The 72089-nt window shown below is 41.9% G+C and overlaps 1 protein-coding gene and 1 long non-coding RNA gene across 2 annotated transcripts; one reads left to right on the top strand and one right to left on the bottom strand.

Moving 5' to 3' along the window:
* The first annotated feature begins 25033 nt into the window (after positions 1–25033).
* On the top strand, positions 25034–29962 carry LOC142108502 (uncharacterized). The gene is made up of 4 exons (XR_012680166.1): positions 25034–25055; positions 25141–25229; positions 25435–25500; positions 29033–29962. It is a non-coding gene; the product is annotated as an uncharacterized LOC142108502 (long non-coding RNA).
* LOC142108501 (uncharacterized) lies at positions 27728–32657 on the bottom strand. Its single transcript, XM_075192195.1, has 10 exons — positions 32138–32657; positions 31988–32053; positions 31823–31873; positions 30766–30828; positions 30623–30685; positions 30171–30233; positions 29020–29822; positions 28722–28811; positions 28353–28412; positions 27728–27856 (listed from the first exon to the last, which is right to left on the bottom strand). Exons 4-7 carry the CDS (start codon positions 30812–30814, stop codon positions 29029–29031), a joined length of 969 nt encoding a protein of 322 aa, XP_075048296.1. The 5' UTR covers positions 30815–30828; positions 31823–31873; positions 31988–32053; positions 32138–32657; the 3' UTR covers positions 27728–27856; positions 28353–28412; positions 28722–28811; positions 29020–29028.
* Between the last annotated feature and the right edge of the window lie 39432 nt (positions 32658–72089).

The following is a 72089-nucleotide window of genomic DNA, read 5'->3' as shown; positions in this document are numbered from 1 at the left end:
AAATAGATGGTCAGGCTGGTCAGCAACTTCCAAACAGCCAATTGTGTAGGATGCCAGGACTCATAAAATTCACATGAACCATGTATGAGAAGCAAAAAAAAGACACACCAAACCAGAGGGAATTGATGAATTCACTTAATAAAGCAAAGGAGTAGAAGAGTAATACTCACTTTTTATTCCAAGGGAATTCAGACATATGCCTAAACCCAACAAATGCCAGCCAGAAGGCATACATTCAGCTGGGTGGAGCATTGGCTGAAACAGTTAATGCACTCAGGAATGATAATGCACAAGTTTATTTCACAATGGAACATAAATGAACGAGCAATGTATTTCATAGTGTAAATATTACATCAAAATGATATTTATCGCATGAAACATGTTGTCCATTCTTTCTTGTTCCGAACAGAAATTAACTTGTGTATAGACATTCCTGACTGCATGAACTGCCAACACTGCATCAGGCGAGCAAGAGACACCAATGACATTTAACAGTGCTTCATGTGGAGGTTTTAGACAGAGGTTACATTTCTGAGAGTGTAAACCTTTCCTCCTTAAGTTTATTATGCAACTTCATTACAACACCTTGGGACAACTTCTGTTGTATGCTCTTATTTGCAAATTACCTTTATATAAATGATAGTGGGTTGAATGGGTGATGAATGTGGTTATTGCTCTACTGATCTATAACCACACCCAGCATTAAGACATGACACCCACATTTGTGTTTTCTAGATGAAAGGTAATGTATGTATAGTACATACATCAATAAACATGTATAACTGATATCTACTGTATAAAAAAACTATTTTAATGAAATGCTTGAAAATTAAAGCTACACAAATGAATAATGGGTTAATGGAGCTAAACAAATTCTTTACAAGCAAAACTGCATTAGCATATATGAATACATTGTTAAAATGATAAGGTATATGGCCATGACCCAATAAACTTCTACAACAAGGTCAAAAAAAGTTATATACAGAAAAAGTCACAATTTGTTTCCCTACTACCTCTATTCTTGCGCTAAGCAAGGTGGAATGTTACTGTGACAGGATGTACCGCCTATGCCACCCTGTCTGTTGCTGCTGGTAACCGGCTGGGCTTACTTTACCACCGTTGCCTTTCGTTATCCCAAATGCTTCCTCTTGCCGCAGTAGGAGGGGTTTACAAATGCTGCCACCACTGGACTCCTTACTGGCATCCAGTATCGGGTTTCTTCTGGGTAACAGACGCTGGAAGTGTACCCAGTTAGTGGCGTACCTAGGCTTGTACTCCTGACCTCTTACTATGGATCAGAGGTGCTGTGGATCCCCCTTGGCCTATCACACTGACCAGGGCTGCAGGGTAGCAGGCAGAGCGGTGGTACCGGAAAAGCTGGGTCCAAAACTCAGAAACAGCTGGAGGATGGATTAGATTTAGGGTCTAATCTGCAGGTCACATGAATACAGCAATGTTGAAAATGTTTTCAAGCAGGTCTTTGAAGCAAGTCATGTTTATTTGCTCTCACACTGGTTGAAGGTACCAGTGCTAAGGTCAGATGAAATCAGAAGAACATTTCAGTGTACAAGACAGTGCTTGTTAAACTGATTTGGACACAGGCTATTTTTAGAATCAGGATGCAATGTTTTTACACAAACATGGATTTACATGCATTGGAAAGCCAACAATATTTACACTTATCTATGAAATTCTAGAGATGTTGTGATGTCCTGCATCACATGCTGTTTACAATGTTTATAAAGGTTTGAACACTCTGGACAAAAGGCCACACAGTAACGACCCCCTGCTGGGCCTTTGTCCAGAGCAGGCAGTTGACACTTCATCACAAAACTTAATTAGCATTTCCTGCTATCACTCCCTCCCCATATATGCCTAATTGGAGATTTCCACTTGCAACCTTACAAACCCCAAACAATGACACTCCCTTACAAAACACATCCAATGTAACAGGATAAGTGCATTTCAAACTATACATTGGTGCCTGCACCTCTGATTGAAATACATTTCTACAATAAATTATTTCCACATGATCCAGCCACAAATAAATGATTTATCAGTGATCCAGTCACAGTTACTTTAAATGGACGGTACAGCGTTCAGCTGGTAACTTTCAGTGCTAGAGATCTAATTGGTTATGAGCTTTTGGGGTTGCTTCCCTAACTGGTCAAATAAATGGTTTATATCATTTAGGGTGTTGTGGCAACAACACAGCCAAAACTCCAAACCACAGTATAAGGGTGACTGGAGAGAACAAAAAAAAAGGCTTGTAAATGTGTATCCATTATAGAGTAGCTTTTTAATAAACTATTACATTCAAGTCATATGAACTTTGATAAAAAAAAAAAAAGTGGGAAACGTGTTTTTATGTAAGTGTTTTATCACATGGGAAAAAAAAAACATTACTACAGGACAGACTCTTAACTGCATTGCCAGCCAAATCATATTCCAGATTGCTATTTGAAAGAACAATCATGTAAATAATGTAATGTGACAAAGGGAATGGTTTGCCACAGGCCTCCAAGAGAGGAATCGCTATACAGATAACAGTGTGCAGGTAAAGACTGCAGACTGGGGAACACACTGGTATAGCAGTACACCTAGGTTAAGGTATACAGGTGTAAGACATCTGTAACAAAGCAAAAGTATAAAGTGTGATTTAACATGCATGCTTTGAAAGTGTCTTTTCCCACAGCTAAAAGAGACAGATGGAGTGTGTCTGCAATGAAGAGTTACAGAGCACCTGAGGAGACTTCATCCTCAAGGCAAGGTGGGAGTGTCGCCTGTCCGTTAAGCTAAGGCTGTGGGAGAAGTCTAAAAACCTGTTTTGTGCTGCAACTGACGTCAGCTAGTTGCCGGTGACCAGAGAGGGAAACTGGGACTAGCCAGAGTTAGGTCGTCTTGTGTCATCCAGATGAAAGTATGCTGTGTTATTGTGATGGAACAATAAAAGCACTGTTTTCAAAAACAAGTTGGTCGTGTATGAATCACCTGAGGATGCTCATCCTACAGTAAGTATAGACAACATTTTCTGAGTGCCAACCTGGCAAAAATCAGCGTTAAAATTACCGTAGTAACTGCAATAATGCGCAGCTAATATCGTAGGAACGGCAATAGTGCGCGGTTCACGTTGTTCTTTAGAAGAACGTGGGGAATTAAATACGCATGTACAACAAACATTTGCCAATTTGGGCCATAATCAGTATCACACTATAACCCTCCCAAAACTGCAGATTAAATAGATTCCAACTCAGACGCTCTCCTCAAGCATATATTTTAGAAATAATTTACTCAAGTTTTAAATGACAACTACATAATTTTGAAAAAGAATTTGCAATTTAAACCCTGGTTCTAAATTTTAACTGGAAATTATATTGAAAAACAATAAATAGAAACATTGTTGCTAGGTGAGCATACTTTACTTACGCCTGTAATATAAGCAGTGAAACTGGAATGAAAGCATTCAGCTTTCCTGTAATCCAGTCTGTTTGTAAACATAACTTGCTGCTAAATAAGTGTATAATCTTCATTTCAGTCTAGCACAATACTGCAAATAAACACTACGAAATATGGCAAAAAGGCAAGCCACAGTCAACACTGCTTAAGTAACAAAATTTGAGAGAGTAAGTCATTCACCATAAAGTATATTCAATTTCATAAAATTAAGATTTAACCTGTAAAAATGTAAATATATATTATATGTAAATATATATATATAAATCCGGGTTAAAATTAGTGTAGTGACTATAATAGTGCACAGGCCGCATTACTTTTAAAAGGAAAGCAGCCAATTGAATTCCCCGTAAGAGACAAGTATTCAAGTTTTTCTATACTGCAAACATTTCCTACAGATCATGAGGGTCATCATTTTTATTTACATTGCCCCACTACTAAAAGGTTTCCATAAACACACAGATGATTAAATAATAAATGGCAGGGAAATAATGAAAAAATAAGTCCCAATAAAAAACAAAGGCAGCTCTCAATTACTTATTTTAAATTAAAATATAATTTGCATCTCATACCCACTTCATTTATTTAACTTATTTCAAGATGTTCCCTTTTTAGCTCTAAATTCATAGACCAGTATTGTGCCACAGATGTCAGGACATACTAGCTGGCAATCATAGGAGCAGATAATCCAATCAAGGATCTATATGAATGTTTATTTTACACATTTGGTTACGAAGGAAGAATCATCAAAGCAGCACAGCATTTGCAAATAGGAGATCCCAGTCAAAAAAGCATTTAATCATAGGACACGTGAAACAAATGTGTCTTACTATTCACCAGGAGATTAAAAAGACGCATTTTGGAAAATTGTTAAATGAATAAGAATATAAAGGGGCATATTCAATTAGCTTTTGGATTCGCGGTAACGCGCGTTACCGCGAAACGTGCTTGTTCTTGCGGGTATTACGGTACCGCATTAACGCGAATTTTCGTACGCAACCCTATGGGCTGCGAACGAAAATCCACGTTATTGCAGTACCGTGTATTACGTTTCGCGGCCGTTCCGGCGCGTTACCGCGAATCCAAAAGCTAATTGAATATGCCCCATAATATTTACGGTACAGTGGTGCAATAAATCAACCTGTGACTGATTAAAAAAAAGCCTAAATACTGTGCAGTAAGACACTTATTTGGCATGGACACTTGAAAAGGGACCCATAATTAATGGCCCCACTCAAATAATGCATGTGACAACAACATATGGGACCCTGACAATTCATTAGAAGTACTGTATACAAACAATACATCAACTTTAAAGACAGAATGTCTTATATAATAAAATTCAACCATTAGTAAATAATCAGAAAAAAAATCTAGATAAAAAGGCCATGTAAAATGTAAATATAACTCTAGTATTCATCAGCAACATAACTCAGAGATGCAAAAATAAAACAAAAAATCTAAAAAGATTGCACAGAACCTGCACATTTATATATTACCTCCATTACTAATTAAGTTAAAAATAAAAAAAGATTGGCTTGTCCTGTATTGGCTTTATTACCTGTCACACGAGAACACTATTTCGTTTGCAATAATACATGGCTAGGCTTGGTGGGATATAGGTTTTTGATTTTTTTTTTTCCCCTTCACTTTCAGCACTGCTATATAAGAACAGCTCTATGTCAGAAATAAAGGAGGGGGGAGGAAGTACAAGAATATATAGACATTTTATTTTCTTTAGATATTTTTTCAGAAAACACACAATGGCAAGATAAAAAAATAAAAAAAAAAAGAGAGAAATAGATATTCCTTTATTTAAACTGTTGCCTTCTATTCTGCAACAAGTATATTCATTTATTGGATAGAAACAATGAATAAATGCTATATACACAGAGGGAGAGACCACCATAAGGGAAGCAGCACGATCAGCTGCAATATCTGCATTGTGCTCCATAAAATATGCATTTTACAGCTTGAGAAAATATCGCAAGCTGTACAGATATTTATGGTCATTGGGTACTCATAGATCCCTCCTCCCCTTTCCCATAATAGATAACAATAGCATTTGCTATTTTGTATGGAATCCCCTTACATTGCAGATTTTCTGCCATCAGCTTTTCAATAATATATCCAGATCGTTCATTTCAGGCTCTCTGCCTTTGTACGTCACTGAGCTCGAAACTCCAACACCTCCCATTTAAAAATAAATAAATAAATCACGAACAGAAGAAGAAGAAAAAAATGAGATCTAGAGGCAGAGACGGTGGAAGGGAAGCATTTGCTTCTGATTTATGTTAAAGAGACACTCATTCCAAAACACACATCTGATATAAAAACACATACAGTAGAGCTGTTCCAACACAGTGCTAATTACAAGCTACTGAAACAGCAACATTCTCAATAAACTAATATAAATATAAAATGATCAACTGCTTATTATGCACAGGTAAATCCAAAGGCAGAATAATAAAACATGGAAAATACTCTAAAGAAAATATATGCATTCAGCATTAATCGAATGAGTTTAGGCCTTGATATCTATAAATGCAAGACCTGCTTTTTAGTCAGAAATAGCATTTGACATTATTATTTTTTTTTTTTTTGCATACACAATAAAAATGTGCTGCTCTACGTCCCCACTGCAATGTTCACGTTGTGCTTGCAGCATTGAGAGCACAGGATCATGCTTTGCAAATGACTGCAATCCTTATCTAGTCTCCATGGGTGGATTTCCCAATGTTCTGCCCTCCCCCTAGTCACTGAGTGTGTACAGATGAGTGTGTGTGTGTGTGTGTGTGTGTGTGTGTGTGTGTGTGTGTGTGTGTGTGTGTACTACATTCACACACATTACATATTGAAATGTAAACTCATCAGAAAAAAAAATCATTATGAGCAATAGTGTAAAACACCCGAATCCAAACAATATTTCAATAAAAACAAAGCTAAATATAGGAAAGAAATTACAATGCAGTGATATACATTCTGTAAAGTAGATTAGAAGTGTTAACCTACACCTAAACCACACAACATCAAAAAGTAATCTGCTAAAGACAGCAGGAGAAAATACAAAAATAAGAATGTGATTGCACAATCAGATGGGATATAGGGATTATATTTCATTACCAAACCACACCATGGAATTACATTGCATAAGGTTCTATAGACGTACCTAGTAAAACATGCAGTCCTGTGTTTTAAGGCTGCTCAAAATACAGATCAAGATACAGCCACATCGTTGACAGCATTTGAATTAAGGGGCTATAGAACTCAGAGCCACACACACCACTAAAAACAATAGAGTTTATGTTACTGTGGATTTATGGGTGCAGAAGAGGGTATAAAAGGAACAACTGTTAAAAGTTATTAGCACAAGGACATCTATAACCAATGTGAATTTTCCAGTATTTCCAGATGAATAAAGGGCAATTGTTATTCAAATATACAGTGGTATCATGCATATGGAGAGGAATGAAACCAGTGTAGATAGATAGATATGCAGCATAGTGTGTTTGCACGAAAAAATGAGATGGTGGTGTGACTATGTAATGGCATTTATTCAATGAAAATAACCCACAGGCAAGCAGCACATTTATACAATCCAGTTCTTGCAGACGCACACATATATCTGCATAATAATAGCTCGCAAGATATACACATTACGAGGAGAAGTGGCATTTGCGGGGCAGCGCTTTTGGGGTATCTCCTGTTACAAATGATAGGAGTCGTATCAGGCAATGGAGTCGTGGGGGTATCTGTGGTCGTGGAGGGTGGTCTCTCGACAGCCAGGTGCCATTTTGTAGTGCCAGGTTGCCGGCTGGAGCCCCCATCACAGCCGCTGTCATTTCAATGGGAAGGGGGAGGGCAGAACATATATACACACACACACCAGGCACCAGTGCGTTACCTGTCAGGACCCCAACGCGTATTTGGTGGTCGTGATTAGTGAGGATCATGCCCTCGGCCGCCATCTTCCTTCTGCCTGAGCCGCTGTCACCGGCCGTTCACCGAGCAGGAGAAGCCTGGGCTGGGAGAGCGGGGAGCCAGGAGAGCAAGCCGAGCGACGAACACATCCACCCCGGCCGAGGGAAAGACGGAGACACTGGGAGGGGAGGGGGGAGGAGGCAGCCAGGCGTGAGCAGCACACAGCCGATACTATGGAATGAGAACACCTACACTGAGAATCCCTACAGCAAGGAATCCCTGTGTCAGTGGATCTCACGGCTTAGGAAATGCATGGGTCATCATCAACTGTAGTAGTGGCTCACCAGCAAGAAATAGCTAATCTGAAGAAACTGCACTGGCAAGGCAGCAATATACTATATTTAGTATGTGAAATAGAAAGCGTAAAAGATAGCATTTTTTTACAAATGTTCAGGGGCTACTGGAAAAATAATACATGTTCTTCATTTGTAGGTTTCTTTGTAGGTTTCATACATACATTTTCATTTAAATGGTGGTTTAAATTTATACCACCAATCTTTAACTCCAAATGTAAAAAAAAAGTTCCTAGTATAAACCCTTGTTTCTGTGGGTACACATAGGGGTTCAGATAGAGTTGGGCATATACTTATTTTCTTCCCAAAAAATACACATACCATGCATGTGCATGAAAAGTACGTATGCAGATTCCATCTCAAATTACACTTCCGACTTCAAATGCTTATAGGCACATTTATCAACCATCGTAGAAAATAGTTTTCAATCCTTATTGCATTGATAAGGATTGAACTATTTCACATATTTATGAAAAAATCTCCACAAGAACAGCCGTTTCGAAAAACGTCTGTTCCTGTGAAGTGTAACACTTACCTTTACACTGGCTCTTCACTTGCGGTCTTGATTGCGATCTGGTTTCCTGCTTTGCATCCCTGTGCGCATGCATTGATCGAAAAATTGGGCATGCGCACAGAGAACCCTACTGTGCAATGTGAAGAGCGAACAGTTGTCATGTGACAGGGAGGGATCACATGATCCCTCTGCACATGCACTGTCCAGCACTACTCTTCGGAGCAGAGCTGGACAGAAATGAAAAATAAAAGACCATTTCCGATGAGCTGGCGTACATTAACATAACAAGTTTCCGAAAAAATCTCTTTTTCAGAACTTGTTAGATTGCAGTAGGGAGCAGTCACCATACTATTTGATGGTGACTGCTTAAATAAACTATACAAAATGCAAAGTAGCAGATATCCACGATATCTGCTGCGATGCAACAATCATAAATTTCAAGGATACTCCAAAGTGCGCCCGAATCAGGGTTAGTGTCCTTTAATTAGTGTACACTGTTTGATAAATAGGCCACTTAGTGTTGGTTGAACGGTGAAGGAAAGACGTGCAAGGGTAGGCCTAAGTACAGTAAAGATGTGTTCCAGTCAGACATATATATGTGCCTGACCGGAGGCATCTGTCTCCTGGGTTCTGAAAAGCTGGTGATGACAATCTGCAACATTAGTTGGCTGGAAAAAAAGAAAAAGTACCCAAAATTTTCACACAAAACAAATATGGCCACTTGGTGCTCCCACCTTCTTAAACCAATACTACCTATGTATATAGACCTTTAAACTTAAATTCACAAGGTATATCTGTGTATATGCAATATTATACCAAATAAATCTTAAAGTTTATTTGGTTCAAATCATACACACCGCTGACGTAGCAATACCCTACTCGTTCTCAGCATCCTGTATGGAAACATTAAATACATAAGAAACAGTAATGTATTCACTCTGTGTGTCACGGGCACTAGGAGTCTTTACCCAGGGATCACCAGATGGTAGGCTTACCAGAGCAATGTAGATGGTAATAGGGTACTCTGGTAGCTGGGTGATCACGGAACATGAAATGATGGCCGATGAGATGCTCAGGAAAGTCTATGACTAGCAACACTGGTAATAATGATGTAATGATACACAAGGAACTGTATGGACAAGGACACGTGAAGGTAGTCAGTGGTCTGCGATAGCAAGTTGTACCACTGCTATAGTGAGGAGGAATGTCCAACAGAAACAAGGAGGTGATGAGAGTCAGCGGTCTGCGGGTAGCAAGTTGTACCGCTGTCTGAGTGAGGGAATGGAATCCAAGTGGAGGTATCCAGGTAGTCAGTGGTCTGCGGTAGCGAGTTGTACCACTGCTATGTGAGAGGATAATGGAACAGGTGATACCGGAAACAGGGATCAGTGGTCTGACATCAGCAAGTTGTACCACTGAATCTATATGTGAGGAGGTGCACGGGGGAAGACTGCAACACAGGATATACACAGGCACCTTATACCCGATCCACAGTAATATGCACAATATAGATATATATATATGTAAATGACTGATCAGGTCTGCAATCTAGAAAGTCTCTTGAAGTAGTCCAGCACAATGATAACACAGTCAATGATGGCAATAGACTCAGCGGATAGCAGACTCCAGAGAGAACCAAACACAGTCCAGCAAGATATGCAATACACAGCACAGTCAATGAGAAGTATGCATACCGTGGTTCAGCAGTAGCAGTCAGATGGGATTGCAGCGGTACCTGAGCGGCTGGAGGCCGACTGGATAGGAAGTCCCTGGATAGGTGAAGCAGCGGTCTAGCAGGTGCAGCGCACAGGTGAGTAGACCAACAGGGACACGAATCCACAGGAGTCAGCAACACGTGGAACTGGACTCATAGGGGACCCAGGAGAATGGAGATGATCCAGCAGAGGGTAGTAGATGAGATACAAATCCAATGCTGACAGAAGGGTAGAGACCAGTGGAACACGTGAAGGCGTGGAGAGTGGATCAGCAGGAGATGGACGATAGCGTTGACCACCGCAGCAGGACTCAGCGGCACACGGAGGTAACCAGTAGCAACCACAGGAACCAACAGCGATGGGAAACAGGAGTGCAGCGCAGGGCCGGAGCTGTTGATCACGAAGTGTAACAGATGGTAATGAAAGCGGCAGTCTCGAGGAAGTCGCAGCAAAGATGAGATGAGACTATAGTGCACGGAGGCAGCGGATAGTAGTCAGCTGGCAGTCACGATGTTGAACACAGACGAGTTGCAAGCAGGAGACTGTAGTGCACAGAGGCAGCGGATAGTAGTCAGCTGGCAGTCACGATGTTGAACACAGGCGAGTTGCAAGCAGGAGACTGTAGTGCGCGGAGGCAGCGGATAGGAATCAGCAAACAGACTTGATGAGAAGCAGGTGAGTGAGGTAAAAGCTGGAGTGCACGGAGGCAGCGGATAGCAATGAGCAAACAGTCACATTGATATAAAATAACGTTGAAGTGGTTTAGAAGACTGTAGTGCACGGAGGCAGCGGATAGGAATCAGCAACAGTCCCAAAGATATACAATAGCGATGAAGTGGTATAGTCGATGGTAGAAGTGGTATGGAACCACCGTAGTAGAAGTGGTTTGGAAACCACAGTAATCAGCAGCGCTGAATACACGAGTAATACAGGAACACCTTCAGAGACTCATGAGGAATGAGACTCCAAGATCAGGCAACGTGGTGGTGACCACAGGTGCTTAATATAGGGAGGTTGCCTGATCTGCCAATTAAGTTAAAGGAGTATACACTGAAGTATAAAAAAGGGCTGCGCATGCGCAGACCCTCAGGATGGTGGACGGCCACGGTTCCTAAATGTCCGGGAAGAGGCACTCACGGTCCGGTGAGTGACAGTACCCCCCCTTTTAAAGGTGGGCACAGAACGCCTGGAACCGGGCTTGTCCGGATTTTTGGAGTAGAACTTCTTCAAAAGGGCAGGAGCATTAAGATCTTCAGCTTTGATCCAAGAGCGCTCCTCAGGACCAAAGCCCTTCCAATGAACGAGGAAGTGGAGGACTCCTCGCGAAATTTTTGCATCTAGTACCTCGGTAATCTCAAAATCCTCCTCCTGATGAACTTGAACTGGCTGCGGAGCTGAGGGAGGAGTTGAAAAACGGTTGATAATAAGAGGTTTGAGCAAAGATACATGGAAGGCATTAGAAATCCGAAGACTCTTAGGAAGAAGGAGTTTCACACATACTGGATTGATAACTTGAATGATCCTATATGGACCAATAAAACGAGGGGCGAATTTCATGGATGGAACCTTCAAACGAATATTTTTTGTGGATAACCAGACACGATCTCCAATTTTTAGTGGTGGAATAGCCCGCCTCTTCTTATCAGCGAAAGATTTATATTTGACAGATGTCTTCTTTAAACAGGTTCTGACCTGAGACCAGATATTTTTAAAGGTCTGACAAACCGTTTCCACCGCAGGAACTTGGGTGGGCGGGAGGGCAGGAAATTCCGGAAAAGACGGATGGTGACCGTAGACCACAAAGAATGGAGTTTTGGATGATGACTCATGGTACATGTTGTTATGGGCGAACTCAGCCCAAGGGAGTAACTCTACCCAGTTGTCTTGATTGGCTGATGAAAATATCCTTATAAAAGTCTCAAGATCTTGATTGACACGTTCGGTTTGTCCATTGGATTGTGGATGGTAAGAAGATGAGAGTGCTAATCGTATGCCCAAGGTTTTACAAAGGGCTCGCCAGAATCTGGACACGAATTGTACTCCTCTATCAGACACAATCTCAGATGGACATCCATGGATACGGAAGATCTCTTTAATGAAATGTTCAGCCAGGATAGACGAGGAAGGCAAACCAGACAGAGGGATGAAATGAGCCGTCTTCGAAAATCTGTCCACTACCACCCAAATAGTGTTATGGTTCTTACTAGGTGGTAAGTCAGTAACGAAATCCATACTAATATGGGTCCATGGTTTGGACGGAATGGGTAGTGGTCGCAGCAACCCTGCTGGGATTCTGCGGGAGGATTTGAATTGCGAACATAATTCACAGGAAGCAATGAACTCTTTGACGTCTCTCCTCATTGAAGGCCACCAGTAACTTCGAGAGAGGATCTCAAAAGTCTTGTGTTCACCGGCGTGTCCAGAAAAACGAAAGGCATGGAACCACGAAAGGATTTTCCTCCTTAGAGTAGGAGGCACGAGGGTCTTCCCAAATGGTAGCGTTTTGGTGGATGAAGCAGCCAGTGAGATACATTTGGGGTCTAGAATGGTATGGTTGGAAACCTCTTCTATATCAGAGGACGTAACAAAGGCTCTAGATAAGGCATCAGCTTTTTTGTTCTTGGCAGCTGGTTTGAAGGTAATTATTAATTCAAAACGGGAAAAGAAAAGAGACCATCTTGCTTGACGAGGGTTCAAGCATTGGGCAGACTGGAGATATGACAAGTTCTTATGATCCGTGAAGATCGTCACCGGATGGCGAGCTCCCTCCAACAAGTATCTCCATTCCTCTAATGCGGCTTTGATAGCCAGTAATTCCTTGTCTCCGATGGTATAATTCTTCTCTGCGGGTAGGAGACCCCGAGAATAGAAGGCACAAGGGTGGAATTTTTGCTGTTCCGAGCGTTGGGAGAGAATAGCTCCTAAGCCCACATTAGAGGCATCTACTTCTAGGAAAAAGGGGAGTGTCACATCAGGCTGACGAAGGATTGGAGCCGAAGAGAAGGACTCTTTTAATGTTTGAAAGGCTTGAATAGCCTCGGTAGACCATTGCTTAGGATTAGCCCCTTTTCGAGTTAGGGCCACAATAGGAGATGCAATGGAAGAAAAGTCTTGAATGAAGCGTCTATAGTAATTGGCAAAACCTAAAAAACGCTGGATGGCACGAAGAGTAGTTGGCTGGGGCCAATGTAGTACAGCATTTACTTTGTCAGGATCCATCTTCAGACCAACTCCGGAAACAATATACCCCAAGAATGGAATCTGGGGTAATTCGAATGAACATTTTTCTAATTTACAGAACAATGAATTTTTCCGTAGCCTGGAGAGGACTTCTGCCACATGTTGGTGGTGAGAAGGCAGGTCCTGTGAAAAAATCAATATGTCGTCCAGGTAGACGACGACACATACATATAATAAGTCCCGAAAAATCTCATTGATGAAGCCCTGAAAAACAGCGGGGGCATTACATAGCCCGAAAGGCATTACCAGATATTCGTAATGCCCGTCTCTGGTGTTAAACGCCGTCTTCCATTCGTCACCGGAACGGATTCTGATTAAATTGTAGGCACCACGAAGATCCAACTTAGTAAAAATACGGGCTCCCTTGATGCGGTCAAATAGCTCAGTGATCAACGGAATGGGATACCGATTCTTGATAGTAATGGCATTGAGTCCACGAAAATCTATACAAGGGCGTAATGATCCATCCTTCTTTTTGACAAAGAAGAACCCAGCTCCAGCGGGCGAGGTGGAAGGTCGAATGAACCCACGCTGGAGGTTCTCCCGTATATATTCAGATGTAGCTTGAGTTTCAGGTAACGAGAGTGGATAGACCCGGCCCCTGGGAGGAGTCTTGCCAGGAAGAAGATCAATCGGACAATCCCAAGAACGATGAGGAGGAAGACGTTCAGACTGAGCTTTATCAAAAACATCGGTAAATGAAGCATATTGAGGAGGGAGTCCCGGTGAAATAGCTGAGATGGAAGCTTGCTGTACCTTGAGAGGAATGACTTGGGAAAGGCAATGATGGTGACATTCAGGCCCCCAAGACGTGACTTGAGGGGTGCGCCAGTCAATCTGGGGAGAGTGACACTGAAGCCATGGAAGGCCTAGGACAATCGGACTTGTCGTAACAGGAAGAATTAAAAACGATATCTCTTCATGATGCAGAGCACCAATCTGAAGGGTTACTGGAGACGTACTCTGGGTGATGAGACCGTTGATGAGACGTGATCCATCGATAGCCGTCACAGTAATGGGAGTTTTTAAGGTAATCATTGGTAGAGACCATTGATTAACTAACGATTTGGAAATAAAATTTCCTGCTGCTCCGGAATCAATCAATGCCTGTGACTCAAAGGTCTTGGTAGCAAAGGAAATAGTCACATCAAAAGCGCAGACTTTAGATTTCATAGACGATGGAGAGGACTCCAGGGACCCTAACTTCACCTCTCCAGAACTAGTTAGGGCCTGGCATTTCCCGATCTCTTAGGGCAGGAGCTGAGGACATGAGTGGAATCAGCACAATAGATACAGAGTCTATTCTTGACTCTTCGTTTCCTCTCCTCAGAAGATAACTTGGAACGTCCTATCTCCATGGGAATCACAGCGGGTGACACTGGACGAAATTGAGGGTTAGAGCGAAAAGGTGCTTTAGCAGAAGTCGTTTTCTCAGCCTCTCTTTCACGAAATCTCATATCAACACGATGGCATAGAGAGATCAAATCTTCAAGTGACGAAGGAAGCTCTTGGGTAGTCAGTGCATCTTTAATTCTATCGGAAAGCCCCTGCCAGAAGGCAGCAACTAGGGCTTCAGTGTTCCACTGAAGTTCAGAGGCTAAGATCCTAAATTGAATGACGTACTGGCCTACAGTATGAGATCCTTGTCGCAGACGGAGGATGCTGGAAGCAGCGGAGGTCACACGACCTGGTTCATCGAACACACTTCGGAATGTAGAAATGAATTTGGCACTATCTTGTAATATTGGATCGTTCCTCTCCCACAGAGGGGAGGCCCAAGCCAGGGCTTGTCCTGAAAACAAAGAGATAAGATAGGCCACTCTGGAACGATGGGTAGAAAAATTTTGAGGTTGGAGCTCAAAATGGACTGAACATTGGTTAAGGAAACCCCTACAAGTTTTGGGGTCTCCATCGTACTTTGACGGAGTAGGCAGGTGAAGCGTGGAAGCTATAGACACCTGGGATGGCAATGGGGAAACGGAGGAAAGCACAGGAGCTTCAGTAGTAGCTGTCACAGTCTGTCCAGATGTTCCTTGGGAGGTTAATGACTGATAACACTGAAGTAACAGCTGTTGGCGGGCATCCTGTTGCTCCACACGGCTAACCAGATGTTGCAGCATCTCTTTGGCGGTAGGTTCCACATCTGGGTCTGTCATGGCCTGATCTTACTGTCACGGGCACTAGGAGTCTTTACCCAGGGATCACCAGATGGTAGGCTTACCAGAGCAATGTAGATGGTAATAGGGTACTCTGGTAGCTGGGTGATCACGGAACATGAAATGATGGCCGATGAGATGCTCAGGAAAGTCTATGACTAGCAACACTGGTAATAATGATGTAATGATACACAAGGAACTGTATGGACAAGGACACGTGAAGGTAGTCAGTGGTCTGCGATAGCAAGTTGTACCACTGCTATAGTGAGGAGGAATGTCCAACAGAAACAAGGAGGTGATGAGAGTCAGCGGTCTGCGGGTAGCAAGTTGTACCGCTGTCTGAGTGAGGGAATGGAATCCAAGTGGAGGTATCCAGGTAGTCAGTGGTCTGCGGTAGCGAGTTGTACCACTGCTATGTGAGAGGATAATGGAACAGGTGATACCGGAAACAGGGATCAGTGGTCTGACATCAGCAAGTTGTACCACTGAATCTATATGTGAGGAGGTGCACGGGGGAAGACTGCAACACAGGATATACACAGGCACCTTATACCCGATCCACAGTAATATGCACAATATAGATATATATATATGTAAATGACTGATCAGGTCTGCAATCTAGAAAGTCTCTTGAAGTAGTCCAGCACAATGATAACACAGTCAATGATGGCAATAGACTCAGCGGATAGCAGACTCCAGAGAGAACCAAACACAGTCCAGCAAGATATGCAATACACAGCACAGTCAATGAGAAGTATGCATACCGTGGTTCAGCAGTAGCAGTCAGATGGGATTGCAGCGGTACCTGAGCGGCTGGAGGCCGACTGGATAGGAAGTCCCTGGATAGGTGAAGCAGCGGTCTAGCAGGTGCAGCGCACAGGTGAGTAGACCAACAGGGACACGAATCCACAGGAGTCAGCAACACGTGGAACTGGACTCATAGGGGACCCAGGAGAATGGAGATGATCCAGCAGAGGGTAGTAGATGAGATACAAATCCAATGCTGACAGAAGGGTAGAGACCAGTGGAACACGTGAAGGCGTGGAGAGTGGATCAGCAGGAGATGGACGATAGCGTTGACCACCGCAGCAGGACTCAGCGGCACACGGAGGTAACCAGTAGCAACCACAGGAACCAACAGCGATGGGAAACAGGAGTGCAGCGCAGGGCCGGAGCTGTTGATCACGAAGTGTAACAGATGGTAATGAAAGCGGCAGTCTCGAGGAAGTCGCAGCAAAGATGAGATGAGACTATAGTGCACGGAGGCAGCGGATAGTAGTCAGCTGGCAGTCACGATGTTGAACACAGACGAGTTGCAAGCAGGAGACTGTAGTGCACAGAGGCAGCGGATAGTAGTCAGCTGGCAGTCACGATGTTGAACACAGGCGAGTTGCAAGCAGGAGACTGTAGTGCGCGGAGGCAGCGGATAGGAATCAGCAAACAGACTTGATGAGAAGCAGGTGAGTGAGGTAAAAGCTGGAGTGCACGGAGGCAGCGGATAGCAATGAGCAAACAGTCACATTGATATAAAATAACGTTGAAGTGGTTTAGAAGACTGTAGTGCACGGAGGCAGCGGATAGGAATCAGCAACAGTCCCAAAGATATACAATAGCGATGAAGTGGTATAGTCGATGGTAGAAGTGGTATGGAACCACCGTAGTAGAAGTGGTTTGGAAACCACAGTAATCAGCAGCGCTGAATACACGAGTAATACAGGAACACCTTCAGAGACTCATGAGGAATGAGACTCCAAGATCAGGCAACGTGGTGGTGACCACAGGTGCTTAATATAGGGAGGTTGCCTGATCTGCCAATTAAGTTAAAGGAGTATACACTGAAGTATAAAAAAGGGCTGCGCATGCGCAGACCCTCAGGATGGTGGACGGCCACGGTTCCTAAATGTCCGGGAAGAGGCACTCACGGTCCGGTGAGTGACACTGTGCTAGTTCCATGAGCTAACTACATGGCCAAAATTGAAATGCCTTTACAAGCCATCGTCGCTTTAAATTTTCACTGCAAAGTCGCCGATTTCCGGCGAGTTGAAAAGATCGGACTGTCATACATTTACCCCCTGGACACATTTTGAAATACATCCAACTTAACATGCACACATAAGTGCTTTTCTTTCACTGACGCATTTTACATCTGCGTTATTGGTGTATAATTTATCCAACTTTACATAAGATCCATAGTTGAGATTCTTGTATTCAGGAAAACCACCCAATGGGGGGTATTCAATTGTTAGCGAGTTTGGAAGTTCGAGCGTGTTAAGTCATTTTTTTGCTATTTTTCCTTATTTTCGAGCGCGAAAACTTCTCCCGCAATTCTAATCTTTTTTTTTTTACCGAAACGGTCTTCTCGCGCTCCAAGCGTTTGTCAATGTTAAAGTATAGGCTGGATGCGAACCCTTAGCGGAAAAAGCTATTCAATTGTTTTTTAACGCTGAGCAAATCTGCTGTTTCATCTCGCACCTCCTTGGTCTGCTCAAAGAAAAAAAAAAAATTTTTAAGTTAATAAAAAAAGAAGTTAAACTTAATAATCGGTGTAAAAGTTAATTAAAATAACCAGAAAACTGAAAAGAACTTTTTTTTAAAAAAAAATAACAGTGTAAATAATGAAATATTTTTTCAAAGTTCCCCCTTTTAAAAAATGCATCAGTGGTGCAGTCCTATTTTATTTAAACTTATTTTTTTTTTTTCATTACAAACACTTGAGTGTACAGTTGTGGTGAGCAGCTCTGTGGAGAAGTGACTGTTGCCTCAGTGTTTTTTTTGGTGCATACCAATCTTTCTCAGCATTTTCCAGTACTGTTCGTTGGTGGATTATCCAGGATTTCCTAAAGATAAGTATCGTATTGTATTTGTGTTTGATGTTGTCTGTCTGTAAAATTAGCTAAATTAACATATAAATTAATTAGGGATGTGCACCGGCGACTTTTGAGGTCTCGTGTTTTGTGTTTTGGATCCGGATTTTCGTTATTTTTGAGGTTCGGATTTGTCTCGCAAAACACTTGACGAAAGGTCTCGGTTCGGATTTAAGGTTTTGGATTCGGATTTTTTTTGAAAAAAACATAAAAAGTTTAAAAATCAAGTTTTTGGGCTTATTTTCACTCCTAGGCTATTATTAACCTCAGTAACATTCAATAACAAGCATTTCCACTAATTTACAGTGTATTCTGAACACCTCACAATATAGTTATTAGTCCAAAACGTTGCAACAAGGTATCTTTCTGGACTGCGTAGAGGAGTGGGTCACCACAATATATATTAAAAACCCTGAACTTTTATGATTCGCACCAATAAATGTACCTGGACTGCGTAGAGGAGTGGGTCACCACAATATATATTAAAAACCCTGAACTTTTATGATTCGCACCAATAAATGTACCTGGACTGCGTAGAGGAGTGGGTCACCACAATATATTAAAAACCCTGAACTTTTATGATTCGCACCAATAATTGTACCTGGACTGCGTAGAGGAGTGGGTCACCACAATATATTAAAAACCCTGAACTTTTATGATTCGCACCAATAAATGTACCTGGACTGCGTAGAGGAGTGGGTCACCACAATATCTTAAAAACCCTGAACTTTTATGATTCGCACCAATAATTGTACCTGGACTGCGTAGAGGAGTGGGTCACCACAATATATTAAAAACCCTGAACTTTTATGATTCGCACCAATAATTGTACCTGGACTGCGTAGAGGAGTGGGTCACCACAATATATATTAAAAACCCTGAACTTTTATGATTCGCACCAATAAATGTACCTGGACTGCGTAGAGGAGTGGGCACTGGGCACCACAATAAAATATATAAAAAACCTTCAACAGATCTGCATTACACTACACATACGGCTGCTCCTCCATCCTCTCCATCATATACATGTTGGAGTTTTAGCGTGTGACAACCTCTTGTTTTTGATAATGTCAGTGCATTTTGAATATTTTTCAATTTGCCCCACACCACTGAATGTACTTTATCTATGATACGCAATACGCATCTATCTATCTTGACTGCGTAGTGTGGTGGCCCCGGTACACAATTTGGTACCGAGGCCACAATATAATTAAAAAACCCTCCACGTGTCAGAATTCCACCAAACAAGTATCTGGACTGCATAGTGGGGTGGCCCCGGTACCCAATTTGATACCGGGGCCACAATACCTCCTCCAAACATGGTACAGACAATTCGTCATTGAGATCCCAGACAGACAGGGTCAAAGTGTTATTGTTTGACTTTGTAAACCCAAAAAACTGTCCCTGTTGCACATAGTCGTGCAATGAAGACTGACTTTTTCATTTAAAGGCACGATCTTTCAAGTGTAGTGTTTGTAAGTCTAAGTCATATTATACTTTTGGTAAAATTGGTTTATTTTGTTCCTCTTTATGGTAATTAGTAATAGAATTAAAGTATGAAATAGAATTAAAGTATGAAATAGAATTAAAGTATGAAATAGAATTAAAGTATGAAATAGAGTGGTATATAGAGTTGTAGTGTGGTATAGATAGAGTGGTCCACACAATATAATAATAATAAAACCCTCCACGTGTCAGAATTCCACCAAACAAGTATCTGGACTGCGTAGTGTGGTGGCCCCGGTACACAATTTGGTACCGAGGCCACAATATAATTAAAAAATTGGGCATCAACTGTCACCGTTGTTTAATATCTGATACACCTAAATATGGACTGCACAGTGGAGTGGCCCCGGTAGTAAATTTGGTGCCGGGGCCACAATACCTCCTCCAACTTCCAAGTGTAGTGTTTATAAAGACAGACAGCGTCGAAGTGTTATCAGTTGGCTTTCTTAACCCTAAAATTGTCCCTGTTGCAAATATTCGTGCAATGGACAGTTACTTTTTTATTGAAAGACTCAAGCTTTCAAGTGTAGTGTTTATAAAATATAAACAACAATACAGTAGTTTTAGAGCACGTCAAAAACTCTTGTTTTAAATTATGACACGGCATTTTACTTTTGGTTTAATTTCTTGAATTTTTTAAGATTTGGTTTTACTTTTTGAACATGGCAAACGACTGTTGATTGGTCATATAATGCCAAAAAAAAAGGTCCAAGATGGAATTGTCCTTGGGCCCTCACACCCACCCTTATGTTGTTGAAATAGGACATGCACACTTTAACAAACCAATCATTTCAGCGACAGGGCCTACCAAACAACTTTGGCTGAAATGATTGGTTTGTTTGGGCCCCCACACCAAAAAAGCTATTCATCTCTCCCTGTACAGACTAAACAGACTCTACTGAGGCAAGATGTCGTCCTCATCCTCAACCTCTGATTCCTCTCCCCCTACAGTGTGTACTTCCTCCTCATCACACATTATCAATTCGTCCCCGCTGGACTCCACAACCACAGGTCCCTCTGTAGTATCTGGAGGGCAGTGCTGTACTTCATTGAGGAATTGATTATTCATTTTTATAAACATCATTTTTTCAACGTTGTGAGGAAGCAACCTCCTTCGCCGCTCACTGACCAGGTTCCCCGCTGCACTAAAAACTCTTTCCGAGTACACACTGGAGGGGGGACAACTCAGGTAAAATAGAGCCAGTTTGTACAGGGGCTTCCAAACTGCCTTTTGGAGTTCTACCACGTCACTACCTCTAGTTAATTTAGATTGCAAGGCTTGTAAATATAAATACTTTGAAGATAAAAAAAAGCAGGCTGCACAGACTGTGGAGCTAGAAAGTGAAATTAAATGGACCACGTTACTTTGGTGGCTATCTATGCCCCCCCCCCCCCCGCCCTACACTTGTAGTTGAATATAAATAAAGCAGCCTGCATAGACTGTAGAACTAGCAATTCAAATATACAAAGAAATGGACAAAGGCAGTTTGGTATCTGTCTGCATCAGATCCCCTCTCCACTAGGAGTAAAACAGAAAACTTTTCAGCCGTTATATAATCTAGAATATAAATATAAATTGAGAAATGCAATTTGGTATCTGTCTGCATCATAATCATCAACATCCTCCTCAGCGCCAGCTACATCAATATCCTCCTCCCAGTGTACAACATTCACACCTTCATTAGCCAAATCTGTAACTGGACTGTGGGTGATCCTTCCAGCATATGCAGAGGGCGTGCTGCAAATGCTGGATGGAGTCACCTCTTCCCGTACAGTGATGGGAAGGTCAGGGTTCACAACCAACAACACCCTTGGACTCGCCTTGGGGATTTGTGATGTCATTTGTTTAGAAGGCAGAGTTCTTTGCTGTTTTGTTGTTGTTGCTGACAGCATAACTCTCTTAAATTTTTTGTAGGGGGGGGGGGAGGAGGGCTTAGATCCTTGGGTGAAGCTGGACCACTAGTCATGAACACGGGACAGGGCCTAAGCCGTTCCTTGCCACTACTTGTCGTAATTGGCATATTGCCAACTTTACGTTTCTCCTCAGATGATTTTAAGTTTCTTTTTTTGCTGTTTTTTGAGAACTTGGGCTTTTTGGATTTTACATGCCCTGTACTAGGAGATTGGGCATCGTGCTTGCCAGACGACGTTGATGGCATTTCATCGTCTATGTCATGACTAGTGGCAGCAGCTTCAGCATTAGGAGGAAGTGGGTCTTGATCTTTCCCTACTTTATCCTCCAAATTTTTGGTCTCCATTATATGTAGCACAAGATACTGCAGAATGTGTGAACTTGGTAATATTGCAGTACCAATGGACTTATACTGCTGGATTGGTTTTGCAAATTTGGTTATAATTATTATATATTTTTATTTTTTTTAAAATTTTTTATTTTTTTTTACTTTTTTTTAATTTTTAAAAAACTTGGGAATAGTGGGGAAAAAACTATGCCCTTAGAAGCACAGAGCACAGGACACAGCACCACTGGACTGAACAGGACACGGCACAGGACCCAGCAGCACTACGGAACTCAGCAGGACAGAGCACAGGACACAGCACCACTGGACTGATACTGCAGAATGTGTGAACTTGGTAATATTGCAGTACCAATGGACTTATACTGCTGGATTGGTTTTGCAAATTTGGTTATAATTATTATATATTTTTTTTTTTTTTTAAATTTTTTATTTTTTTTTACTTTTTTTTTATTTTTTAAAAACTTGGGAATAATGGGGAAATAACTATGCCCTTAGAAGCCCAGAGCACAGGACACAGCACCACTGGACTGAACAGGACACGGCACAGGACCCAGCAGCACTACGGAACTCAGCAGGACAGAGCACAGGACACAGCACCACTGGACTGATACTGCAGAATGTGTGAACTTGGTAATATTGCAGTACCAATGGACTTATACTGCTGGATTGGTTTTGCAAATTTGGTTATAATTATTATATATTTATTTTTTTTTTAAATTTTTTATTTTTTTTTACTTATTTTTTATTTTTTTAAAACTTGGGAATAATGGGGAAATAACTATGCCCTTAGAAGCACAGAGCACAGGACACAGCACCACTGGACTGAACAGGACACGGCACAGGACCCAGCAGCACTACGGAACTCAGCAGGACAGAGCACAGGACACAGCACCACTGGACTGATACTGCAGAATGTGTGAACTTGGTAATATTGCAGTACCAATGGACTTATACTGCTGGATTGGTTTTGCACATTTGGTTATAATTATATATATTTTTTTTAATTTCTAATTTTTTATTTTTTTTTACTTTTTTTTTATTTTTTAAAAACTTGGGAATAATGGGGAAATAACTATGCCCTTAGAAGCACAGAGCACAGGACACAGCACCACTGGACTGAACAGGACACAGCACAGGACCCAGCAGCACCACTGACCTCAGAAGGACAGAGCACAGCACACAGCACCACTGGACTGATACTGCAGAACACAGCACAGCACAGCACAGCACAGCACTGCACAGCACTGCACAGCACAGCACAGCACTAAACAGCACTAAACAGCACAGAACTAAACAGCACAGAACTAAACAGCACAGAACTAAACAGCACAGAGGACCACCTAACACACCCTCCCTCTACCCTGATCAATGCCCGAGTGAAGATGGCGGCGACTAGCGGGGAATTTATAGGATCCGAGTATCGCGAGATCCGACAACGGGATTATGAGTCAGAGCCTCAGTTTCACTTTTGAATTTGGCGCCAATACCCGGATCTGTCTCGGATCCGACTCGGATCCGCAACGTTCGGGTGGGCTCGGATTTCATAAATCCGAGTGCGCTCATCCCTAAAATTAATCACTTACACCCAATTTAATATCATATAAAAATAGTGCTTCTCACAGGTCCATTAATCCCCTGCACAAACATTCCTTTTCCCTACAATTTTTTTTAAAAATAGTTAAATACTTTAGTTTCAAATTCACCCCTTTTAATTATTGTCTCATTTTCAATGGAGCCATTCGTGGACACAGTGTGGATGTACATATATGCTGCATGTATGGAGGAGACTGCTTTGGATGAAATGCAAGGTGCTGCAAATGTGGGAGTGGCTGGAGAGAATGTTGATGTATGTGATGTGAGTATGGAAGAGGGAGAGGCTGTGGGAGAGAATGGTGGACAGGCAATGGCTGCATTGTCCAGTGCGGCAAGTAGGACTAGAATCCCCAGGCCGCGTCTGTACCACAACAGGTGTTTGCTTGATGGATTGCCCGAGGACGAGGTGAGAAGACTATATCGCCTATCCTCCTCTGCAATTTACAATCTGTATGAGATTGTAAAACAGGACCTGGAACCTTGTTACCCTAGTAACCGTGCAGTCCCTGGACTTGCCAAACTGCTTGGTGCTTTGCATTTTCTTGCCTCAGGAACATTTCAGCCCACCTTGGCAGTTATTGCCGGGTATTCCCAGCCCACTTTTTCTAGGATCCTGTTCCAGGTCCTAAATGCCCTCAAAAAGCACACTGCAACGTTTATTAATTTCCCGCAGTCTGCCAATGAGTGGCGTGAGGCCAAAGCTAAATTTTATGCTTTGTCTTAAATGCCCAATGTGCTGGGTGCAATTGATTGCACCCACATTGCCATTACACCACCCCGTCGAATGGAAGAATGTTTTCGTAATCGAAAAAACACTTCCATTCCATAAATGTTCAGATGGTTTGTGATGCAAAACAAAAAATCACCAATGTTGTTGTTGGTTTCCCAGGTTCATCCCATGACTCCTTCATCTTGCAACAATCGTCCTTGTTCCGGAATTTCGAAGCAAGATCCTTTCCAGATGGCTGGCAGCTTGGTAATGGTTTTGAATTTTTTTTATTTATTTTTTTTGTGTTGTTAACTGTGTATTACAAGTGTAGTTGTAAACCCTTAAAAAAATCTAATGTTGTGTCACTGTTTTTAAAAATGCTTCTATTTTTTTTTTTTGTTTAAGGCGACGCTGGATATGGGAATCGTTCCTGGTTGCTGACTCCTTTAACCAACCCTATATCTTCCTCAGAAAAAAAGGTACCAATCAGCACACATTCGTACCAGGGGTGTAATAAAAAGAACCTTTGGTGCACTTAAAAGCCGGTTTCGCTGTTTAGACAGGTCCGGCGGTGTTCTTTTATATTCACCCTCCAAAGTTTGTGATTATAATTATTGGTTGTTGTATTCTCCACAATATTTGTATTGCAAACCAATTGGAGGTGGAAATAGATCCAGACATTAGTTTGGATTTGGACCTTTCTCCTGAGCTTGGTCAGATGGAGGAGTTAGCATCTCATGTTCGTCAACGTGTTATAGAAGATTTCTTTTCATGTTAGTATTATTTATTTTACAAAGGTTAAAAATGATGTGTGTATTCAAATAAAAAAATGATGTCCTTGTCCTATTATATATACAGGAATGATGGCAAACTGTGTACCTGGCCCCAAAGGAGGATATTATCTAGCATTTCAGAAAATGGGTAAGGAAGTGAAAAATAAAATCATGGTGAGTATAATGTTTTTTTTAATACTTTACACAATGTATTTGTTGTATTGCATTTATATGTAAGGGAGTGATGTGATTGGATATGTCAATTGATAACTCAAATCTTTTGACAATATTGCTGACCCTTAATAAAAAATTTTTGAAATGCAAACCAAATTTATTTTTCTTAATAGACTGATACTGACCTAATTTTTTCTTTTCTAAGATCTCCTACAAACAAAGCAACATGGATCATTTGGATATTGGACTGAAAAATATTATGCAGAGAGAAGCAGTGTGGTGTCCACTAGAATTTATTTTTTTTCCTATGACAATACACAATGAAATAAAAACTACCTATTCGAAAATGTATTCATATATAAGTTTCAAAAAGTGATCACTGCAGTACCTTTCTGAATAATTATTCAACAAAAGTGACTTAGGTTTGAAATCTGGTTTCCCTTTTTTTTTTGTTATCAATAAAAAAATAAAAATATTTTTTATTTTGTTTTGGTGATAGGCACTATAGCAGGGGAAGAGAAACGCAGTTTGGGTCCCACTGGCATAATTACTAAACAACCACAGACTGTTCAGTGCTGCCCTTGATTCCCTAGTGAGTGGTGTCCCCTGAAAAATGTAAGCGGCCCCCCCCTAACAAAAAATTTGCATTGCTGAAATACTCTGTTGCAGCCTTTAGTAGAAAGACATGACAGCTACAGTGTTCTGAAGCAGATGTACATCTTCTGAACCTGTGAAAAGAGCCCAAAAAATGGTATTAAAATAAAACAAAAATACCTGTGGTCCCACCTAAATTTTAACTTAACCCTAGTGCTGCCGACCTACTGCTGTTTAATTGAAAATCTCTGGAAAAATTTACATAGGGTCCCCCCTATTTTCAATGAACCAGCACTAGGCAAACCAGCCAGGGTGATTGGCACTATAGCAGGGGGAAACGCATTTGAGTCCAAATGCCATAATGACTAAACACCCACAGACTGTTCAGCGCTGGCCTGGATTCCCTAGGGAGTGTGTTCCCCTTAAAAAATGTAAGCGAGCCACCCCCCTAGGGACACCCAGCCCACTGCTGATAGCACTAGGGCTCTTCCTACCACCCTGGGCTGTGGGTAGTAGGGTAATAAAGGAAGAATATTTGTGAAAAAAATAAAATAAAAAAACATTTTATGTTGTGGAACTACAGGTCCCAGCCAGCAATGTTGGCCAAAATAGTGTGGCCACGCTGCTACCAGTATAAGTACAAGCACCAGCGTACCCACGGCAGCCAGGGCATGTCGGCACTTGGCAAAGCACAAGTGCAAACATGCCGTGACACCCACGGCAGCCTGAGACCTGTAGTTCCACTAAACAAAATTTACTTCTTGTAGTTTTATTTCTTTGAATAAAGATTTGTGGTTGTAATGAGGGTGTTGTGATTTTATTTAACAATTTTGTTTAGTGGGTACGCTGGTGCTTGTACTTATACTAATAGCAGCGTGGCCACATTATTTAGCCAAACATGGCTGGCTGAGACATGTAGTTCCACAAATCGATTTTTTTTTTGTTTGTTTTTTTCCATACAAAATCCCCATTTATTACCCTACTACACAGAGCCCCTGCCTAGTAGGAAGAGCCCTAGTGCTATCAGCACTGGCCTGGGTGTCCCTAGTGGGGTGGCCTGCTTACATTTTTCAAGGGGACCACACTCCTTAGGGAATCCAGGGCAGCACTGAACAGTCTGTGGGTGTTTAGTCATTATGGCATTTGGACTCAAACGGAGTCCCCCCCCCCCCCTGCTATAGTGCCTATCACCCAAGTTGTTTTGCCTAGTGCTGGTTCTGATAAATAAGGGGAAACCCAAAGCAAAAAAAATTCTAGATTTTTACTTAACCAGCAGTAGACTGGCAGGAATACATTTACAAGCAAATAGAAGGGGGAAAACTTTTTCTTTTTTGGGGGCTTATAAATTTAAATTTAATTTTTAATTTTTTTTTACCTGCCTGAGCTATGGCACAATGAAAGTCAATATAGTGATGTGTTTATACAAACAGAAGCTATAATACACCCTGTTGTATCAATACCTTTTTAAAGAAAACCCTCTACTTTTTTTAATCCCATTGAAAATTATCTCAAATTTCTATCTGCAGTGTTAAACATTCAACTCTTTCCTTGAAAGTTAATTAAATTATACTATGTTTTACCTAAGGACTACTTTTTTTTTTTTTACATTTAATACAATTATTATTATGTATGCAAATTTAACCTCTAATGAGTATATATCAGAATAGGACCAATTACACCCTTCATACATGTATCAAAAAGTGTAGGGTACATGCAAAAATTTATTGTCTATTCTCTCTATTGTCATGTGCAGCATTTATTTATTAAAAAAAAAAATTCCAGTACTACACAGTTAACAAGTGTCCAACATCCTAAAATTTTGGAAATACTATACCCAATAAATATTGTGTATGTAACTGAATTTGAGGAAGGTGTATCTATCTAATAAATAAAGAAACAATAAATTCAAAAGTTAAATTTTATTGTACAAAATACATAATAAAAATTTTAATACATTTTTCTACAGTTCAGTCAGTCCCTTGGATTTTCAAGCTGTTTCTTTAAAATGACATCCACCAATTCCATCCGAACATCTGCAAGAAAATAAAATTATTAAAAGCTTATCTGTGAAATTAGTATTCCATTTCACATCTAAATACTGGAACATTGATAGTGCTAATGTTGATAAGGACACAACATATCCTATTGTTGTAATCTTGATAAGGAGACAAACTATATCTATACATTCACATTTTTTACTGCCTTAACAATGTATGTCAAAGGCAATAGTTCTATAGTTTATTACCTGAAAACTCTAGTTATGGCTGCAATTTTCGATTCCATATTCGTGAAAGTTGTATACAGCCAATATTTGGGTGCAATCTTAAAAAATTAAAAAGAAAGAAGTGTATGTGAAACCTGTATTTTTATACAAAATAAAAACATAACTTTTAAAACAAGGAAGGATCAGTATGGACTGGAATATAAAATTTATATTTCATTGTCCATGTCACATGATATCCCTTACATTCAGGAAAAAAAAAAGGTTACATTACAAATATTACAACAAATAAACTGAAACAAACTCACCGAATATTTAACATTGCTGATCATTCCTGATGTTGAAAGGTCTTTACATTTCACTTTTTTCTGTGTTATCATGATAAAAGAGTAAAAATATTATTTAAAAACTTAAATCTTCTAAAGGATTAAATAAATAAATATATATATATATATATATATATATATATATATATATACACACACACACACACACAGGGAGACACACACACACACACGGGGAGACACACACACACAAGGGGAGACACACACACACAAGGGGAGACACACACACACGGAGACTCACACACACGGGGAGACACACACACACGGAGACTCACACAAACACAGAGACTCAGACATTACAGGCATACATCCTAGAGAGAAATAAATAAATACCAAATAACATTGTAACGTAATGCTTTTGGATGAAGTTATCCTTTTGCTTTCACTTCCTACGCATTTTGATCCACGATGCTTCTGGCTTACCTAGAATTGAACGTAAAACATAGAAATTAGGATACATTTACATTCATATAAGAAACAAAAAACAAAAAAACAACAATTCACATTTCTCACAAATATGCATTTTTAATCCTGAAAAGTAGACATTAATGTACATATGACATATTTATGTTTTAATGTCACTAACCTATTATCAGTTATATACGCTTTTTTAAAAAAAATATTTTCTTACCATTCTTCCTCAGATGAGACGGGGTTGATGATTTCCTCTTCTGGATCTTCCTGTAACAATTTTCTCCTTGCTGACTCCGGTCTTCTTACTTCCACCACGGGGGGTGTGGAGTGCAGATGACGTCCTCTGCTGGGGTGTTGGTGGAACAAATTCAGAAATGTTCCAATCGGGTAATGGGACTGAAACATTACCCTGTGTTCGCCGGACTCTCAGCTCTTCACTGATATTCATGACATGCATTGACAGCATTTGCAGATGCATTGACTGTTGTTGTTGTTGTTGCATATGCATCTGTGCCATGGATTGATTCATCTGGTAATACACTGCTGTATTCTGCTCCATTGCAACAGCCATTCGCGCTTGAATGTTGTTATTTACTTGAATAGATGCAGATATTTCACTGTGCACTGTGATGAGTCGCTCCAGTAACGAATTGGTGGTATTACGGGAGCTTCGTACCTCTTCCACAACAGACATCAAATGGTCTACCGAGTCACCAATTCTCTGTACTCTGTCTTCCATATTTCGGCGAGATATTTCCTGCCTTCCTTCCATCTTTCTGGCAAAGTCTGTGATGGAATGAAACTGAGTGCCTTGTTCGGGCAGACCGTGCACCAGTTGTGTTGGAAGACTGGTGCCTGTGGAGGGTAACTTTGCTTGAGATGGACCTTCCCCTTCGGTGGTTGGAACTTGAAGGTTGGGGAAGGCTTGCTGTAGCATCTCAAATCTTCTTGCAGCATCTTCGTGGACCAAACTGTCAGCTGGAGAAAATGTCAGTGATTCACTGTCATGTTCTAATCGCTCTGTAAAACCAAAAAATATTTACTATATCAATTATTCAGATATTACATTATATGATTTTCATGTTTAAAATTATTTGAGAAATTCATGTATTCTGTTAAAACAAGTAAAAAAAATAATTATTCACCGGTTACTGAGCCGACAGGAGATGCTAATAATAAATTAGATAAAATAAATTATTATATATATATATATATATATATATATATATATATATATATATATATATATACATATATATATAGAGAGAGAGAGAGAGATAGATAGGTATATGGCTAAAAAAAAAAATTACACATTAAAAGAAAAGTTTGCTAAGAGCAAACAAAAAATTAATTCTGTGTAAACATTACCTTGCTGTACATCAGCAACAGGTTCCGAGACGTGTACCTCAGTCACTCTTCTTCTCTTGTGAGCTGTAAGTTAATTTTTAAATACTATTAGATGTTATTACTAATTTTTTGCCAGGATTTAAATAGTGATCAAGAGTGACACACAGGAATAGTGAATGAGAGAGTGTGATAGAGAGAGAGAAAGCAATATTAAGATAAAAAGAGGGAGAGTGACAGTGAAAGAGAGAGTGATAGTGAAAGAGAACAAGAAAGACAGAGAGAGTGAAAGAGAGAGAGAGAGAGAGAGAGAGAAAGAAAGAGAGAGAGAAAGAGAGAGAGTTAAAGAGAGAGAGTGAAAGAGAGAGAGACATTGATAGACCTAAGAGCGACAGTGATATAACAAGAGAGAGAGTTATAGTAAAAGAGAGAGATGGAGATATATGCATATTGTTTTACAATGCAAATATAATTACCTTTTTTAATTGGTTCCACACTTTTGGCAGGATGAGTAGGCTTGGTTAAACGGCTTACATTTTCTGTAACAAATAATTATAATAAGCTTTACAAAATGTACTATATTTAAAATATATTATATCAACTTGATCACAATTTATACCTTGATTGGAAGCCGTTCTCGCTACTTCCACTGCGACTTGTCTTGGCATAAGCAATGTCACACCTATAATAAAAATAAAATTTATTTTTATTTATATAGAAGCAATAACATTACATTTTAGTTTTTTGTCGATTCTATGGAAATATTACATTCATTGCATACAGATAGCACCAAAAATATCAAATTACATTTTACATTGGAAGAATATTTTTTTGATAGATATTAATTGCATGCAATAATAATAGTAACAAATGTAACATCAATTCCGGGTGCTATAAGACAAATGATATACATTTCTATCTCACTCTTACCAAATTATAAACATGTAAATATGTATGTGTATATGTAGATATGTATGTGTATATGTAGATATATATGAGTATATGTAGTATATATGAGATATATATATATATATATATATATATATATATATATATATATACACTCACTTGTAGGTTAATTGACTGCTACTGGAATTGACCCTAGTGTCTGTGTGTGTGAATTTAGACTGTAAGCTCCAATGGTGCAGGGACTGATGTGAGTGATTTCTCTCTACAGTGCTGTGGAATCTGTGGCACTATATAAAAAAATGGTGATGATGATGTATGTATGTACATACATACATACATACATACATACATACATACATACACATATATGTTTGATTACATTTTGGTGTAAAACATTTATAAATAAAATAATATACAACTTTCAGGAACACTATTATGGAACAAGATTTTTTTTTATTTAACATAGGGGATATTTTTCATAAAAAGTGTTATGTGTGAATAATATTGCTTTAGTTTCTAAAATGTTAAGGGCTACATTTACTAAGCTGTGGATTGGAAACATTGGGGATGTTGCCTATAGCAACCAATCAAATTCTAGCTTTCATAAAGCTAGAATCTAATTGGTTGCTATAGGCAACATCCACACTTTTGCAAACCCGCAGCTTAGTAAATCTAGCACTAAAGTGTTATCTGGGTGTAATGTGTAGTGTAAAGTATATAATATATGGAGCATGTATACATGCATGTGTGCATCTTTAATATCATACCTTCTCCTTCTACACTCCTCTGGCCCTTGTGTCCTTGAGAATAACCCAAATCTAAAAAACATTAAAAGAAACATTTTTTAGTACATCTGTATATAAGATATTAGCAAGGCAAGTAAAAAAAATTAAAAGAAAACATTTATTCATTATTATACATTTGCCATTTACCTCCTGATTTGGATTTTCTCTTCCGGGGTACTGCTTCACTTTCATGTCTTCTCCTTTGTGCTGCATCTTGTTGTGCAAAATTGTAAAAAAAGTTTAGAAATTATTTTAAATTTAATTCACATCATTACTTTTAGAGACAATTATACATACCTCGTGGCTGGAAGGTGGATGGATCAAGGGTGTCCACTGTCCCTTACACTCCTTCCACAACATCAGCACTGAGAATTTGCTGCATCTTCTTCTCCCAAGGCTTAAATTGTAGGCGCAGTGGTTTGCCACCACCGGTTCCCCTGGAATGACGGGCAACGGCTGCCATCTTCGCCTTCGTGGTGCGCTTGCAGTCCCGAAAGCGTTTCATGCAAACCGCAACTGATCTGACTCTAACACCTACTGCGGACACAGCAGAGGCAATCTGGGACCAAATCTTCTGCTTATGCTTGAAGGACGCCTTCAGCGATTGGGCACCCTTCAGTGTCTGGTAATGTTGCAGTACCCCAGCGACAAGGACTTCATTCTCAAGTGTGAAGCGCCTGGATCGTGTTACAGATGGTCCTTCTTCGTCATCAGATCCACTCTCTGTAAGATGTTGCTGCTGGGTGCTTGTGCTGGCTTGCACTCGCCACTGCTGACAATTTCTTCTTGGGTTCCCTGTGTAGAAGAAGAAGAAGAAGAATCCCTATGCTCCCTAGACATGGCTACTCTAATAAATTTTACTTGCTAAAACAAATAAAAAGTATTGACTATTTAAGAACACTTGTTTAAGGTTACAGTCAGGGCCGGATTAACCCGAGGTCTAACTGGGCTATAGCCCAGGGGCCTCGGGCATCCAGGGGGCCCTTCAAACTCCTCAGCAGCATTATTGATCGGTCGGGGGCGGGGGCGCCCCCGGCCCGATCGATGCTGCTGAGTACTGTCAGTGCAGTCCTCCGTCCCGGCGCGCTGTAGTCTGCTTACTGAGGATATCTCGCGAGAGTTCATGAACTCTCGCAAGATCTCCTCAGTAAGGAGCTTACAGCGCGCCGGGACGGAGGACTGCACTGACAGGTAAGTGCTTGGGGGGGTCCTCGCGGGGGGTGGGGGGTGGGGGGCGGCGGACGGCTCACATTGGGGGCCTCGTGGGGAATGGAGGGCCCCTTAGCCCAGGGGCCTCCATTCCCTTAATCCGGCCCTGGTTACAGTACACCAGTATGTTATAAATATACTACTACTATAATACACTAGTAATAACAATTAATTAAACTACACAAGTACTTGACAAAAAAAAAAATGCAGTTGTATTGAAAATAAATTATTATATAATTTTTAAGGGACCAAAGTAGGTTCAATACAATCTATATAAACTACAATTAAGTAAATGCTAACTAATTCAATTTATCAAAAAAAAGGACAATACTGCAATTGTGAAAATACAGGACAAAAAAAACCAAAACAATACAAATATTTGTATGTGTGTAAATATATATATATATATATATATATATATATATATATATGTAGATATATGTGTGTGTGGTGGGTGCAATGTAACAAGTGTGGTGTGTCTGTAGTATATTCTTGTGTGTATTTGTCAATATTGTAAAAAATATATGATTATTATAAATGTAATTTTTTATAAAAGTTAGTTTTATGTGTGTGTAGTGCAGTGTACAGTCAACTTACTAATCCAATATTAGAGCAATGGAGAGCAGTCAGGAGTCACAAGCCTAAGGAGTCACAAGCCACAGCAGTCACCAACCAAGTCAGCCAACAGCTATCAGGAAATGACAGTTTGCTGATGGCTGCATTAATTTTTAATACTGAACTGACTGCCTAAACCACTCCCTAGATTTCAAACTCGCTAGGACCAATTGTAGAGCGCAAGGGTGAGGATGCAAACTTAACATTTGAATTGAGCGACTTTGTTTTTAAAACGAGCGCTCGAACTGCAAAAAAACGAGCGCGGAATTTTTTTTTCTTTTCGAGCGCGAAATTTTAACGCGTCTCGCAAACAATTGAATACGCCCCAATGTGTTTTCATTTCAGTTTAGCCATATTCTTATCCTGTGTAGTATTTTTGTGTTTACAGTTACCTTTCAGAATAATATTTACACTTTTGTGCATTAGTTGGGTTGAAGGACAAGTAAACATAAAACTTACATTTCCTTTTCAAACTCTATGGCAGCTGTAATGTGTAGGTTAAGTCAAAATAGTATAGGGAAGATTGCTCTGGTAAAACTGTGTAAAATGATAAGGGGGAATTCAATTGGCCGCGTTACTGTAAAAAGTAATGCTGCCTGCGCACTATTACAGTAAAAGTGCACTTAAATACCGTTATTACGGTAGCTTTTTGCTCGCAGCTCCCTGAGCCGTAAGCAGAAAGCCGGGTTGATTTTACTGTAATAACGATAATAGAGTTATCGCGGTGCTAATCTGGAGGGAATTGAATTCCCCCCTAAATGTCCTTTACTAATAGAAGTTCATTAAACACCATAAAATAAAAAAAATACTTAAATGCAAGTGATATTTCTGTAAACAATGTTAGTGAAACTAGATTAATAGCTGACAAATACTCTATTTTAATATAGTGCAAACATAAATACAATCTTAATATATAAAAACTGTTAGAAACAACAATCATAATATTAAAAGCTCAATTGGAGGGCAATACTATTATATTTCTCGTTTATGACAATAATACTTATTCATAAATCAGCAAAACTTTACATATTGCAATGAACTCTCCTACAGTCTGTTCCCACTTCAATAGATGGATCTGCACATTCAAGTCTCACAGTAGAACAATAGTTGACCCATATATGTTAATTTGTTTTCCAATAGAAAATGCACTTTTTAATCTCAATAAATAAGTCACTTAAAATGCTCTTATAAGACTTTCTTGATCGTTCGTGTTTAGGAACACCCTGTGCCACAAATATTGAAAAGCGTTTTTTAGTAAATTCCTATATATTTATGAGAGTGATAGAAGTGGTATAATCAGCGCCGTAGAGAATCAGAGAGAATCATAGATGCAAATCTATGATTTACAGTTAGACTTTTGTGGCCACCTGTTATATTGATAGATTGACTATCCCTGATAAAGTCTTGTTTTGACAGATGAAACGTGTGGATTCGTAAACACACGACAGTGGAATAACTATGGAATATAAAGGAGTCAGAAATAAAAATAGGATGTAGCTGTGCTCCTGTGGAATCCTGGAGAGAGAACAAGGCTAGTTGATACATACGCTGTGGCCACAGCACAAACACCACTCAAAGGGAGAGGAGACATCAGAGAACAACCAACTGTGTACCGACAACAAGGCAAACACTCTTAGAAGAGACATTGTAGATTCATTGTCCAATATGTATGTTATCTTGTAAGACAATGACCTCATTCTGATTCCCATATTGACAAGATAATCTCTGTTTTTTCATTATTCTATGGTACGCGGCTATTCACTGCAACTACACACTGAATATTGTAGTGCAGACTTAGTATACATTTTCTTTTTATGTACTTTCACCTAGTGGCATAAGCTTTGGATTGGTTTGTTTTACTATATATTATACAATATATATATATATATATATATATATATATATATATATATATATATATATATATATATATATTGTAACAAAAGGAGGCATTTATCTGACAAGATGCAGAGAAAGCATACAAGCAGAATAAAACATTGTCGCAGTTATGCACCTAGATTGAGGTTAAACCAGGTAAAGACTTATGTATAGTTTAAAGTTTGGTTAACTTACATGATTTGAAAGCTCCTTTCTCTCAGCAAACAGACAGGATGTGTCTGTTAGTGCAAACAGAGCCAGTGATGGGCGTTTCCTCTTAAAGAGAAGGTGGGTGTGTCACCTGCCCATCAAGCTAAGGCTTGGGGAGGAGTATCATGTATAAAAGCTTGATTGTGTCATTTGTTCACTGATACCAACGCTGGGGAAGCTGGCTGGTCTGGAGAGAGATGGTCTATGTCTAGCTAGCGTTTAGGGTCTCCAAAATTGCTGTGAAATTCAGATGGTGTCAAATACATTTTAACCATCCTGACAATAAAGCTGCATAAAAAGAAGAAGTTGTTTGCGTGTGCTTCAGCAGTAGCGGGCTCTTGCCACAAGTGGTGTCAGGAGTGGGATACTCCGGGAAGCAAGTTTCCGCTACCCAACCCGCGCAGACGTCAACATGGAGGACGTCAACATGGAGGAAGTACTGAGAACCCTCGTGAATGTGGCCGCTGCGCAGCAACAGCAGCAAGCTCAGATGCTACGAGTTGCTGAGGCACAGGTGGAAAACACAAGGCTCTTAAGAGAAGAGTTAAGCCAGGTGAGGCATGACAGAAATGAACCACCTGGTCCAGTTCTCCAGAAAATGTCACCAGGTGATGACGTAGAAGCATATCTGGTGTCCTTTGAGAGACTTGCAAAAAAGGCAAAATGGCCTCCTATAGATTGGGCTAAGAGGCTGGCACCATATCTGACTGGTGAAGCTCAGCGAGCTTATATGGATTTAGATGAGGAACAGGCCTCTGATTATTTGTGCCTAAAGTCTGAGATATTGGCTCGCATTGGAGTTTCCGAGCCAGGCCGAGCCCAGCGCTATCACCAATGGTGCTATGATAAAGAAAAACCGGTCAGAGCGCAAGTGGCTGAGCTTACTAAAATTTTAAAGAAATGGCTGCAGCCTGAGGAGAATTCGCCTTCTCGGATTATTGAAGTTCTGGCGATAGATCACTGTATCCGGGGGCTGAACCGCGATTTGCAAAGGTGGGTTCTGCAATCAGACCCACAAACTTATGAAGAGCTTGCCACCGTGGTAGAAAGGTTTTGTGCGCTACAGCAAATGACTAAAGAACCTGCATTCGTGCCAAAGCAGCTGCCACGCCAAAAGCCAGGTTTGACAATTCTTGCTACAGGGCCCAATGGCAAAACTGCTACGGACAGAGGGCCATGTGCAAAGCTGTTTAATCTGAAGTATTTTTAATGGGGGGAGCCAGGCCACTTTAAGGCAGAGTGTCCTAAACTACAGGAACCCATGGACTGTTCCATGGCACATATTGGGCCTGCATTTCCAAGCTGTTTTACCATGAGTCCCACATCAGGAAGTCCTTGTTTGTTCCGGGTGACTGTGCTAATCAACAAAAACCTTGTTTTGGACTTGGTTGACTCGGGGAGTGAACTTTCATTGGTTTCCAGCTCTGCCTTACCCGAAACCATAACTTCTCGGTTGCCCAAGGTGAAGGTTCTTTGCATACAGAGGAGTATGAAAGAACTATACTACCAGTCACACTCAAAGACAAAACTGTTATGGTGGTAGCTGCTATAGCACCTAAACTCCCATATCCACTCATTTTGGGGCGAGACTTCCCACTGTTTAATGAGGTCCTCGGTGAGCGGATCCGGCCGGACATGCCGGCAACTGATGACACGGTCGGAAGCCCGGTCTTAAAGGAACCCCCTAAGAATCCACAACATCTGGACATCGATCTTTGGGAACCGCCAAACCGGAATGCCATCCTTGGAGTCACAGCAGGAGTTCTACAAAAGCATCCACCTGCGGGGAAACATGGACAGTCCAAACTAGCATTGGTCGGTGATGTCGCAGATGAGCCCACCCCGCCTGTCAGTGAGGATACGGACTGATCTGCAATACCAATTTTGTTTCCTCTGCAGGACTTTGCTCGGGACCAACTTAATGATGCCACTTTGGAACATGCCTTTAAAAGTGTGACTGAGGTAAATGGGGTAGCGAAAGCCGCCCAGCCTGCAGAAGGTATACCCTATTTTATTGTCAAAAATAAATTTCCTGTATAGAGTTGCTATTGTACAGGGGGAAAAAGTAGAACAATTAATGGTTCCTCAGGTCCATGTACCCCTAGTGTTAAAAGCAGCCCACACACATGTCTGTGGGGGACACCTAGGGGAGGATAAAACACGGGAACGAGTTCTGCTTAGGTTTTATTGGCCCGGTGTACACATGGCAGTGAAAAAGTATTGCCGGTCCTGTCCCATTTGTCAGAGAGCCTGTCCCAAACCCATGTACAGGGCACCTCTCATTCCAATACCAATAGTACAAGTTCCCTTTGAACGGATAGCTATGGACCTTGTGGGGCCACTGGAAAAATCTGCATGTGGGCACCAATATATACTAGTGGTGCTTATCTATGCAACCAGATATTCAGAGGCAATTCCCCTACGAAACATAAAATCCAGCACCATAGCTAGAGAACTTGTATTGATGTTTACACGCTTGGGAATACCCAAAGAAATTCTTACAGATCAGGGTACTCCATTCATGTCTAAACTGATGAAGGACATGTGCCAGTTGCTAGGGGTTACGGAGCTTCATACCTCCGTGTACCATCCATAAACGGATGGCTTGGTGGAACGCTTTAACCGCACATTAAAGCACATGCTCAGGAAAGCAGTGGCTCAAGAGAAAAAAGATTGGGACACTCTTATTCCCTATTTGATGTTTTCGATCCGTGAGGTACCTCAAGCTTCAACAGGGTTTAGTCCCTTTGAGTTATTGTTTGGGAGACAGCCCAGGGGTATCTTGGATATGTTAAAAGAAGAGTGGGAGCAGCAAGGTCCCAGGGAGCCAAATCTGGTACAATTTGTGTCCCAAATGTATGAGAGGCTAGGAAAGATAGGGCCCATTGTGCAGCAACATAAAAGAGGCTCAGGAACGACAGAAGAAAAGTTATTACAAAAGTGCTGTTGTTCGATCTTTTAAGCCTGGGGACAAGGTCCTAGTCCTGGTTCCTACCCAGGAAAGCAAACGTTTCACCCATTGGCAGGGGCCATATGAAGTTCTAGAGGCTGTTGGTCCTGTCAATTACAGAGTCCGCCAGTTAGGTAGGAGAAGGGAGGAGCAAATATATCATGTTAACCTCCTTAAACCTTGGTATGATGAGGAAACCTCTCCTCAGGTAGTGAGTACTGCCATTGAAAAGTCTGAAGTGCCCATAGAGCCAGCATTGTCTGTTAAGCAGAGACAACAGACTGAAGAAATGATGTCTTCTCTTCCCTCCCTGGGCGCACTACCTTAATCTAACATGACATTGTCACTCCGCCAGGAGTCATTGTAAAGCAGAAGCCGTATCGTATTCCAGAAGCCAGACGGGTGGACTTGAGAAAGGAGATCGAGAAAATGCTCCAGTTAGACGTGATTGAAGAGTCCACTAGTGAGTGGAATAGTCCCATTGTCCTTGTTCTGAAACCCAATGGGCCAATTAGGTTCTGCAATGACTTTAGGCGCCTAAACAGTATGTCGCAGTTTGATGCCTATTCGATGCCACGTGTGGATGAACTGGTGGAAAATCTTGCTGATAGCAACTATTTGACAACTCTTGATCTAACAAAGGGTTATTGGCAAGTTCCCCTGACTTCCACGGCCAAGCCAAAGATTGCATTTTCCACCCTTGATGGTCTCTATCAATATAAAGTCCTACCCTTTGGGTTGCATGGGGCACCTGCCACCTTCCAAAGGGCCATGAATAAATTGCTACGACCTCACACAGCTTATGCAGCCGCTTACTTGGACGATATAGTGATTTATATCCCAGACTGGCGATCACATTTAGACAAAGTTGAGGCGGTCTTAGCTTCATTAAGGTCAGCAGGGTTAACAGCTAACTCAGAGAAATGTGCGATAGCCATGAGAGAAGCCAAATATTTGGGGTATGTTGTTGGTCGAGGGCGTGTAGAACCCCAGCTAGACAAAGTGGAGGCAGTCAAAAACTGGGCAATACCAGAAAAAAAGTCGCAGTTAAGAACCTTTTTAGGCTTAGTAGGTTACTACAGGCGGTTTGTAAGCCACTTCGCCACTAGAGCTTCTCCACTTACAGACATGTTAAAAAAAAGTTGTCCAGATAGATTAACCTGGTCTGACTCTGCAGAAACCACCTGGTCTGATCTTCGGTTAGCTCTTTGTTCCTCCCCAGTTCTACCAGCACCGGATTTTACCCGGAGGTTCTTCCTCCAAACTGATGCTTCTGGTGTTGGCTTAGGTGCAGTCTTGTCACAGGAGAAGAATGGAGTAGAAAATCGTGTCCTGTACCTAAGTCGTAAGTTGCTTCCAAGGGAACAAAAATATGCCACTGTGGAGAAAGAATGTCTCGCCATAAAATGGGCTACAGAAGCTCTGTGCTATTATCTCCTAGGCAGAGAGTTCACCTTAATAATAGATCATGCACCATTGAGACGGATGCAGAACAACCGAGAGGTAAATGCCAAGGTAACCCGATGGTTCTTGGCACTGCAACCTTTGAAGTTCTCAGTAGAACATAGACCTGGGATTCTGCACAAGAATGCAGATGCATTGTCACGAAAATATATGCTCCTCGCGAAGTCCGCGTCCCCCTACTTGGAGACGCTAGGGGGAGGGATATGTAACAAAGGGAGGCATTTATCTGACAAGATGCAGAGAAAGCATACAAGCAGAATAAAACATTGGCGCAGTTATGCACCTAGATTGAGGTTAAACCAGGTAAAGACTTATGTATAGTTTAAAGTTTGGTTAACTTTAATGATTTGAAAGCTCCTTCCTCTCAGCAAACAGACAGGGTATGTCTGTTAGTGCAACAGAGCCAGTGATGGGCGTTTCCTCTTAAAGAGAAGGTGAGTGTGTCACCTGCCCATCAAGCTAAGGCTGGGGGAGGAGTATCATGTATAAAAGCTTGATTGTGTCATTTGTTCACTGAGACCAACGCTGGAGAAGCTGGCTGGTCTGGAGAGATGGTCTATGTCTAGCTAGCGTTTAGGGTCTCCATAATTGCTTTGAAATTCATACGGTGTCAAATACATTTTGACCATTCTGACAATAAGCTGCATAAAAAGAAGAAGTTGTTCGCGTGTGCTTCAGCAGTAGCGGGCTCTTGCCACAATATATATATATATATATATATATATATATGTGTTAGCAAAGAGGCCTAGTTGCCACACCTCTCCTGTATAGGGACAGGTGAGGTTCTTGGAAACCTGCAGGGGAAAACTGCATACAGGGTTAAAACCCAAAAACCTTATACAGTCAAACTCCTAGCCTGCACACACACAGGTGGTCTAATTGGGTAATTTGACCAAAGGGAGGAGACTTGTGTAAATAAACCAGAATTGAACATTTGTGTTTGTGACTGATGCTGAGCAAGTCGATCAGTTATGAGAGAGCTGGACTGTGATTGGTTAGCATTAGGGTCACCAGGAGGTGATGGCAACTTAGCATTGCTTACTGGTGTCATCCTGACAAGAAATGATACAATTTATTAGGATGCAAACAATTAAAGTATGCTTGATTTCAAGCACGAAGCTGTCTGTGACTGATATCTGCGGTGTGTCAAGGTGTTAGAAGTTCTCCACAAACCATCCGTAATATCTTACCAAGCCAAGAAAAGTCCTCAGTTGGGTCTGTCTCTCTGGTTTGGACCAGTTCTTTATGGCTTCCACTTTATCAACCTAGGGTTTGACCATCCTCCGTCCAACTACATATCCCAGGTATATTGCCTCCGGCAAGGCCAATGCACATTTCTCAGGATTGACATCAAGGGACGTGTCCTTAAAGACTCTAACATGGCCTCTAATTTGGGAAGATGTGATTCCCAATCATGTGAGTAGATAACTATGTCATCCAGATAAGCAGTAGCATATCTCCTAGTGGCTTTAAGAGCTTATCCATCGCTCTCTGGAACATGGCAGGTACTCTATGTAGCCCAAAAGGCAACTCCTTATATTAGAACAAGCCAACAGGCGTAGAGGAGGTTTTGAGCTTGGCCGAGGCTGTCATGGGTTTCTGTCAATACCCCTTTGCGCTGTCTTAAGTGGTCAGCTATTCACTTCTGGCTAAGATCTTTACCAGTTTGTCTATTTGTGGCATAGGATAAGTATCAAACTGGGAGACCTTATTTAAACATCTAAAGTAATTGAAAAACATTGTGTTTCGGGACTTGTACACTAGAACTATTCCACTCGTTTGGTGTATTCTTCCACAGCATCTAGTTGGTTCATGTTTTCAACTTCCTGCTTCACCGCAGCCCGTCTAGCCTCAGGTATGCGGGAGGCCTGTTGCTTAACTACTACCTTGGGGTAGCGGGTGGTGATTGTCATGTGTTAGAGTGGTACGCCCAGGAATAGGAGAGAATACGTCCCTGTTTCAACCTACCATTAATGGACACCTCACAGTCCTCTGCTTTAATGACTAGCATTGAAGACACAAGATTTTCCTTGTGCCAAGGCTTTAGTAAATTGACATGATACATTTGTTCTTCTCACCTTCTACTCAACTAGTGGACTCTATAGTTCACCTGACCAACCACTCCTGTGACCTCATAAGATCCCTGCCAGTGTACAAAGACTTTAATTTCCTGGATGGGGAAAAGAACTAACACTTGGTCGCCTGGGTTGAAAGAAGGGACTACTGCCTTAGTGTGAATGTCTTTTCTGACACTCCTGGGCATCCTCTGAATGTTGTTTCACCAAAGAACCTATTTGCCTCAGCCTATATAACCGTGCAACAATTTGAACTACATTTAGCTCATTGGGGTTTCCTTGGAAAAGGGGAAAGTCTGGCGCTAAAATGAGGGGGTAAGGTAGTGTGACAGGGTTGACCTCCTATGCTGCCCTGTCATTGTTGCTGGAGACCGACTTGGCATACCTTCCCATCGTCCCCTTTATCCCAAGTGCACCCCCTCTAATCCACTTCCTTCTGTGTACACACTTGCTGGTAGGACGCCCCCTTGCTGTGTCAGTTAGTGTATACATTCCTGGTTCTTCAAGCAACGAGAAGCAGCAAACTGCCACTACCGACTCCACCTGCTAATAGGGTGCCTTTAGCATGTTGAAGTGGTAGGTCCGCTGCCATCTACCATCGCTATCAAATGGCACCACATAGGTGATGTATATGTGTATGGTCCAGCCTCACAAACTCTGACGTTCGCGTCCTAATCATATCAAGTCTTCTGCTTGGTCTGCGCTTCCACTAGGCTAGCTTGTGCTAGTCCCATGAGGTTCTCTACCCGATCTCTGAGCTTGATCACATACTCCACACAGACATCCTGGGTGGGTAGCTCCCCTTCCCAAGACTCCAGAACAGATCAAGAGGTCCCCAGACTCTACGGCCATATAATAATTTGAAAGGGGAGAAACCGGTACCTCTTGCAGCACCACCAGATAAACAAACCCCCCGCCAAAGTTACAAATGCTCATAGCATATGCTTCAGAATGCCGTTGAACCACTCAGACGGGTACAAATTTCCAGCGGTGGATATGCTGACACTTATCCTATCGACACCAAAAAGGTGAAAGGGTCATTTCAGAGGTTAATAGAGGCCCGGGGAAGCCCCCCATCCTCTTTTTTTTTTTAACAAAAAAAAAACACCGCCCTGGTTACGGCTCTGTTACCTAATTTCTGCCATTTACCTTTAAAAGCATTCAATTGTTCATGTTCTAAAAGTGATATTTTAAAATCATCATCATCATCAACATTTATTTATATAGCGCCAGCAAATTCCGTAGTGCTTTACAATTGGGAACAAACATTAATAAGACAATACTGGGTAATACATACAGACAGAGAGGTAAGAGAACCCTGCTCGAAAGCTTACAATCTATAGGACAATGGGAGTTTGAAACACAAGGGCATGTGCTACATCATATTGCACAATGGACCAGCCAGACTGCAAAGGTAAAAGTACTGAGTGGGCTGTGTGTGTTGCAATGTTGGTCAGAAGGTTGTTGTCTTGCGTTAGCAGTGTAGAGGATGGTAATAGGGTAATCTAGGGAAATTAAGATGATGGTTGAGGAATATCATAACCTTGTCTGAAGAGGTGGGTTTTCAGTGAACGCTTGAAGGTTTGAAGACTAGAAGAAAGTCTTACTGTGCGTGGGAGGGAATTCCACAAAGTAGGTGCAGCCCGGAAAAAATCCTGTAACCGAGAATGGGAGGATGTGATGAGAGTGGAGGAGAGACGTAGATCTTGTGCAGAATGGAGGTGTCGAGTAGGGAGATATTTTGAGACAAGTGAGGAAATGTATGTCGGTGCAATTTTGTTGATGGCCTTGTATGTTAGTAAAATAATTTTATATTGGATTCGTTGAAATACAGGCAGCCAATGTAGAGACTGATAGAGTGGCTCAGCAGAGGAATAACGGTTTGTAAGGAAAATCAGTCTAGCCGCTGTGTGCAAAATAGATTGTAGGGGTTCAAGTCTGACTTTGGGAAGATCAGTAAGGAGGGAATTGCAAAAGTCGATGCGGGAGATGATGAGTGCATGAATTAATGTTTTTGCGGTGTCTTGTGTCAGATATGTGCGTATTCTGGAAATGTTCTTTAGGTGTATGTAACATGATTTAGATATAGAATTGATGTGGGGAATAAACGACAGTTGTGAATCAAGGATTACACCTAGGCAACGAGCTTGCGGGTTGGGATTTATGGTCATGTTATCGACAGAAATAGAAATGTCAGGCAGGAAGCTTCTGTTTTTGGGTAGGAATATTATTAATTCAGTTTTTGAAAGATTGAGTTTGAGTTGGCGAGAAGACATCCAAGATGAAATGCCAGAAAGACAGTCAGTAACGCGAGACAACACAGATGGTGAAAGATCAGGAGAGGATAGATAAATTTGTGTATCATCCGCATAGAGATGATACTGAAATCCAAAGGAGCTTAGTAGTTTTCCAAGGGAAGTGGTGTAGATAGAGAATAGCAAAGGACCTAGGACGGAGCCTTGTGGAACTCCAACTGATAAAAGAAGCGGAGCAGAGGTGGATCCAGAGAAATTAACACTGTAAGAGCGATTAGATAGGTAGGATGAGAACCAGGATAGGACAGTGCCTTCAAGACCTAGGGATTGTAGCGTTTGTATGAGGAGAGAGTGGTCAACAGTGTTAAATGCAGCAGAGAGATCCAGGAGAATTAGAAGAGAGTATTGGTTATTATTTTTTGCTGTGATCAAATCATTGACAACTTTGGTCAGCGCAGTCTCTGTAGAGTGTTGAGAGCGAAAGCCTGACTGAAGAGGATCCAATAGGTTGTTTGCTGTAAGAAAGTGTGTGAGGTGTGTGTAGGCAATTCTCTCGAGAAGCTTGGAGGGGCATGGGGGCTGGGAGTTGGGGCGGTAATTTATGAGAGAGTTAGGGTCAGAATTCTGTTTTTTTTAAAATGAGAGTAATCACTGCATGCTTGAATATAGATGGAAAAATACCAGTTGAAAGAGATAGATTACAGATTTTAGTTAGAGGGGGAATGAGCACAGGAGACAGGGACATACCCATTTGTGAGGGAATGGGATCAAGAGGACAGGAGGTAGAGTAGGAAGATGAGAAGAGAGTAGAAACTTCCTCTTCGTTTGTGGGATCAAATGAAGAGGGAGTGTCAGAGGGTGCTACAAAGGAATTGAGCAGATTGCTTGTCAAGGGAGATACCATTTCAAGCCTGATCTTATCAATTTTGTCCTTGAAATAGGAAGCAAGATCCTGTGCACTGATGTTAGTTGGAGGATTTGGGGCAGGAGGATTCAGTAGAGAGTTAAATGTGTTAAAGAGGCATTTGGGGTTAGAAGCCTGAGCATAGATGAGAGATCGGTATTATGCTTATTTAGCAGTGTCCAGAGCATTTCTGTAGGAGTGGTAGATATCAGTATATGTGATGAAATCATTAGAGGCACAAGATTTACGCCAGTGACGTTCTGCTTTACGAGAAAGTTTTTGTAGAGTTCGTGTTACTGTAGTGTGCCACGGTTGGCAAAGAATTCTACGCAAAGTATGTAGTGTCGCTGGAGCCACTTGATCCAGGGCAGTTGCTAGGGTTTGATGAAAATGGGGTACTGCCCGATCAGGGGAGGAGAATGTAGAAATTGGGGAGAGAAGGTGCTGGAGAGAGGTGGAAAACTGTTGAAAATCAATAGCGTTGATATTCCTGCGGGTATGAGGAGGCTTGGAAGAGTTTGACACTAGGGAGGGTAAAGAACTGGGGGTGAGCGAGTATCTAATAAAATGATGATCTGAGAGGGGGAAAGGAGTGTTAAGGAAATTAGAAACTGAGCATAGTCTAGAGAAAACAAGATCAAGACAATGGCCATCCTGATGAGTAGCAGATTCAATCCACTGGGAGAGGTCAAGTGAGGAGGTTAGAGAGATTAGTTTGGAAGCAGCATTGGAACGTGGATTAGAAATAGGGATGTTGAAATCACCCATGATGATGGTGGGGATATCAGTAGATAAGAAGTGAGGGAGCCATGCAGAGAAGTGTTCAAGAAATTGTTGGTGTGGACCAGGGGGGCGATAGATGACAGCAACACGCATAGAGAATGGGTTAAAAATCCTAACAGCGTGTACTTCAAAAGATGTGAATGTGAGTGATAGGACACTTGGTAGAACTGTGAATGTGCACTGAGGGGAGAGAAGTAGTCCAACCCCCCTCATTGTCTGCCTCCTGGTCTAGGGGTGTGGGTGAAATGGAGACCACCATGTGAAAGGGCTGCAGGTGAGGCAGTGTCTGAATGCGTGAGCCATGTTTCTGTTATTGCTAGAAGGTTGAGGTTGTATGAGAGGAAGAGATCATGTACGGAGGTAAGTTTGTTACAAACAGAGCGTGCATTCCAAAGGGCACATTTAAAGGACTTTGGAAGAGAGGAGAGACAGGTTATGTGTTTGAGGTCTGCCAGATTTCTGTAGTGCTTCTCCAATCTTCCATTACTTTTTTTAAACCACAAAAGATGCTATAGAGTTTATATCAAAATTATGTACTTCTTTACATTGTGCAGATAAGGAATGTAGGTCATATCCTTTTTTTAATACGTCTTATGTGTTCTCCCCATTTGTCTTTTAATCTTTTACAGGTCCTACCAATATATTGTATATATTATATTTACATTCTACAATGTAAACACAATTTTTTGAGTTACAAGTCATAAACTCATTAATTCAATATATAGTGTATGTCCCACAGAGAAAAAACTGGGGTAAATGTATTATGCTACATTTTTGCAAGTTGCCGATATTAATTGGATGAAGTTGTTTCAAATTAATAAACATCGATTTAAATGGCTTTATCTGAAAATATGCAAATAGCACGCTACGGTGTGGAAAGGCTTGTTACGCAATAACACTAGCGAACACTTCTAAATACATTTACACTCACACATACATTTGTAAATAGTTTACCTTAATAAAGTTCCAGCACATAGTCTTATATATTCAAATGTAGTAGATTTAATAGTTTAATATAATAATGTTAAAATCACTTTATTGACATCTAAGGTTCAGGATATAGGAAATGTATCATGTTTAGTATCATACAAATCCACTTTTTACCATCAGACATTCGCTACAATCAGCTAAGTGATCGTTCCCTGCGTATGCTAGTTATGGGTGATAAAGGATTAATGCTCAAAATGATATTGTATTTGGAATGCTAATAGGCTCGTTTGAACCAGTATTTCGGTGGGCTCCTGAGGGAAGACATGTAGGCAACAGTTGGAGAGTTGCTCCCCACCCTAGGAGAGCATCGTTTGAACTGACCTATGACATGCATTGTACTGGACTGTCCTAAATCCTGAACCAATGGAGAATGCTTTTACAATTGACTTGTTTACTTTATGACATCATCACTGTTTTTTTATGTACCACAAACTGTATATAAACCAGGCACTGTGACCATCATTCAGTCTACATTGACCACAGGCTTCAGGACTAAATGAGTGTTTGCTGGATCCAGTACTCTGGGTAGCTATCGGCTGTACTGTTTTATATTTTATTGTAATTTATTATATCTCGCTATTAAATTTCTTTTGTGCGTTGGCTAGCAGTGGACAATATTTATTGATAGCGACTATATGAACATAACAAAACCTTTCAACTTAATGTAATTACCGTCCTGATGTTTAGATACAACACTTCTAGCTAATTGATTCATTAAACTGGCTGCCCCTCTATAGACTTAATGGGGAGCTGTGGTTATACAATCTTTTAAAATAGCATCTCTTACTAACAAAGTTCAATGTTTCCAAAAACTTACTCCACTTTTTTGTATTCGGAATTATATTGTGTAATGAACGGAATATTGATATTTTCCATTCTGTCTTTACTTTTAGTTTTTGGTGCTAACAATACATCTCTATTAAAAACATCAACTTTTTCTATGATGTTATCTAAATGTTCTTCCTTATACCCCTTTGCTAAAGATTCTGATTTTGTAGTTGATATTTGTCTGTGACGTTGTAGCTGTTAAAATGAAGTATTCAGAGGATCTGATATTTTTAAGTTGTAACAAACAGAATGGGATCCTTGCTCTAAACTAGATTCATTCTGGCTGGTTAGTGGTGCGTAATCTAATGAGCTCTCCGTTGTTCCCATGAACCACCGCAAGGCAGGATGGGCTCTGCTCCCAAGGGCTCACATGTCGTGGTCCACTGGTCTGCCTTTAGATGTAACACTGCAGAAGAGAGAGTGACTGGTGGCCAATAGAAGGTAACAAAGAGAGTAGTCAGATGGCCGGGTATGGTACACAACTGGCAGGTAAGTACAGAGTCAGCAAGCAGAAATGGAGTCAGAACAAGCCAGGGTCTGGTACGCAATCTGACAATGGAGAATCGAATCAGCATGCCAGAGCAATGTCTGGACTAGCCGGGTCTGATAATGCAATCTGGCAGCGGAGTACGGGAGCGACAAGAGGAATCAAAGTCAGGGCAGCCAATGTCTGTAACACTAAGCAGGTAACACTAAGACAGAGAGTAGTCAGCAAGCCGAGATCGGTACACAGGCGCACTAGATCAAGAATGGTCAAACAGGCAGGAACTGGTACACAAGGATCAATCAGGATACAGGTCTGCAATAAAATCCATAGAGATTTGAGACCACAGAACATCATCAGGACCTGGCAGCGGAATGAGAGGGCCCAAAGGTTTTTATCCTAGGAACCTTATGTTGGGCACAATTTGAACATGTAGAGACAAAATCCTTATGTATGGAAGGTCACCAATTTCGTGAAAGTAACTCCCAAGTCTTCAGAATTGCACAAAGAAAATAAAAAAATCTTTTACTGTAGAATTTAAATGGTACAAGTGTACTGGTCCAGCAGCTGTAAAGGGAGGATGCAAGTCTCCCAACTAGACAACAACATACAAATAGTAATATACAGTGAAATAGGACTAGTGCACAATAATATAAATTGGATAAAAAATCTTAAAAAGTAGTTGATATATAAGATCATGAGAATACACACAGTTCACCAGTATAAAATAGAGATGAGCGGGCTCGGATTCCGCTAATCCGAGCCCACCCGAACAGTGCGGATCCGAACAGGATCCGAGCACTGTTCGAAAATTTCCGGTGGGCAAAAAAATTGAAAACGAGGCTCTGTCGTCCAAGTCTCGCGTCGAATCTCGCGAGAGGTGGGAGGGAGGGCCCAGAACAATTCCATCTTGTACCTCTTTTTTTGGCATTATGTGCTCAAGCTACCTCGGTGCAACCTTTTGACCTAAAAACAATATTGTGAGGTGTTCAGAATAGACTGGAAATTAGTGGAAATGATTGCTATTGAATGTTATTGAGGTTAATAATAGCGTAGGAGTGAAAAAAAACCCACAAAACTGGTTTTTAGCACTTTTTATGCTTTTTTAAAAATAAATCAGAACCAAAACCTTTCGTCAGATGTTTTGGCAAAACAAATCAGAACCCAAAACCTCAAGCTAATCAGAACCCTTAGTATAAAACATAAAATATAATAAACTAAAATAGATAAACATAGAAAAAACACATACATGTAGTAAAATGGGTGTGTTCAGAATAGAACCCTGCAAATGACAGCTACCCTCTCTAAAAAACAATATAATTGATACAGTCTTGAATTGATACATAATGTACTTGATCCAGGTATACGAAAAGAGGAAAAATAATATCTCTATTAACCAAACAATAATAAGCTGATATGGATCATGGAGAAGCTTCCATAAGGTATAGTCGCTGTGAAATCGTAGAAAGTAAAATGCTGGTGCATAAAAAAATTGCTCTGCAGAGGATAAGTGGCTATTGTGTAAACAAATTCATTGAAATACCACAGGCATTTGAAGTTGTATATTACCGTCCTGATCTTGTGACCGCTCCCCCAGATAGACGGAGGGCAAGCAGATCCAAGCACACTCACGTGACTGAAGGGAGAAAAGAACGTAGGACTGTGTGCCTGGACTCCCCCGGCCCACCCGCCAACAGCTAGCAACTGACAGGCTGGCGGCTCTGGAGGAACCAATTTAGATAAACAGCAGTCAGTAGTGTAGCAGTGTAGACGGCACGTAGGAAGGTAGCAGCCTGGGTGCCACAATCGTAAATAGCGTGCTAAATTGAGGTATATGCTTTCAGTTCAATATATGGTAGGATATCAATCCTGCATGATTAATCCAATCCAGTAATATTAGAGGTAGTAGTTGAAATTAGAGATGCTCACTGACCCCCGTGTTTTGGTTTTGGTTTTGGTTTTGGATCTGGATTACCGTCGTGTTTTGCTTTTGGTTTTGCCAAACTCTCATTGAGTGTTTTGGTTTTGGTTTTGGTATTGTTTTGTTTTGTTTTACTATTTTGTTCAAAAATCAACGTTTTTGGTCATAAAAGAACCAAATTTAGTGCTCCACCTGTTTCTTGGATAAGTAATGTAGTTGTAAAGCTAATAAATTATCAAAAAAACAGTTTAATTCCTGGTAGGCCTTCATTAATTCGACACACAAACCAGATTGTCTTCCTCTCCATCTATGCATATTGGCAATGCAGCCATCGTCTTTGGATGTATATTACACGCTACACTTATAGTTAAATATGTAAAGAAATGGACAAAGGCAGTTTGGTTTCTGTCTCTATAGGCCCCCCTCCACTTGTAGAAAATGCCAACAAATTCAGCCATTATAGACTGTACAATATTAATTGAAACAGACAAAGGCAGTTTGGTTTCTGTCTCTATAGGCCCCCCTCCACTTGTCGAAAATTCCAAAAAATTCAGCCGTTATAGACTGTACAATATTAATAAAAATGGACAAAGCCATTTTGGGGTCACTCTGTGTATGACACCCTACCCTTGAGGATAAATTGCCCAAACAGCAGCCTTTCAAGACAGTACGTGATATGGAAATGCCCCAAGTCCCTTTCCTCTTTGGGGGTAGATTGCACCCTACACTTACATAGAAAGTTTTAAAAAGATGTTATCGTCATCATCTTCAGCTTCATCCTCACCCTCATCAGTGTGTACGTCATCATCACAGACTATTAATTCATCGCCGCTTGAATCCGCCATTAGAGAACAGTCAGTGCTTGCATGTCTTGGATGGTGAAGGCCTTCCTCGTGGAAGATGTAGTTCATTTTTATAAACATCCTTTTCTCAACATTTTTGGGAAGTAACCTTCTACGGTGATCACTGACTAAGTTCCCTGCTGTGCTCGTTCAGCGTACACACTGGAGGGTGGGCAGCTTAAGTATTGCAAAGCAAGTTTGTACATGGGTTTCCAAATTGCCTGCTTTTCTTCCCAGTAAGGGAAGGGACTGTCTGATATTTCCATATCAATTACCTCTTGAAAATAATCCTCCACCATCCTTTCCACTCATATTGGATGGAGTTATGGGCAAGGTCACACATTTTTAGAAAAATCCTTCAAACCAGCCCAGATGTTAAACTGTTCTGGTCTCCCCTCTGCATCTACCCTGCTTCTTTTTTGAAAATTCAATTTTTTACGAGCAGCAGCTGCTTGAGAAACTGAAGAAGAACACGTCGTCAAGCCGAGGCCCAGTTCAGCGGACAACTTGCTGAGCAATAGCTCCTTGCAAAAGTTCACATCTCGTTCATTTTGAAGCAAAGACTCAATGTAGGTCTTAAACCTTGGATCAAGCACAGTGGCCAAGACGTACTGATCCGAGTTCAAGATCTTAATAACTCGAGGATCATTGTGAAGCGAATTAAGTACTTGATCGACAAGGCCAACATACTTTGCGGAATTGCTTGCTTTCATCTCCTCCTTCAGTTTCTCAAGCTGCTTTTCCAATAATCTAATTAAAGGAATGCCTTGGCTCAAACTAGCAGAATCTGCACTCACATCACACGTCACAATTTCAAATGGTTTCAGCACCTTGCACAGCACTGAAAGGATTCCCCACTGTGCAAGAGTGAAATACATGCCCCCTTCTTTCCCAATGTCATGGCTTGTGCAATACGCTTGGATGGCTTTGCGCTGTTCCTCCACCAAGTTGATAGTGTGAGCAAAACAGGGAATGTGCTGGAAATCACCCAGCTGTAATGCTCGCACTATATTGTTGGCGTTATCAGAAATGACATATCCTGGGGAGAGTCCAAGTGGTATAAGCCATCTATCAATCACATCTCTTAGTTTGCGTAACAAATTGTCAGCTGTATGCCTGTTAGTGAAGCCAGTGATACAAAGAGTGGCCTGCCTGTGACAAATGTTACGTAGTGGTGTACATGCTGCTGCTGTTCCTGCTGGTGAAGGTGAATGACCAACCCAGTGGGCTGTCACAGTCATATAGTCTTTGGTTTGCCCACTTCCACTTGTCCACATATCTGTGTTTAAGTGGACAGTGGGCAGAATGGCATTTTTCAGTGCAATCTCTACATTTGTACACACTTTTTGGTATAGTTGTGGAATCGTTTTACGAGAAAAATGGTGTCGCAATGGAATTCTGTAACGTGGACACAAAACCTCAATTAACTGTGAAAAACCAGCTGCGTTTATTGTGGATATTGGACGCAGATCTAACACTAACATGGCAGCCATGGCATCTGTGATTCGCTTGGCGACTGGGTGACTGCTGTCATATTTGCTTCCCCTAGCAAATGATTGTTTCACAGTTAATTGTTGAAATGTAGGACTGCTCTTTTTCTTGGCCTTCCTCTGGGCTGACGATTTACCCCCAGCAGCAGCAACAGCAGCAGCAGTGGTACTAATGCTTTCTTCAGAGGAATCAATTATAGTGCAGGAGTCATCCAGCCTTAATAAGTGGGATGCAGGGCTAACTCCGAGCGCTACTGAGGATATTGATTAGGATGTTGTGGTGGGTGTATTTTGTAGCCGTCGGGATGTCGGTGAGCGGAGGGTCCTAGCTGATGATGGAGTGCTTGTCATTTTTTTGGAAGAACTTTCAGCTTTTCCCAACACTTTGCCATGAACTCTCGTCAAATGGCGTGACATAGACGAGGTTTCAAGTTGGTTAAGGTCCCTCACTCGACTGACTGTGGCTTGACATACACTACAAATGGCTATACAATTGTTGTCTGGATTGGGGTAGAAATAGTTCCACACATAAAAGGTGGATTTTTTTGTTTTATGGCCAGGCATGGCAATGGCCTTTTTCTTTGTCACGTGCCAGAACTGCTGCCACTGGTGCAGGACTTACACAAACAATCTCATTCTCATCAACATCCTCATTAGCGCCCTCATCACCTACACAAATCTCCCCCTCATCCTCTTCTATTTCCAAAGTAGCATCCTCAATTTGTTTATCACCGGCTACACTCGGGCTGTTCAGGCACACATCAGCAGAACTGCTGAAAGGACCCCTCATTATGGGTACACTAACAGAATGCTCACGATTAGACATCCCAGTGTTGGATGGACTCTCCATAGGGATTGGTGTCATTTCTGATTCAGAGCAAACATTATCCTCTAATGCCTTACTGTTATCTTGCAGCTCGGCTTTGACGCGTAACAGTAGTTGTGCACCACTTGTAGGCTCGGTAACTTTTTTGGATCTGCCACTAATAGAGAAAGGTGAAGGCCTCATTCTCTCTTTGCCACTACGTGTGTAGAATGGCATGTTGGCAATTTTTTTTTTATCCGCAGTTAACTTTTCCTCAGTTACACTTCTTTTTCGCTTCAACACGGTAATTTTTTTTTTGGTGTGTGTTTTTTTGCCTGATTTCAAAAGACTGTGTAGTTTCACATCGCCTTTCCCAGATGGCATACTGGGAACACTACCATCAGGACTGGTGACAGAACCTGGTTGCTGATTCTGCTCATATGTGGACTGCTTTGAATCCACTATAATGAGGCCAAAGCACTTGTATTGCTACAAATTGTTTTAGATACTGCTGACAAATATTACTTTTGACAGCCAGAAAAATTACAGTAAAACACTGGGAAATATGGGACACCCCAAAAGCACTTGGAGTGCTAAAAATAGTTTTTTTGTACTGCTGACAAATATAACTTTTGACAGCCAGAAAAATTACAGTAAAACACTGGGGAATATGGGACACCCCAAAAGCACTTGTAGTGCTACAAATTGTTTTTTATACTGCTGACAAATATGACTTTTGACAGCCAGAAAAATTACAGTAAAACACTGGGGAATATGGGACACCCCAAAAGCACTTGTAGTGTTAAAAATTGTTTTTTTTATACTGCTGACAAATCTGACTTTTGACAGCCAGAAAAATTACAGTAAAACACTGGGTAATATAGGACACCCCAAAAGCACTTGTAGTGCTAAAAATTGTTTTTTATACTGCTGACAAATATGACCTTTGACTGCCAGAAAAATGAATGCCAAAGAATGGGGAACACCCCAAAAGCACTTGTAGTGCTAAAAATAGTTTTTTATGCTGCTGACAAATATGACTTTTGACAGCCAGAAAGATTAATGCAAAAGAATGGGGACACCCCAAAAGCACTTGGAGTGCTAAAAATTGTTTTTTATACTGCTGACAAATCTGACTTTTGACAGCCAGAAAAATTACAGTAAAACACTGGGGAATATGGGACACCCCAAAAGCACTTGTAGTGCTAAAAAATGTTTTTTATACTGCTGACAAATATGACTTTTGGCTGCCAGAAAAATTAATGCCAAAGAATGGGGAACACCCCAAAAGCACTTGTAGTGCTAAAAATTGTATTTTATACTGCTGACAAATATGACTTTTGACAGCCAGAAAAATTAATGCAAAAGAATGGAGAACACCTCAAAAGCACTTGGAGTGCTAAATATTTTTTTTTTAGACTGCTGACAAATATGACTTTTGACAGCCTGAAAAATTAATGCAAAAGAATGGGGAATAAGAGACACCCCAAAAGCACTTAGAGTGCCAAAACCTGGAAATAAATTGTACCCTCTGATCGGAAATTATTTACAGGGGGCAACCATGAAGACGAAAGATATTCCTGATAAAAAGAAGAGCAAGCTCTGTGGCAGAAGGTAGTTTCTTAAGAGGGACAAATGGTCCCCTTTTGGAGAAACAATCCACCACCTCCCAAATGGTGTTGAAACTATGACTATTGGGGAGGTCCGTAATAAAGTCCATGTAAATGCTGGTCCATAAAGATTCAGCAACAGGAAGCGGGAGAAGAAGACCGACTGGAGATCGTGGTGGGCACGAACGTCACAAGCCGCCACAAATTTGTGGAGATCAGAGCTTAAAGAAGGCCACCAATAATTACGGGATAAGAGAGCAATGGTTTTCTTGGTACCAGCATGGCCTGCAAATTTGGAGTCATGAGCCCAGTGTAAAAGTTTAGGGTGAAGGTGAACATCCATGAAAGAACATCCAACAGGAGGTGCCTTCGGAGAGGACTTGGTCAAGGCTAGAATCTTGAGTGGACTAATAATAGGTTAAGGATCTGGAGGACAGGAATCAGACAGATCAAAGGACCTTGAAAGAGCATCGGCCCTTACATTCACCCTGGCCCTTACAGCCAGGGTGAAAGGTCAGGATTAGTTGGAATCTGGAAAAAAAGTGACCAACGGGCCTGCCGAGGATTCATACATTGTGCTGACTGTAAATAGATAATATTCTTATGATCTGTAAATACAGTAATAGGATGGAGAGATCCTTCCAGAAGATTGCAAGGAGTTCCTTATCACTAATGCCATAGATAGCCTCGCAGGGAGAAAACTTCTTGGAGAGGAATCCACAAGGAGTAAAGGTGCCAGCAGAATTCTTCTGTGAAAGAACTTCCCCCACACCGACAGAAGAAGCATTCACTTCAAGGTAAAATGGTTGGTGCTGATCAGGTTGTCTCAGAATAGGAACAGCTGCAAAAGCCTCTTTTAAGGATTTAAAGGCAAAAATTGCCTCCTGAGGCAAGTTTTTAACTTGTCCTCCTTCGCGAGTGAGAGAAGTAATAAGTGCGATTATGGAGGAAAAGTCTTTGATGAGCTGTCGCCAATATTTACCAAAACCATTGAAACGCTCAGCGGCCTTAAGGGCAGAGGGTTGAGGCCAATTGAGAATAGCCCCTACTTTCTTGGGGTCCATCTGCAATCCTATGCCAGTAATTAAGTATCCAAGGAAGGGTACTTGTGTTTGTTCAAATAGGCATTTTTCTAACGTGCAATACGGGTGGTTCTCTCGAAGGCGGAATAGAACTACTTTGACGTGCTCCTGGTACGAGGAAAGGTCTTGATAAAAGATCACAATGTCGTTGAGATAGACAACCACGGATAGATATAACAGGTCTCTAAAAATCACGTTAATAAATTCCTGAAAGACGTCTAAAGGGCATAACACGGTACTCATAGTGCCCATCCCTGGTGTTGAAGGCGGTCTTTCATTTGTTGCCTTGACGAATTCGAATCAGGTTGTAGACTCCCCTGAAGTCTGGGCTCCATGGATGCAATCGAAGAGTTCCTATATAAGAGAAAGAGGATAGCGATTCTTAATCGTTATAGCTTTCAATTTATGCTAGTCTATACAAGGTCATCATCATCATCATCATCATCAACATTTATTTATATAGCGCCAGCAAATTCCGTAGCACTTTACAATTGGGAACAAACATTGATAAGACAATACTGGGTAATACATACAGACAGAGAGTAAGAGAACCCTGCTCGAAAGCTTACAATCTAAGGTCTGAGAGATCTGTCTTTCTTCTTAACAAAAGAGAATCCTGCACCAGCAGGAGAAGTAGATTTATGGATAAAACCGCACTCACGATTTTTGGAAATGTAATCGTCCAAATTGTGCTCCCTCTAGGAGATGCCTCCATTCCAATTTAATGGCCAGGAGCTCTCTAACGCCAACACCATAGTTCCTCTCGGCAGGTAAAAGGCGACGGGAAAAGAATCCACAAGGACAAAGTTTGCCAGAAAAATCCCGTTGTGAAAGCACCGCTCCTGTACCTACAGAAGATGCGTCCACCTCCAAGACAAAAGGGCGTGAGTAATTGGGTTGTTGGAGGATGGGTGCTGAGGAGAAGAGAGACTTCACCAAAGGCTTGAGTAGCTTCAACCGACCACACTTTAGCATTAGCAGACTTACGGTTCAAAGCAGTGATAGGTGCCACTAATATAGAGTATCCCTTGATAAACTGGCGGTAATAATTAGAGAATCCTAGGAACCGTTGAGTAGCTTTAAGACCAGAAGGTTGGGGCCAGTCAAGTATGACCCTCAATTTGGTGGGTTCCATTTGTAGCCCGGTCCCAGAAATGATATACCCCAAGAAGGGATTTTGTCTCTGCTCAAAGGTACATTTTTCTAATTCGCAGAACAGACGATTCCTCCTGATGCAAGACAGGACCTCCAACACATGTCTGCGATGAGATACCAGCTATTTGGAGAAGATGAGGATGTCATCTAGGTAGATGGCTATGAATCGATACAAGAGGTCTCGGAAGAGTTCATTCATAAAGCCTTGAAAGACAGCTGGGGCATTGCACAACCCAAAGGGCATGACCAAATATTCAAAATGAACGTCCTGGGTGTTAAAGGCCATTTTCCACTCATCCCCCTGTTTTATGTGTACAAGATTGTAAGCTCATCTGAGGTCCAAATTAGAAAAGATGGTAGCCCCTTTATGCGGTCAAACAATTCCGAGATCAATGGCAGCGGATACCGATTCTTTATTGTAATGGCATATAAGCCTATATAGTCAATGCAGGGGCAAAGGCTCCCGTCTTTCTTTTTTACAAAGAAGAAGCCTGCTCCAGCAGGAAAAGAAGATTTACAAATGAAGCCTTTTCTTAAGTTCTCTTGAACATACTCTTCCATGGCCTCGGATTCAGGAATGGAGAGAGGATGCACACGGCCTCGAGGGACTGGTTTGCCAAGGACGAGGTCTATACCACAATGCCAAATTCTGTGAGGAGGAAGTCTCGTGACCTCTTGTTCACAAAAGATGTCAGTAAAGGCTTGTGACACTTGCAAATTGCTTTGGGAACCACCTTTTGAAGACAGTGTGTAAGACACTGTTGCCCCCCAATACAGGATAAGACCAGACTTCCAGTCTAGAGTGGGAGAATGGAGACGTAGCGAAGGCAGACAGAGAATGACCGGATTGGTGGATCTCTGGATTACAAAGAGGGAAATACTCTCCCGATGAAGTGCCCCAATCTGGAGAATGAAAGGAGTGGTACGCACTAGGATGGATCCTTCAGGGATTTCCCCTCCCCATCGATGGCCAAACGGGAGATAGGTTGTTCCAAGGCTTGTGTAGAAATGGAGAATTGCTTTATCGAAACAGCTGAGGTGAAGTTACCTGCGGCTCCAGAATCAAAGAGTGCAGACTGAGAAAAGGTAGTTGATCCCATCTGTAAGGCAATGGGAATGGTAAGGCAATCGTAACTACAGTAGGTAGAGGGAGACTGACTAAGGAGGCCCAAAGAAACCTCTCCCGAACAGGAATTCAGAAGGTGGCCGCTCTCCCCACAGTACAAACTCAGCCTGTTTCAAAAACTTCCCTCTCTCTCTTCGGCCGATAGGTGCGTCCTCCCCAATTGCATCGGCTCCTCAGGAGAAAGGACAGGCGTTTGGAAATTGGGAGCCAAGCGAACCATACTGCGACAAGATTGTTCCCTCTCAGAATTACGTTCCTTGAAACATGGATCAATCTTAACGCAGTGGCAGATGAGATCATCCAGAGATATAGGAAGTTCCTGTGATACCAGCTCGTACTTTATTCGGTCAGAAAGGCCCTGCCAGAAAGTAGCCACGAGAGCCTTGTTGTTCCAGCGGAGTTCAGAGGCCATAGTTCTGAATTGGACAGCGCACTGACCCACAGACCTCCCCGGTTCATCGAAGATCCTCTTGCATGTTGACAAGAAGGTGGCAAAGTTGTGCAGAATGGGGTCGTTCCTCTCCCATAAAGGTGAGGCCCAAGCCAGGGCTTGACCAGACAGGAGCAAAATCACATAGGCCACCTTGGCTTTCTCGGAAGGAAAATTCCTGGGCAGAAGCTCAAACTGAATGGAGCATTAGTTCAAGAATCCTCTGCATAGTTTAGGGTCCCCATCAAATTTAGGAGGAATAGGTATCCGCAACTGAGAGGAGGTAGCTGCCGCTGCAGGCGGATGGTCAGGAGCAGCAACCACGGGTGCAGAAGGTCCGGTAGCCACCAAGGTGTTTTGAATAGTATCCATCAGGGCAGATAAGCTCTGGAGGAATCTTAAAAGTTGCTTTTGATTGGCCTCTTGTTTCTCCACTCTTCCCACTAAGTGCTCCAGTAGGTCTCTTGCCGCTGAATCCATGGTCAGAGCAAACTGTAACGGATTAGCTGGATTCGGTACTAATCTTGATTAGCGCTGGCTTACCTAAGGTGCGGAATCTAATGAACTCCGCAGTGTTCACCAAGAACCGCCGCGAGACAGGATGGACTTACCTGCCGGGAGTCGCGGGTCGCGGTCCTCAAGCTCAACTCAAGATGTAGTTGTCAGGCGCCGTCTAAGCACTGACACTTGGTGCAGGAGACGGACGCCTCCATCTTCTCAGCAACCACGTCCCATTGCCTAGCAGCGGGACGCTATCTCTGCTCACCTGTCTGCAGCCAGCATGTGTTACCGCCAAAATCTCCCTAACCCTATCAGGAGGCACCTTAGGGTATATAAAGCAGCCTCTGACACATGTCTAGTGCCAGAGTATTTGGTCTTCAGCCTTGCTCCAGCGTTTGTTCCTGTGTTGCTGTTACTTGGATTCTGACCCAGCTTGTTCCTGACTTCTCCTTCGGTTCTTGATTCTGGCTTAGACTGATATTTGGTATTGAACCGGCTTCCTGACCATTCTCCTGCTTCTGATTTGGGTATATCCGTTCTTCTGGTTGTGACCCAGTTTGTTGACTACTCTTCCATCCTGCATCCTGGTGAGCTGTCACTGCAGCCTCAATTGTTACCTCGCCAGCTGACTGATACAGAGGGCCGCGACCTGCGCGTCCCTTGCAGCAAAGTCCATACCTCCTAGCGGGGGTTCCTGGTGAAAACCAGGGGCGTGTTAGACTCCGCGCCTCAGTACTCAGTAGCGTCAACTGCTGGCAGGTATCATCAATTCCACAGAGTAATTCTGACAGTAGTATAGAATGAGGAGCAGAGAGTAGAGAAGATGTAGTCAGACGGCCGGTACTGGTGCACGGAGGAACTATGGTACAGAATCGACAAGCAGGCTCAGCGTGAAGAAATCTGGGTTCGGTACACAGGCTGGCGGCAGAGGTACAAGGCGGAGGCGAAGAATCGTCAGACAATCCAGGTCGGGGTCACAACAAATCAGGAAGGGTCAGCAAGCTGGGTCGGTACACAGGGGCAGGAGATCCAGAATGGTGAAACAGGCAGGAACTGGTACACAGGAACACACACAGAAGTAAGAGGCACAAGGATCCCCGAGGAGAACAGGAGCCAGGAAGCAGGTAAGTTTCTCTGACACTCACCGAGTGTCAGAGTGAAGTTGAAATACCTGCAGTGATTCAAAACCCCTGCTCCGAGTTGCAGTCATGTGACCGCTGAACCCGGAATTGCGGCTTCTGAGACAGACGGAGTGGCGGTGGAACGAGAAGAAGGTAGGTTCGTAACACCCTAGTGCTAATAGCTGATAGGAATTGGGATTTCAAAATTTCTTTTCCCGAGGGGATATGTGATTTAAAAAGCTGGCTTATGTGTAGAATACTTTTTGGGTCTAGCACCTAGCTGTAGAGGGACTCAATTGCCACCTTATACATGTTTCGCTCTTGAAGAATTACCTCTGCGAGAATCATAATGAGAACTACCATCACGTCTTCTTCCATATAATGGTTTGGCAGTCCGTGTGTCATAGAGATCATCAGACCTCCTTGCTAATTTGTTTTGATCCCATTTTGATCTTGTGGTTTTCAAATTTGTAATCGTCTAGATCACTATGGAATTTTCTAATTTTAGTATCGGTCAGGTATTTTTCATAGTCATCTACTCGTGTTTTGATGACTTTATCTCTCTATATAAAGATCTCTAGCTCTTTGTAAGGCTCCACGTCTTTCTTCAACTTTTCTATCTCTAAATCAATCTTATTAACTTTATTTTTACAATATTTAATAAGCAATTGCATTAAAGACAGAGATCAAATATCTAATGCTGAATTCCATTCCTGTAGTAGGTGGAGATCATCATCAAAAGATAGGGTCTCAAATAATCTCAAACCTCTATTAATCATATTTCTATCTACATACTTCTGTAGGTTGATCCCATCCACCAATGTCTGCTCTCAGCTTTGAGAAGGCTTTCTAATTTATTCAATTGTTTAAGCACAGAGAAATCATTATCCTTGTTGCCAGTCTCATTAACCACATGGTTAATCTCTTGAATGCTTCAAGATATGTTTGTCTTTTCAGTTTTCTAGATTCAAAATGACTGAAACTAGTCATGATGGCAGCCGAAAGGTATATAGCAAAACGAAATTGCACAAAGAAAAGAAAACAACCTTTTACTGAAGGCGCCCAAGAATTTAAAAATGGTACTAGTGTACTGGTCCAGCAGCTGTAAAAGGAGGATGCAAGTCTCCCAACTAGACAACAACAAATAAATAGTGATATACAGTGCAATAGGACTAGTGCACAATAATATAAATTGGATTTAAAATTGGGAATGCCCGCATGGCCTGAGAGGAGGGAACAATGGGCCCAGCGTAGTAATTTAGAAAATAAATGGGGTACTACAAAAGTTTTACTAAGAGGACAACTTTTCTCCATAAGAGGTGTGACTGTCAATACACACTTAGGATCTAGAGTTAACTTCTTGGAAGACTTAGTGACACCCTGTTTCAAAAGAGCGAGAAAGAGCATCAGTTTTGGTATTTTTAGAACCGGGACTAAATGTGATGTTGATATCAAAGTGTGAGAACAAGGTCCGCCTCGCTTGGCTGGGGTTCAGACACTGTGCTAAATGCAAACACAGAAGATTTTTGTGATCGGTAAAAATGGTCGCTGGGAATTGAGCACCTTCTAATAAATGCCACCATTCCGATAGGGCTAGCTTGATTGCTTAAAGTTTTTTGTCACCAATACCGTAATTCTTCTCTGCAGGTGAAAAAACGACGGGAAAAGAACCCGCGGGGGTGAAATTTCTCATCAGAATCAACTTGGTACAAAACTGCTCCGACACAAACGGACAACTTTCACAAAGAAAAGACGTTGGCAGTTTGGTTGCAGAAGAATAGGAGCAATAGCAAATAAAGCCTTAAGTTTTTTAAAAACTTTAACCGCTTCTGGAGACCAATCTTTGGCATTGACTGGGTTCCATGTGAGAGCTGTAAGCGGCGCTATCAGAGAGGAGTATCTCTTAATAAATTGCTGATAATAGTGAGAAAACACTTAAATACGCTACGTAGCCTTGAAAGCTGATGTTTGTGGTCAATTCAGAATAGCTTTGAGTTTAGATGGATCCATCTGGAGTCCAGTTCCAAAAATGATATAACCCAGAAATGGTAGTTGCTCCTGCTCAAAGATACACTTCTCAAGCTTAAGAATAAACAGTACTTCCTTAAGTGGCCCAGTACTTCTGCCACATGTCAACAGTGACTCTGCAAATGCTTGAAGAAAATAAGGATATCATCTAGGTAAACAACAAGGAACTGATAAAGGAGATCTTGGAAGATTTCATTCATAAAATTTTGAATAACGCCGGAGCATTACACAACACGAAGGGCTTAACTAAGTATTGAAAGTGTCCATTGCGAGTGTTGAGAAAAGCCCTGCTCCTGCAGGAGAGGAGGATTATTGCATAAAACCTCTCTTGAGATTATCCTGAATATGTTTGGACATGGCATTAGATTCTGGGATACATAAGGGAAATACACGCCCTCTGGGAATGGTTTTAACAGGCTGGAGGTCAAAGGCGCCGTCCCAATTTCTGTGAGATAATAGTTTGGTGGCCTTTTGTTCGCAGAAGACATCTGCAAACTGGGTGGGGAGCAGGTGAGGAGCGCTCAGTTTAGAGCAGGCCAAGGAGGCCACAGGAACCACCTTTGATAGACAATTTGAATGACAATGTGGACTCCAGGACAGAATATGATCAGTCCACCAATCTAAAGTGGGTGATTGAAGATGTAGCCAGGGAGCCCCACAATGATGAGGTTGATCACCTTAGGTATCACTAAGAAGGAAATAGTTTCCTTAGAAAGAGACCGATCTGGAGAGTTAAGTGAACCATCCTAGTCTAAATAAGTCTTTCAATGATCTTGCCCTCATCAATGGCATTGACGGAGACAGGGTGTTTCAAGATTTGAGTAGGAATGGAGAACTGAGAGATGCTGGCTAAGGAAATGAAATTGCCTGCGGTCCCCGAATCCAGAAAAGCTGGAAGGGGTAGGGTAACGGAACCCATGAGCAAGTGAACAGGAGCGACAAGACTGTGTTTATTGTAAGAAGAGGTGAGAATATGACAAGAAGAACCTAACATGGCCTCTCTGGTCCTGGTTAGGCTTTGTCATTTCCTGGACACTTGGGACAGGTTCCTAGGAGGTGACTCCCTTCACCACAATATAAACACAACTTTTTCCTAAACCTACCCTCCCTCTCTTCAGCAGTGAGCCAAGCCCTCCCTAACTGCATAGATTCTTCAGGAGGTTGAATAAGAGTCTTGAAGTTAGGTGCTAAGCAGTAGGAGCTGCGCCGAGTTCCATTTCCAGGTTTTGCTCTTTAAAATGAAGATCCACCTTGACACATAACAATATCAACTCGTTTAAGGTAGCAGGTAGTTCACGTGAGACCAGTTCATCCTACATTCGGTCAGAAAGACCTTTCCAAAAGGTGGCAACCAATGCTTGGTTATTCCACCGAAGCCTCGATGCCATAGTTCTGAACTGAATGGCATAATTTCCTACAGATAGGTTACCCGGGCGAAGACGGAGGATTCCAGTTGCGGTATTAGACACTCAGCCTGGTTCATCAAATATCTTTTTGAAAGTTTCCTTTCCTAGAGCGGTGAAGCCCAGGCTAGTGCCTGGTCTGAAAGGAATGGAATGATATAAGCAACTCTTGCGTTTTCTAAAGGAAACTTCCCAGGAAAGAGTTCAAATTATATGGTGCATTGGTTCTAGAAACCCATACAAAGTTTAGGATCTCCATCAAATTTAGGGGGATTTGGAATGCACAGACTGGAGGCTGAGGCTGAAGCAGAGGTAGCTTCAGGAGAAGGCGCCGAAGCTCCAGATGCTGCTACTGTTGACTGCAAGGTGTCAATATGGGCTGATAGGCCTTGAAGGAACTTTAGTAGGTGTTCTTGATAAGCTTCCTGCTTCTCCATACGTCCCAGCAGGTGTTGAAGCAATTCCCTAGGGGAAGGTTCTTCCGCAGGATCCATCTAGATGTAGCACTGAGTGACTGGTGGCCAATAGTAGGTAAGAAGAGGGTAGTCAGACGGCCGGGTCCGTTACACAACTGGCAGGTAAATACAGAGTAAAAATAAAAATGATCACTATCAAAAAGCGCTTCCTACAGAAGGCTGCCTGGATACACAAAAGAGTGCCGCTACACTCAAAACATAATTAGTATATATACAAGGTATCAAAGGTGCATACTGTATGGTAAACAAAATATCAGAGATGTATTCAAACCCAATCCAATACCATGTACAATGTCCAATACAGAAAAAAATATAAGTATAACAATGAGTATAAAGTGAAAGTCTTTCTTTTCCACATTTAATAGGATCAGTCATATCGCAGGATATGAGTTCACCTAAAGTTCTTTCTTTGGTTGGTATTGAACCAGTTATTTCATCTGTTCCACAATTTGTATCCAAAGCAATAACCATATATGTAAAAGATGGAAACAGGACATTTTATACACATTGTTATATATTGTTATATATTTTTTTCTGTATTGGACATTGTACATGGTATCGGATTGGGTTTAAATACATCTCTGATATTTTATTTACCATACAGTATGCACCTATGATACCTTGTATATTTACTAGGTAAGTACAGAGTCACCAAGCAAAAACGGAGTTAAAACAAGCCGGGGTCTGGTACACAATCTGAAAATGGAGAACCAAATCAGTAGGCAGGAGCAATGTCTGGACTAGTCGGGTCTGATAATGCAATCTGGCAGCGGAGTACAGGAGCGACAGGCGTAATCAAGGTCAGGGCAGCCAAGGTCTGTAACACTAAGTGGGAAACAATAAGACAGAGAGTAGTCAGCAAGCCAAGATCGGTACATAGACACAGGAACTCAGGGATGGTCAAACAGGCAGGAACTGGTACACAAGGATCAATCAGGATACAGGCTATGCACTCTGGAACAAGTCACTGGACGAGTGTCAGAGCGCGGTTTATATACATAGAGGTTTCAAATTCCCTGCCTCGGCATGTGACCGTCGATACCTGGAAGCATCGATCCGATGCAGAGAGCGAGAATGGCGCTGGAGCGAGGAGAGGTGAGTGTTACATAAATAGAGTCAAGTTTATTAAGTTACATGAACACAGACCATCTGAATAAGCAGAAAAGAATGGTAACAATAATACATTTGGCCATATGTTTAAAGCAATAATTTTGGCACCCTTATGCAGAGGGTATATAGCTTGGCATTTACACTGATTAGATAACTATTATTTACATGCACCTATATTCAAACAATTCTACATCAATCCGCCCTCTGATACCTCCAGTATCATCTAATTTGCCTGCCCTACAATTATTATCATCATCATCATCTATTTATTTATTTATTTATATACCACCACTAATTTCTTCCTTGCTTGCATAGGGCACTAAGTAGTATAGGAAAGAATCTCATAATGATTTTAGTGATCAATAGGAGCACAAGCCCTATTACTATATATTGCACTATATGTGACATCTATTGGGATAACTGTGATACAAAACATAAAAAAGAAAAAAAGAAAATGATCATATGGGGCACTCTAATGGATAATCATATATCAAAGATAACTGATCTTTATTGAATTCTGTTAAATACAACTTTATTATGTTAATTCATTATAAAAAAACTTCTACTAGCGAAATATTAAAAAGTGCATGTAATGGGAATCCACGGAAAGAGGAATATAACTGATAAAATAGGCAATGATAATTGTCCAGCCGCGATTCTGCTCGATAATAATGTTTGGCACTTATAAACCATGTGCCATAAATATATAGTGCTCCCAATATAATGTATTCACCCTTCAGAATAATAGTATATCACCCTCAGATTACATCACCTACTACCCTAATATGAGTCATCTGAGTGGTACTATGGGTGAAGTATACTGATCTCCCTATCTGCTGAAGAGACAGCACTGGCTGTTCACTATAAATCTCTACAGGAACAACGTTCAATAGTAATACTATGAACTTTCATTATAAGCCATGGACATATGCCTTAAGTATATAGTGCTATTCGAGATAGAGTATTCACCCTCCAGAATAATCATATATCACCCTCTAATACCACCACCTAATTCCCTAATGACAGTCTTGTGTCTTTACCTTGAGGTAAACTGGACAGCAAGGTCAGAGACGATCTCAACAGGGCACCCATAAAGGCGAAAGATCTCCTTAACAAACAAACGAACCAAAAGTGGAGTGGAAGGAAGACCAATGAGAGGGACGAAGTGTGCCATTTTTGAGAACCTGTCCACAATTACCAACACGGTGTTAAACTTATTACTGGGAGGAAGATCTGTAATGAAGTCCATGGAGATGTAGGACCAGGGTGTCACTCACCAGACTGTGAGTGCTTCTTCCCGTATGTTTAGGAACCGTGGCCGTCCACCATCCTGAGGGTCTGCGCATGTGCAGCCCTTTCAAACCTTCTGTTCATGTTCCTTTTAGTTAATTGGCTGATCAGGCAACACTCCCTACTTAAAGCACCTGAGTTCCATACCTCGTTGCCTGATCTTGGAGTCTCATGCCCCATGAGCCTCTGAAGGTGTTCCTGTGTTTCCTCGTGTATTCAGCTCAGCTGATTCCTGTGGTTTCCAGACCACTTCAACTCTCCTGTGTTTCATCGTGACTGTATTAGCTGATTCCTATCCGCTGCCTCCGTGCACTACAGTTATCAACTCACTTCAACTCTCCTGTGTTTCATCGTGACTGTATTAGCTGATTCCTATCCGCTGCCTCCGTGCACTACAGTTATCAACTCACTTCAACTCTCCTGTGTTTCATCGTGACTGTATTAGCTGATTCCTATCCGCTGCCTCCGTGCACTACAGTTATCTACTCACTTCAACTCTCCTGTGTTTCATCGTGACTGTATTAGCTGATTCCTATCCGCTGCCTCCGTGCACTACAGTTATCAGCTCACTTCAACTCTCCTGTGTTTCCTCGAGACTGCACCAGCTGATTCCTATCCGCTGCCTCCGTGCTCAACAGTTCCAGCTCATCTCAACTCTCCCGTGTGTCATCGTGACTGCACCTGCTGATATCTATCCGCTACCTCCGTGCACCTGCAGTGTCCTGCTTGCCGCTACCCTTCAGTTCTACTCGTGTCGGCAGCCAGCTGATCCGCTCTCCGTGCTTCTACAGTGTTCCTGCCTGTGTCAACTCGCCTGTCTGCATCGGATCAACGCCTCGCTGCTTTCATCTCGTCTAGACCATCTCTACTCTTCAGGGTTCTCCAGGTGTCCAGTTCTATATACTACTGCTTCCTGAGTATTTGTTTCTATCCCTGCTGGTCTACCTACCTGTGCGCTGCACCTACTTGATTACCGCTTCTACCCTCCTGGGACTTCGCATCCTGCCGGCCTCTTGCCGTTCAGGTATCTCTGCACTCCTGTCTGACAGCCTGCTCCTGAACCACGGTATGCATACTTCTCATTGACTGTGCTGGTGTATTGCATATCTTGCTGGACTGAGTTGTTCTCCTCTGGAGTTTACTATCCGCTGAGACTATTGCCATCATTTGACTGTGTTACCTTTTGCCGGATAGCTCCTGTGACTTTGTATTATTGTGCAGTGCTGTTCAGTCATTACTATATTGTGCATATCATCGTGGGATCAAGTTCAGTGTGTCCGTGTATACTCTGTATTGCATTTCTCTCCCCGTGCTCCTCCTCACATATATATTCAGTGGTACAACTTGCTAGTGGCAGACCACTGTTCCCTGTTTCCTGAGTCACCTGTTTCTAGTATCCTTTCACATAGACAGTGGTACAACTTGCTAACGCAGACCACTGACTTCCCGGATACCTCCACCTGGATTCCATTCCTTCACCTAGACAGCGGTACAACTTGCTAACGCAGACCGCTGACTCTCATCACCTCCTCGTTGCTTCTGGACATTCCTCCTCACTTAGCAGTGGTACAACTTGCTACCGCAGACCACTGACTACCCTCATGTTTTCCTTGTCCATTCAGTTCCTCGTGTACTATTACCTACATATTACCAGTCCTGCTAGTCATAGACTTTCCACGAGCATTCTCTACCATCTGCTGTCTCCTGTTCCGTGATCACCCCGCTACTAGAGTACCATATTACCATCTATACTGCTCTGGTAAGTCCATCACCTGGTGATCCCTGGGTAAAGACTCCTAGTGCCCGTGACACAGGGTTTAGTTGGTAGAGGAAGTGGTAGAAGAGGACCAGCTGGACTGTGACAAGGTTTTTTATGTTTGGCACAGGTATTACAGGCAGCAACAAATTGTTTGACATCTGCTCAAAGAGTAGGCCATCAATAATTCCAGGAAATTATCTCAGTGGTTTTGAGGGTTCCTACATGACCAGAAAAACGGGGGGAGTGGTACCAATGAAGGAGTTTTTTATGAAGAATCGCTGGAACAAAACTCTTTCCAGGAGGTGGAGACAGAGTCACAGTTAAGGAGATGGTGAGTAGGAATTTGGGATCTAGAATAGGATCGTTAGTTGGTTCTAGTAACTCTGGTTTGTGGATGAATACACGGAAGAGGGTGTCTGCCTTCTTGTTCTTAGAACCTGGTCGAAAAGTATAATGCAGATTGAAATGGAAGAAAGTATAAAGACCAACGGGCTTATCGCGGATTCAGGCACTGGGCAGCCCGAAGGAATAAAGGGCTTTTAGGGTTGGTGAAGATGGTAACAGGGAAGCGTCGCCCCTCCACGAGGTTTGTCCACTCAGAGAACACTAGCTTCATAGCTAAAAGTTCTTTGTCCCCAATAGAATAGTTCTTTTTAGCAGGAAGAAACTTACGAGAAAAGTAAGCACAAGGATGGAACCTCTTTCTGTGAGAGATGTTCTGTGACAAGACTGCACCTACCCTGGCTGCCGAGTTGCCACAAAAAATAGTTTTAGAGATTTCAGGCTGACTAGGGACAGGAGCTGTAGAGAAAACTTCCGTGAGAGTGTTGAAGGCAGTAGCGGCCTCCGGGTGGCCAGACTTTTGCATCTGCTCCTTTCCGAGTAAGTGCCACAATCAGAGCTACCAGTGTAGAGTACTTGTAGAAAAATTGCCTATAATAATTGGCAAAACCGAAGAAGCGTTGGGTGGCTTTGAGGCCAGGCCAAGTGGAAGAGGCCAATCTAAGATGGCACAAACTTTCTCATGTTCCATTTGTAAACCCGCGTCGCATACGATCTTACCTAGAGGACGCCTAGGTGGTTTCAAATGATCACTTCTCAAGTTTGCAGGACAACTGGTTTTAACGATGTCTAGACGGGACCTCAGCTACATGCTGACGATGAGATGTAAGGTCTTTAGAGAAAATTAAAATGTTGTACAAATATACTACAACTGAGAAATAAAGGAGATCCCTAAACACTTCATTCACAAAACTTTGCAAGACCGCTGGGGCATTGCACAGCCCAAATGGCACAACCAGGTATTCATAGTAACCATCTCTGGTGTTGAAAAGCGGTTTTCCACTCTTCTCCCTTAGCAATCCTAATGAGATTGTAAGCACAGAGAAAGTCCAGTTTGGTGAAAATCCAAGCACACTTAATGAAAAATTTGTTCACTAGGGGAATCGGATATCTGTTTTTGAGAGTGATAGTATTTAAGCCATGGCAGTCAATACAAAGATGTAAAGACCCGTCCTTCTTCACGAAGAAGAACCCCTCTCCTGTCTGAGAAGTGGAAGGCCACATGAAACCACATTGAAGGTGTCTCTCCGACAGGGAGAGGGGATATAAGTGCCCCCTGGGGGGTGTTTTACCAGGAAGAAGGCCCATAGGACAGTCCCAGGAGTCGTGCGGTGGTAGAAGATCAGAGTAGTGTTTGTCAAATACGTCAGCAAAGGATGCGTACTGAGGAGGAATTGATGGCCCAGATTCTTGAACCAAGGGTGATGAGGCCTGTATTGGTTTGACTTGAGCCAGACAACGTGAATGGCAAGAACCACCCCAAGCTAATATTTGTGAACGGGTCCATTCAACCTGAGGAGAATGTAGTTGGAGCCAGAGAAGCCCCAAAATGACAGGACTGGTGGCGTGAGAGAGAATAAAAAAAAGAAATCTTCTCTAAATGCAAAACTCCTACTTGGAGAAATAGAGGCTCAGTTAGGCTCCATACCATACCATAAGCAATACAGTTACCGTCTATAGCTGTGATGACAGTCAGATGAGGCATAGGGACCTTAGGCAAAGACAGTTGTTCCATCAAGGAGGAGGAAATGAAATTTCCAGCTGTGAAGGAATCTAGAAAATCAGAGAAAGCCTGAGGACCATGAATGGTAACTGGGTTGGAGAAAATAGAAGCTTTATTCGAATCTGGAGAGGGTTTTGATAGCCCCAGCCTGACCACTCCGAAGAAAGGTTAGGGTTTGGCATTTCCTTGGCGCTTAGGGCAGGATGCTAAGAGGTGACCAGGTTCCGCACAGTAAATACATAAGTTCATTGTTATCCTTCTCTGACGCTCTTCTGAAGTGAGTCTAAACCGCCCAACTTGTATGGGTTCTTCTGGAGAATTAGGGGTCTGGAAGCGAGATGCCAATTTGAAAGAGGAGCATCAGGAAGGTTCTTTTTCGGAAGACCTCTTCCGAAAATAGGTGTCAATGCGATGGAGAAGGTGCGATAATCTGCTGGTTGGTGTGACACAGGTAGAAACCTCTGCAGCAGGATAGTGATCTGTAGCACCAGTGAGCACAGGGCAGAGACTGGTAGGAACAGTCTGCAGCAGGATAATGAACTGTAGCACCGAAGAGCAGGAAGCAGAGACTGGTAGTAACACTCTGCAGAAGCAAGAGAACTGGAGCCAGACTAGAACACAGCTAGACAAGTGAGGAGACCTGAAGATCTGGCACCCAAATAAGAAGGCAGGTGCTTTAAATTGACTGGGCTAACAGGCAATTAGCCAATCATTTGAATGCAGGGAGTTTTGAAACGAGCAGGTGTGCGCGTGCTCAGTTCAGACCGGCAAGTTGGCGCCTGCCAGTGTAGGGACCCGTTGAGGAGAGCAGCTGCAAAAGGTAGGTGGGAGCACTAAACTCCGACTGAGTGGCAGCGGATCCGGTGCCTGACAGATAACTTTATTGAGAAAACAAGTTCCATTAGCCACAGCCAGTAACCATGAGTAAGCACTTTTTCAACACACAAAATACAGCAACACAAAGGAGACCCCATAACTTAAGGCCTGGGCCGCTTTGTACCATTTGAAATATTGTCTTTGATGATGTCTTTCTTTGCGTCACTCTGTTTTGATTAAATTACTGATACATTAGCATAGCTACGATCAGAAGCTCCTACATCCTTATTTTTTAGCATGAAAGTAAATGATCTTTTTTCTGAGCCTGTGTAATAAATTTTACTACCCACTGGGCTCTGAACTGGCATACTGATATCAGGATTACCAAACACACCTGCCAATCTCAAATACTGACTCTGAGGGAGATATGTAGCTGAAGTATACCTAAACTAAAGGCAGGTTTTTCTTCTAGTATCCCACTGCTCAGCTACCTCAGACCAAGGGACTGGTACCGCATACAAAGGTGCCTTTCCTCCTGCGGAAGGTATATGTGAACATATCCAACAATTGGTTT

Source organism: Mixophyes fleayi, chromosome 12 (genome assembly GCF_038048845.1).
Source record: "Mixophyes fleayi isolate aMixFle1 chromosome 12, aMixFle1.hap1, whole genome shotgun sequence".
Classification (NCBI taxonomy): domain Eukaryota; kingdom Metazoa; phylum Chordata; class Amphibia; order Anura; family Limnodynastidae; genus Mixophyes; species Mixophyes fleayi.
This window is presented reverse-complemented; position numbering and strand designations above follow the sequence as displayed.

What these genes read in the sequence shown, in the direction of transcription:
- LOC142108501 (XM_075192195.1), bottom strand. Translation starts at nt 30,814, where the DNA reads ATGCCAAGACAAGTCGCAGTGGAAGTAGCGAGAACGGCTTCCAATCAA. An exon ending in TGTGGAACCAATTAAAAAAG is followed by an intron (nt 30,234 to 30,622) that starts GTAATTATATTT and finishes ATTAACTTACAG; the next exon opens with CTCACAAGAGAAGAAGAGTG. An exon ending in TGTTGCTGATGTACAGCAAG is followed by an intron (nt 29,823 to 30,170) that starts GTAATGTTTACA and finishes TTGGTTTTACAG; the next exon opens with AGCGATTAGAACATGACAGT.